This window comes from Ictalurus punctatus, chromosome 5 (assembly GCF_001660625.3).
Source record: "Ictalurus punctatus breed USDA103 chromosome 5, Coco_2.0, whole genome shotgun sequence".
Classification (NCBI taxonomy): domain Eukaryota; kingdom Metazoa; phylum Chordata; class Actinopteri; order Siluriformes; family Ictaluridae; genus Ictalurus; species Ictalurus punctatus.
Window position 1 is genome coordinate 22922122 of NC_030420.2, and position 71919 is coordinate 22994040.

Below are 71919 nucleotides of genomic sequence, written 5' to 3' on the forward strand. Positions count from 1 at the left end.
TCAGACCATACACCGCACACTGCATCAAATTGGTCTGCATGGCTGTCGTCCCAGAAGGAAGCCCCATCTAAAGATGATGCACAAGAAAGCCCACAAACAGTTTGCTGAAGACAAGCAGACTACGGACATGTTTTACTGGAACCATGTCCTGTGGTCCGATGAGACCAATATAAACTTATTTGGTTCAGATGGTGTCAAGCGTGTGTGGTGGCAACCAGTTGACGAGTACAAAGACAAGTGTGTCTTGCCTACAGTCAAGCATGGTGGTGGGAGTGTCATGGTCTGGGGCTGCATGAGTGCTGCCGGCACTGGAGAGCTACAGTTCATTGAGGGAACCATGAATGCCAACATGTACTTTGACATACTGAAGAAGAGCATGATCAGTATGCAGTATTCCAGCATGATAACGACCCCAAACACACCTCCAAGATGACCACTGCCTTGCTAATGAAGCTGAGGGTGAAGGTGATGGACTGTCCAAGCATGTCTCCAGACCTAAACCCCATTGAGCATCTGTGGGGCATCCTCAAACGGAAGGTGGAGGAGCACAAGGTCTCTAACATCCACCAGCTCCGTGATGTTGTCATGGAGGAGTAGAAGAGGACTCCAGTGGCAACCTGTGAAGCTCTGGTGAACTCCATGCCCAAGAGGGTTAAGGCAGTGCTGGAAAATAATGGTGCCACACAAAATATTTGCACTTTGGGCCCAATTTGGACATTTTCACTTAGGGGTGTACTCACTTTTGTTGCCAGTGGTTTAGACATTGAAAAGCCTGTTAAGTGATACACATCCCCCGTGTGATGAAGGTAGGACGAAGTAAGATATTTGGGACTTCTGAGACAGAAAGGACAGTCCAGGATTTAAGCACAGTCCAGGATTTAAGCACATTTAGGAAATCCCAATCAGTCTAGAATTGATATTAAATAATAAAAACAACAACAACAACAACAACAATAATAATAATAATATAACAGAACAACATAGCTACAACATAACAGCACTTTGAAAAAGTGAGGGGAAAAAAAAACCTCACCACCACTGTGATCTTTAGCAATGTCAGTCAGAACTGGTGATATGAGATCAAATCAGTATTGCAATATATTAGAAGACCAGACAATTATTAGATATTTGCTACGATCCAAGCTGATTGCAAGCCCACAATCACATCTTTCCATATCAGTAAAACGCAGCCGGTAAACACTATGTTCATTCTTGATATGATATGCCCAAACAGCTGCACCATTTTAATCATTAATCTTTAACCTATTAATAAACTAGAATTTAAATCAGCGAAACATGTTTAGTGAGCTTTCATAACACGTTCATAAAAACACGCCAGAGATTGGCAAATCACAAATACATTTTTTACTTACACAGGGTGTTTTAAAGAAGCGCGTTTATTATGCAGCAAGCTGATTCCCAATCTGATTGGCCAGAAGGTGTCGAGTAATTTTCTGTAACAGCAGCACTGGCAGTAGTGCCGGCTGTATCGCGCTCGTTCTTAGGTGGGAGCATTTTTATCAATCAGAGGGAAGATGCTCCACGTAATCTAAGATGAACAATAAATGAACTGAAAAACATGGTATTTAACCCATAAAAACCTATAATCTTTAATTTGGTGAACCTTTCTGTAACCTTCCATTTTTGGAAGGAGTCTCCAGTGTCAGAGGTAAAGCTGTTTCGGTTTTTAAAAGCTCTTTGTGGTTTGTTGGTAACAGGCCAGGCAGCATTTTTTTTTAATTAACCCAACAAAAAAAAAAAAAAAGAGAGAGAGAAAGAGAGAAAGAGAGAGAGATAAGGGAGTCTGCCATTTTAAAGGCCGTCTCAATCACAAAACCCTTCAGTGCACCGGAACGTTTGCTCCCTAAAAAAATAAAAAAAAAATCCCACAATGCACCACTAAAACCAGGGAGAATCGATGCTATGTTCCCTTGCTGGAAATGGAGTCATATTTTCTGAAGCCTCTCAGCTCCAAAAAATGATAAATTTTAAAAAATGGCAAACTCTCAGCCAACTTCGTCTACAAATATAAGCAGTTTGTTATCCGTGTTGTAATTCTCAAATCATTACTTACATTACAGATTTTGAACTGAATTTTTAGCGTTCTATATATGGTTTATTTGATTGTTTAGTAATTTTTTTTTAAATCCACTAGCTAGCCTACAATCCTGCTTCAAGCACCGCGACAGTCATGTTGCCGGAAATTGATTCATCAGTGTCCCAAATTTTAATGACCCAGGGTCCTTACCAGTGCATGAACTCGTGTAAACGATACACTGATTCACGAGACATGGAGCTAAGGAAATGACAGAGACTTGTGAGGGAACAGTTCTTTAAAGCGCACCTATTATGGTTTTGAAACGTGCCTAATTTTGTCTTAAAGGTCTCATATAAAAGATTTACATGGATTCAAGGTCAAAAAACACTTTAATGTGCTCAACATTTAAACTGCAGCATAACCTTTTTACACTAGTGTCACAAACGACTCGTTCAACGATCCATTCTAAATAATTCATTCTAAACTCCTCCTTTCAGAGAGCTTACTCTGCTCTGATTGGTCAGATGTCCCAGTGTGTTGTGATTGTCTACCGTTGTCAGCGAGCAGCCAATGAAGACCAGAGGCGGGGCTTTTTGTTACAAACCTACGAAGGTCTGTACAGGAAGTAAACCTGGAATTACTAACCACTCGTTTCAGCCGTTTGTCGTGCCCTTTGATATTTTCAACTTTGCAGACGTCTTTACATTCACAAACAGCTAGAACACTACATGAAAGATAATATTTAACAAAACAAAAAAAACATAATAGGTGCACTTTAAAGCTGCTATAACACAAGCGATAACAGGACAAACTTGTTTCTCCAGATATTCCACAACATTAAAATGTATAATGTGTACAATAATACAGTTTGAAAAATAGCACTTGTTGACAAATTGCTGCGGTATAGCCAGAAGAATAACACCCTTCAGGACCTGCTGTTAGAAAAAAAATGTATCAAAAGTTTATAAAATAAATGTTAAAAAACAAACAAAATAAACAGTAACACTAAGTGTGTTTGGAGTCAAGTCACATCCCACCTCTGCCTAGACTACTTATTATTGTATGCATGTTGGTGTACTACTAGCTACTACATCTAGGATAGACAGATAGATAGATAGATAGATAGATAGATAGATAGATAGATAGATAGATAGATGTCAACGTTAACAGAAGACAAAATTGTAATACTCGGACAAAATCTGAGCACGTGTTATTTCTGAGTCTCGTTTAGTATCAGTGACTTTAAAACTTTTCCACCATTTATTTCCTTTTCTTTGTTTTTCCTCGTCGCATACTTTATTAACAATGAATAAGTAAATCTCATACATAATACGGCTTCGTGTGGCGTCACTGTTCTGTTAGCAGAAACTAAACACAGACACTTCTATCACCAGTACATTCAGGCTCTTTACAGCTTATTCTCAGTCTGCTTTATCAGCGTTACCCATCTAACCATCCCAAAAACACCTTCACTGCCTACACGAGCGTTCTAACTCGGGTGTAGACACCATTGTTTAACACGCTACACGTAGTGACCTAGATGTCAGCCAGAAAGGTATTTAGGATACAGCCTCGCGGATTCTTCCTGAAGCGAGAGAAGCGATAATAAAACTGAGAAAAAAAAACTCAAGTACCAAACATTGTACCAAGTACCAAACAGCTCAACAGAGAAGTGGCTAGCAACAAGGCTAACTTTACATGAACTAGCTAGCCAGGTTTCAGCAACAACAAAAACAACAACACCGGTTATTATGTCGAAGCATAACGCGACTTCCGCTAGAAACCCACAAATAATTGCGTAAGTATCAGACAGCTAGTGGCGTCTTATTAAAGCCTGAGAACCAAAATCTAGAAAGTGTCGCTGTCTCTAGAAAACATGACATCACAGCTTAAAAAAATGCTACGGTGAGTTCAGCAGCTAACTCATATCTCTCTCTCTCTCTCTCTCTCTCTCTCTCTCTCTCTCACTCACACACTATATATATATATATATATATATATATATATATATATATATATATATATATATATATAGTGTATACACACAAACATTATGGCTGCTCCACACAACAGTCTATTACAACCAACTGAAGTAAAATCTTGTCGTTTACTTCATAATCCATTTCTTATCTGTTATCTGGACAACTTTTTTTTAATGCCTTACCTTCTACTCGACCTCCGACTGATTGCAGTCTACTTGTAGACACTGATCATTATTTCCTTCTTCCGAGTCGCTGCTTCAGGAGCGAGTCTCCAAAATAAGAGTCTGACTCATGCGCCATGCAACACACTACATTAAGAGCCTGGGGAGTAAACTTTTGAACAGGATGATCGGTGTAAAGATGTAAAAAAAAAACAAACAAACAATTTTTTAAATAAATAAATAATAAATAATAAATAAATAAAAAAAAATAAAAAGAAAAGAAAAGACCCACCTCTTCCGTGAACACCTTACCAACCCATAATAAATAGATAAATAACAATTACTCTGGCACATACACCTCTACTCTGCACACTTTGCTTCTTCTGGAACTCAATTAAAGATATTGTATGGTAGCACTACTTGTATTGTTCTCTGCTTGATATATCGCTTTGCTTGTATTCTCTCATTTGTAAGTCACTTTGGATAAAAACATCTGCTAAATGAATACATGTAAATGTAAATATAGGGGGTATAATTACTTACGTATTTCGGCTGGTTCGTCGCCTTGGAGAACTGCTTTTTCTTAGCATGTTCAATACTGTTTTTCCTGTGTCAGTTCACTTTATTGGTGAAAATGTCATGTGAATAGCCTCATTGGAAATATATTTACTGAAATATATATATACACACATATATATATATGTGTGTGTGTGTGCATGTATGTGTCTGTGTGTGTGTGTGTGTGTCTATTTTATATTTCAAAAAGAAAATGACTACTAAAATGAAATTCTATTAAACAATGTTCATTTGATGGGTTTTTATACTGCCAGCAAGTTCTGAGTCAGCACTTATCTTTATTAATAAGCTCAACAGTTTGCATACCTGTTAACCTGCTAATTTATTTAAATATATATCATGAAAACAGTAAACTTGTTTAACTGTTGTGTCAGAAATGAAAAGCTCGAACAGAACAACGCTTAAAGCAGCTCCCTGCTTAAAAATCCTACTTGTTCTTATTCTGAAGAAAACAACATGGCAGTGAGGCAATCAGACAACCGCAAACATTTATTGATCAATTTAATCAAGTAGCAAAAAAAAAACCCCATCTGGCTAAGAAAGACTACCAGTTTAACCAGCTCAGTGTGTGTATCCAGTGCTGGTAGTTGGTAAATCCAAACTGGATTTTTCAGCAGGGATTTGTAGTGTGTTCACACACAGCGTCCTGCACAGGTCCTGGAGTAAGCCCCGTCCTACACACTGTAGTGTTTCCCATGCTCACAACACATCTGAGTCAACTAAGCTAATTAACGGCGCTTCCTGAGTTAATGTAGATGTGTTAGAGCAGGGGAAACATTCAAACAGAAAAAAAATGCGTACTCATTTACTAAGTTTTGGTAACATGTGGCCTAATTTCAAGTGCCTGACAGCTTCATCATCTACAATTCTTGCCTCCACCACCAGATGGTGGTGAAGGTACCGACAAAACGGAACTAAAGTTCTGCTCAGGATCTTGTAGGTTTTGAACGACGTACACGGCATAACCGGAAGTTTAATATTACATGGAGGGCTAATATTATAGGTGTGCAGAGAATATTTCTGGTCTTCATCAAAACAAATCATAACCATAAATATTTCTCTCGCTTGTCTTTTTGCTTTAAACTTCCACAGAAAAGAAGAATCAACCATATGAAGAAGATAAAGAAGGTTAGCGTCCCTTATTATGACGCACAATGTTAAAATAAATAAATAAATAAGAACAGAAAAGCACCCACTTAAGGCAATACAAGCAAAACAGCTAAGCGATAAAACAATTTGCTTGGTCACAGCTGTATTTCCATGGATTGTCTGGTTTGGGACAGGGGATGTGAAATATGGAGCTGTATAAGAGGAGGATCTGGAATTGAATCAGATCTTCCTAAATGCACTTTATTCAATGCACCATCCATCCACTACACCATTTCTCTCTAAATCCCAGAACAGTGAATGACTCACTATTATTAATTTTATAATGTCCTTTTTCCACAGTTCTGAAAATCTCCATCACAGGAGAACTCATCAATAAAGTTGACATGGCAAAACAATTTTGTTATACTGAAATATATTAAATCCATTGAAGTCAGAATTTATTTCGAAATAACCTGAAGCATGACACTTTTATTTCTTTGGGGAGTAGTTATAAAAGACACTTTCTGTCAAAATGTCTGATTGATTTATGACCCCGCTGTAATTTGTGAGTTCTGTAGGTCATGTAAATTTATGACCTCTGGTAACTCTATTGATCTCTATGTGTTGTCTGGCTGTCAGAGATAGGGAATATTTATGCATGTGTTTTCTGGGTTTGTATTGAGTAGGATGTCCACCCCCTGAATGATTCTGATGTGTTTATGTTCCATCCATCCATCCATCCCGCTTATCCTTTTCAGGGTCACAGGGAAACCTGGAGCCTATCCCAGGGAGCATGGGGCACAAGGCAGGGTATACCCTGGACAATCACACACACATTCACACACCCATTCATACACTATAGACACTTTGGACATGCCAAAGTACCCGGAGGAAACCCCGCAGCACGGGGAGAACATGCAAACTCCACACACACAGGTGGGAATCAAACCCCGACCCTGGAGGTGTTTGAGGAGTCAAATGTGCTAACCACTAAGCCACCGTGCGCTGTGTTTATGTTAATGTGTTTAAATAATGGTTTAAGACGTTGTAGTTGAAGGCACTCTACAACTATCTGTTATAATGGCTGCTCCGAGAACTCCTAATACCCCTAGAAGACTGATGTGTATTTCACCAACAGATACATGAGAGAGGACCTGACTTTTGTCTTCCGGCACGGACTCATGTATATGGTCATCCTAGGAAACATCCATCCATCCATTTTCTATACTGCTTATCCTACAGGGTCTCGGGGAACCTGGAGCCTATCCCAGGGTGCATTGGGCACAATTACACACCTATTCATTCATACAGACACTTTGGACATGCCAATCACCTAGTATGAGAATGAGAAAAGGGAACTCCATATTAATGAGGCTATTCACATGAAATTTTCACCAGACATCAGTATTAATTCAAGAAATCCAGATATATAAAGAATTCGCAACATTAAAATCCATAAATAAAGTTGTGTGTCATAAAGTGGACTGACAAAAGCATTGAACACGCTAAGAAAAAGCTGTTCTCCAAGGCAAGGAACCAGCTGAAATATGTAAGTAATTATACCCCCTATATGTGCAAATTAATATCAGCTGGGTTAGTAAATTGATGGTCTTTAAAAAGGCATTTGGTTACCAAGGTGTCACACAAGAAACATCTCTTAAAAAGCATCTCGGTAAAAGCAAAATTGAACTGTTTAGCTGTCATACAACACACCATGTTTGTAGATGAAATGACACCGCACTTAAATCACCCTTAAAACACTATACCAACAGTGAAGTTTGGATGTTGAAGCATCATGGTGTGGGGCTGTTAAATACAATATGTTTAGAAGAAGGGGCCAAAATCACACCTGAATACTGCGGCCGATTAATTTCTTCATACAGGAAGCATCTTGAAGCGGTCATTACAAACAAAGGCTTCTCCACTAAATATTAAATACATTTCAGTTAGCGTGTTCAATACTTTTTTCCTGTCGTTCCCCTTTATTACACATAACTTTATTTATGGACTTTAATGTTGTGAATTCTTTATATGTGTGGATTTCTTGAGTTAATACCAAAGTCTGGTGAAAATTTCATGTGAATAGCCTCACTGGAAAAATATTTACTTTTTTAAATTTTTTTTTAAAGTGTTGTGTAAGAAATGAAAAGCTCGAACAGAACAACGCTTAAGCAGTTCCCTGCTTAAAAATGCTGCTAGTTCTTATTTTGAAGAAAACAACATGACAGTGAGGTGATCAGATAATCTCAAACATTTATTGTTTGACAATGTCACTTCAAAAGTACAACAAATAAAACAAATAAATACATTTTAAATAAATAATTAGAATGCCGTAATGTGCTCAGGCCGTTAGCATGAATGCTGGTTTTGTGTGTGTGTGTGTGTGTGTGTGTGTGTGTGTGTGTGTGTGTGTGAGAGAGAGAGAGAGTGAGAGAGAGAGAAAGAGAGAGAGAGAGAGAGAGAATATATACGTACATACATACATACAGTTGTGCTCAAAAGTTTGCATACCCCTTGCAGAATCTGCTAAATCTTAATACTGTTAACAAAATAAGAGGGATCATAAAAATCCCATGTTGATTTTTATTTAGTCCTTTCCTAGATAAGCTATTCCACACAACAGATGTTTACATATAGTCCACAAGACAATAGCTGAATTTATCAAAATTACACCGTTCAAAAGTTTACATACCCTCTACATCTGCTACAGCCTCGTTGTGTTTATACTCGCACTCTTGCAACTCAAACTTTCAAACTTGTAGATTTATCAATTTATAGTATTTTACAATTGTATCGTTTTTTAAAATAAAGATTGAAAGAGTTGTCGGAAGCTTAGTGGTGGTGATGTTGAAGTCAAGCGACCGTCGTGTAGTTCGTTTATAGCCTAACACTTTGGACATGCCCATCAGCCTACCTTGCAAGTCTTTGTGTGTGAAAGTGTCTGTTATAACTACTTTGGGGCAATGATTGCATTCAGCTGCGCCTAAAAAAAAGGAGATAAGGAAGTATTTTTGATGAAGATGTCAGTGTCTCAGCCATATGTCTTAATGGTAATTTGTGGCTTATAGAAGGCGTACCTTCAGTTGTTGGTTGGTGCGGTTGAGAAGCTGGATCTTGTCAGTGCGCTTCTTCTCTTCAACCTGTCGCCGGTCATTTTCTCGTCTCTCAATTTCCTCACATTTAGCCTTCTGCTCATTTAACTGCCTTTCCAGTTCCCGCTTCTCATTCTCCAATTCTGCAATCTGCCCAAGTTACAATTTCGATTAAAGAAGCTCTATGGTTTTTAAAAGTGAAAGTTAGAGAAACAGGGATGAATAGGAGTGAATACCTTTTTCTCAGTGCCTTTCTTCTGCTGCTCAGCCTGCAGAGCTTTCTTCATGCCTAAGGCCACACTGCTCTCATACAGGGTCTGATAGGCAGCAATGGTCATGCGAGTCTCATCTCTCACTCGTAAAAGCAGCACTCCTCTCTCAGCACAGTTGATGGTAACTTGTCTGATGAGCTCATCTAAATGAATAAGAAATTGGTAAATATTAGAAAGGAATGCATTTGAATATGTTGCTATTTAGGTTTAGTACTAAATGTGTAAGATGTTTTTTTCACAACCCAGTTGTGTCAAGAAGCTGCAGATTTCATGAAAGCAAAAACAAACAAAAAACCCTTAACGATTACACCTAAAACATTTTTTCGTTGATGTGTTAGCACTGATAATGGACTGTGTCTCCTGTTTGTTATGAATAATTTACCAATAATGCAGATTATGTAATCATGTTTGAATGAGCCCTTTCGTTAACCTACCAAAGCACTGTGTGTAGAGCTCTCTGCGGGCAGGGCAAATGCCCGTATCTCTGGCCTGTCTCTGCTGCAGTTTGAGATCCAGTGTCTCTTGCAGATGAGTGATGTCTGACCGACTGCACTGCGTGCTGGACACCTGCTGTATCCACAGCTGATTATTCTCCATCCATTCTCTGCAATACATAAGTTCACACGTAAGCACTAATACAGTGGCACATATAATTAGTACAACTATGGAAAAGCAGGACGGCCTTACCTTGGTGGTAGGATGGAATTAAGAAGATCCTCTGTTTGCTGTTTAATGGCATTAGATGAAGGTCTTTTGGGTTTGGGTGGAGGTGGAACTGGATCAGAGATGGCGGGCTGCTGGGGACTCGCCTTCAGAGACCAAGCCTTAGGTTGGAAGTGAGAGATTTTCAGTGTTATAAAGGGGGAAGGATTGCTGGTTGATTTCAGGTAAATTACAAATTTGTTACCATGAATAAAATAACACACTAGTCAGCTGTCATCAACAGCAACTAAACAGAACTGCCTGATATTGCTTAACCCGTAAGAATCCACGGTGACAAAGCTGTCACAAATAATGATCTGGGAAGGTCCTTTTAAAGCTTTATCCCTGACTTTTAACTCAGGAAATCCCTAAGTGACATCTACGGAACATCCAGGTTAGGTATGACATCATTTCCAAATTGGCGGTCTGCCTGCTTGGCACATGATGCAGTGTCAGTAATTTTTAAAAAGGCTTATTTTTGATACTAAAGGTATGTTTCAACCGTTTTAACAATTGTAATATTTTAATAACATGTCCTATATTACACTGAACCTGTTTGTATCACATTTCTTGAGCAAATTTATATCAAACAAGCTATGAAAATATCGTCGTGACATGTACGTCACATCGGGCTGTTAACCTTAAAAAAGTAGGTGAAAATGTTGATGTGACGTCTTTGTCACATTAATTAACATGGTGCAAAAATTGTTTCCACTGAGCATTTTTTTTTTTATTTATTAACAGCTTTATCGCACAAGGTACATGTTTTTACAATGTTGCTGCACTATTTACATGTTTAGCTTGTTGAGAAGACCCCCAGTGTGAGGTAATGTTTTATTTTTATTCAGTTTGCACATTTTCATGTTTTAATTTGTGGGTATACATATATCATTTTGATATATGTTATGGAAATGCAAGTAAAAAAGGCTGTTTTTTTTTTGTTTGTTTGTTTTGTTTTTTGTAAAATTAAGTTGTTGTATAACTACATAACTATAACTATCAAAGTTACAGTTTTGAGACATGTTGTGGAAAAGCTAATAAAAAGGGAAACCAGTGTCAACTCTGAAAAAATTGTTGTTGTTAAACCTAATGGTCACAGTTATGTTGTGGAAAAACAAATAAAATGCTAAAACTGTATTATTTCTGAAAAAGATTTTTTTTTTGTTATCCCTACCCAGCAAAGTAATCATTTAATATATGTTGTGGAAACGCACATAAACAGGAAAATCTGTGTTATTAAGCAAAAAAAAAAAAAAAAAGACAATTATTATTATTTTTTTTCCAGTTGAGGAATAAACGCCCAATGTAACATACATGTAACATCATAAATGTACTATAAACGCCCAACATGACGTGACATACATGTAACATTACAGATCTTTCACAAGGAGAGGTTGTAATTCAAAAATAATTTCAGAACTGTGTTCTAAGTGGTTCATTTGGTCGGTTTCATATCCCCCATATGTTTCCCATAAGGAGAAACGGGTCCGTGTTTTTACGGGTTAAAGTTGGTCTCATATGGAAATGCAATTAGCATATTTACCTCTAGTTACATTTAACTAACAAGAGTTGCAGCTAGTCAGCGTTACCTTTGGTGAGTTCTCGGTGTTCTTGCTCACCAGCTCCGGTTTCTTGTATTTGACCAAAGATTCAATAGGAGTACTCATGGTCATATTTGTTTGTTTGCACTTAAGTCTTCGAAGTAATCAAAAGTCTCAAACAACGCTATTTTGGATAACCGTCTGAGTAGCAGAGCGCATATATAATCTCTGCGTCACTATGGCAACGAGCGTCATAGCTGACACCTAGATGAACACGTCACAGTTGGCTTTGTGACTGTACGTCATTCCCTTCAAATGCTATTGATGTTTGAAACATGTATACCAATGTCATGTCCAACTATTGAACGTCCAACTTCGTCAACTTTATGCCAGTCAGAAACTATCACGTTAAGCTAGTAAAATATATTGCACTGTATTATTTAAATATTGCAAATTGTGTTTAGTGTACATTGTATTGCATATACATAGCACACAGTATATAATATATACTTGTATATTCACACTACTTTATTCTCTTCTATTTGACAGTCCACAGTTCAGAAAAGAAATAAGTCACTCAAACCACGCTGTTGCAAAGAGACTGTAATTGAACTAAACTAACAAACATGTAACTGTAAGGAGACCTTATATCAGTTCAATAACATATGATATCAACAATAACATGCAATAAAATTTAGTCTAAACCAGGGCCCCCCTAATGGCATTAACATTTGACTGAGGCCCCCCTTTTGCAAGATGTCTTTAAAACACATTAAAAAATACAGACTTCTGAATATATCCCCCCCTTTTTTTATTATTAATAATTACATCTTTACATTACATTACATTAGGAATTGATTGTGTGTGTGTGTGTGTGTGTGTGTGTGTGTGTGTGTGTGTGTGTGTGTGTGTGTGTGTGTGTGTGTGTGTGTGTGATTGTCTGAGAGTGAGAAAGAGAAAACATACATTTATTTATTTTTCACACCAAATTGTTGAGGCCCCCCGGGCGCCCCCTGGCGGCCTCCAAAGGGGCCCCCACTTTGAAAACCACTGGTCTAAACAAAGTTGTTTTTTTGTGTGTCAAGCTCTTTTTTGTGTGGGACTGTGGGAAGGTTAATATTACCCTCAAATCTTGCTAATTATTCATCACTGGAAATAGGCAGCGTTTAAAAAGAAATATGGAGCAAATCATTCATCATTTTGCAAAATGGACACCACATGACAAAAGTACGGAAGCCCTAAGCGGCCATGCATTTATTTACTTTTCTCTGTTGTTTTCTCATGAGCTTGACATAACAAAAGTTATTTTCTCATAATCTCGACTTAATTTTCCTGTTTACTGGACATCCATCATCCCGAAGTCAGTGGGGTTTCTGAATGGTTTTTTATTTTTTATTTTTAAATGTCTGAAATAAGGTCTGTGGTTAACACAAGCTGAAGATATGTTCACGTTTATACTACGCCATAAAATACATCAGTAATACCTGTCGTGGAAATTAGACAACAATCGCAGACTCGTCCTCTGAATGTAAAAAAGGTTTATTACAGAAAAATGGTTAAGACAGGATAAAATAAAGCAGGACAGATGTGGGCATCGTGGTGGGGCGGAGTCCAGGTCGGGACCGGCTTTCTGCAATTAGCACACTGAGAAACAGATGAGGACCCTGCCTGACATTTTTTCTCTCTTTTATGTGCCTCACTTTGCCATTCAGCAAATGCCTTCCAGTCTGCTAAAAACTTCACTCTTTGTTTTAGGGGTCTCTCTCTCTCTCTCTCTCTCTCTCTCTCTCTCTCTTGCTCTCTCTCTCCTTTGTCTCCAAATTAAATTTCTGTTGTTCTAACTGTCTGAGACTAAAACTACCTTTTTCTGGGAAAGCACATTCTTTAACCCATACATCATATTGGTTCAAACAGCCTTCTCTGTAGTTCACTCGCATAAATGTGATATTAGGACCAACATATGAACACCCTGTTAATACTATAGCATGTGTCACAGGATGTGCTTTGCTACATGTTTTTCCCATTATTTATTTATTTATTTACTTATTTATTTATTTATTTATTTTTACAGCTTCTGTAACGTTCAAAGTTTTAATCAATTTAACATGCTATGAAAATCAAGTGAATAAGCATTCTCGTGCACAAACAGAAAATGTTCTGTAGGGGTCCACTCACTGGCCCAATGAAGGTATCCAATGAGGTGACAGAAAGTTTCCCACGTGTTCCTGTCTTTTTGAAGCGATGTGAACATATTTAAATTTGTCATTCCAATTCTGCTTGACTCTCTTAAATTAAATCTGACTCCAATTGTAAAAACCTCGATGTTGTATTCATTACTTAGTTATTCATATTTTTATACTTTTAATCTTCTATACTTGATTCATTCTAATTTATTCTATACTTTATATTGTGCTCGTTCATCCGGATTCCGTGTCGAGTGTTGTGCCGGCCGTGCGCCGGATCTCATGGTCACAAACTCGCCAGTCTTGGTCATCAGCCAGAGATAATTGACTAATACTATTTAGACCAGTGGTTTTCAAAATTGGAGCCGCCAGGGGGCGCCCAGGGGGCCTCAACAATTTGGTGTGAAAAATAAATAAATACATGATTTGTTTATATATATATATATATATATATATATATATATATATATATATATATATATATATATATGCATTACTATAACATGATATTTGTAACAATACATATTAAAATCACATTTGCTATACCTAACTTTCTAATTGCTAAACAGACAAAACATCAACATAAAAAGGGGGATATATTCAGAAGTCTGTATTTTTAATGTGTTTTAAAGAAATTTTGCAAAAGGGGGGCCTTGGTCAAACGTTGACGCCATTTGGGGGGCCTTGCCCTGGAAATGTTTGGGAACCCCTGATTTAGACGACCGCCCCATGCTTACCCTTTCCTACATAGTACTTTATTAGTCCCCTTAGATAGTAACACTTAATTTCTAACTAGAACTAGAAGATACGACCATATCACACCAATATTATCAATACTGCATTGGCTCCCAGTAAAATCTCGCATTAATTATAAAATACTTTTATTAACCTATAAAGCACTAAATGGTCTCGCGCCACAATATCTAAGCGACCTTTTGGTTTTATATGATCCGCCACGCCTACTTAGGTCAAAAGATGCAGGCTATTTGACGGTACCTCGAATAGTGAAGGCTACAGCAGGGGGAAGAGCTTTCTCTTATAGAGCCCCACAGTTATGGAACAGTCTTCCTATTAGTGTTCGGGACTCAGACACAGTCTCAGTTTTAAGTCTAAGCTTAAAACGTATTTGTTTACTCAAGCCTACCCTGACTAGATTCTGTTCTACTACTTCGCAGTCATAATTATCTTTTTTCTCCCTCTCTCCTTTCGCCGAGCCCCACACGAATTTATGGAGATACTAGAGATCCAGATCCTTTCTGCCTCTGGATGGAGCTCAAATCTTCTTTAATTCCAGACTGCTGGGACTACGGCTGCTCTTAACGCCATACAGACTTCATATAAATCCATAATGAACTTTTTCACACTAACTGTTGTTACCCAGATGAGGATGGGTTCCCTTCTGAGTCGGGTTCCTCTCAAGGTTTCTTCCTCTTAAAACATCTTAGGGAGTTTTTCCTTGCCACCGTCGCCACTCAGTGGCTTGCTCAGTTGGGATAAATTCGCACCTTTAATATCTGTATACCATGTTGATATTTCTGTAAAGCTGCTTTGAGACAATGTCTATTGTAAAAAGTGCTATACAAATAAAATTGAATTGAATTGAATTGAATTACAATAACGTTATTTATAGCCAGAGGTCATGACCACTAAATCTACAAAGATAGACCAATAATATCTGAGTAGAATTAGCTTTATATAATCATGCCATAGTTTCCTATGTACACATTAGCTAGAAGAATATTACAGTAACCAGAGGTTTAGATTTCCCCTCTATTTAGACTTGGTCGATCAACTTTATGTTGTCCTAAATGGATATTTCCCATCGAGCGTGTACACTCTAAGTACACTTAACTTAATGCCAAATTGTTAGCTTGTACTAACCTGGTCGAAGATTTGCTGTAACAACGACTTACAGCAATTTACTAGAGACAATAATTTCAGAATAATTCAGAATATAATCAAGTCTAATAATTTATTTAACCAGGTATGAAAACATTCAAATCCAATACTACTATTAATCAGAAAGAATTACATTCAACATTACATTCCAATCAAATTCAAAACATAATAACACAACATAAGAGAGACAATACTTACATACCTGGTAGAGAAAAACTACACACAGTGATCATGTGGGAGATCTCTCTACAGATTATCCAAATCTTTGGCCAGCTCTCCCCTAAATACCCAGCTGTTCAGTGGGTCCACCAAAAGGTGTTGTTTATGAGTATAATTTGATGTCTGTGGAAGGATGCACGTTATTTACATACAGGGGGTAATTTGAGTGAGGGATCCTTGGAGGGTATGCCTTTGATGGCATGTAATATTTTTATTTGAACTGCTGTTGAGGGAATGAGACCATATTTTCCAGTTGCACTGAGACCTTTTCTATAATAGGTCTATACATACATACATACATAGGTCTATACATAAAGCAAAGTATAGGATACGTTAACTGTACCAACTGGTAGACTACTTTCCACTGACTTAAATTTATATATATATATATATATATATATATATATATATATATATATATATATATATATATATATATATATATATATATAGACTATCTAATGTCAATACAGAACAATTGTAAAGCTGTTAAGACATGTCGGCTGTTGAAAAACCATAGGCCTATTTGACGTATTAGATGTATGATTGATCTTTGATATGAGATGCAGAATTTAGATTTTACTGTTTTATACATTCAAGAGTTTTTGTATGACTTTGTATTCCAACTGTCATTTCATTAATACATTTTTAAAAATTTAAATTAAATTAAGTCCCATCCACAAAGCAGGAGATTTGCTCCCAATAAAATTGTATTGTGAGAAAACAAAGTTAAGTCGTGCTCACGAAAAAACAACAAAGAAAAAAAATTATAATGCTTGGCCGCTTAGGGCTTCCGTACAAATTGATGAATTACGTTTTATTAAATATGTTAATAAATTCTACACCCATGAACATAAGCGAAGGTTGTTGTGAAGGACACTTGACCTATGTTTGAAATGTTGTGTGCTTTTACTTTACAGATGTATATGTAAATATAATATTTTCGGAACACAAACAGCAGCCCCAAACACGGAATCACCCGTCACACAAGAGTGTGGGAAAGTAACATGTACTTCCTAAAATACCACTACCGTAACTGTATATAAAATAGTGCGCAATGCCGTAATACATTGAATTAGGGGGCGGTGTGTTTCAGAAGCACACAGCTGGGACCTAAAAAGCAGGAAGTTGGTTAACCGTCAGCGTGTGCGCGCTTTTTCTCTTCCTCTCCCACCGCCTGCTTTATATCATATTCAAGTTCATTCTCTTTATCTGTCTCTCTGACTCCATCCATCTGTCCGTCCAGTCCGGTCCATTCTCCATCACCAAAAATTTATCCAAACACAGAGGAAGCCACCAGACATTAACTTCAGAACGGTTATATATGTATATTTAAAAAGGTAAGGACAGTCTGTTAATGAATTCCTATAACAGCTTAGCAGAATTTTTTTTAAAAAGCAAAGCATCTTAGTATAGTTGAATAGTTTTTTTAAATTAGTTTGTAATTGTTATGTAAATATTAATTTAGTGTACTGTTAATGTTAAATACATTTAAAAGCTTATTCACAGGTCAGTCTCTTTCAGTCTCTAGTTGGATACTTGCACATGTATAGTTTTTTTTTTTACTCTTTCTTGACTTCTTGATTTTTACTTTAATGTAATATTTAGTAAACATTTTGTGTGTGTAATTATTGTGAACGAATATTTGTTTAAAAAAATGTGAATGAGAGTTTCTCCTTTAATGATTGGCTGCACGCGCTCAGTGATAACACGTGTACATATGTAGTGTGTGTGTGTGTGTGTGTGTGTGTGTGTGTGTGTATATATATATATATATATATACATATATAGGGCATTTTATTTACATACTTATTACTCTTAATATAACCCTAACCTTAATCTCAGTAGCTAATATGAAACTTTTTTTTTTCAACCATAAGACACAGTTTTTGTATTGGCCAAATGCCTCACAGGGACAAAACTGTTAGGTACTCCTCTCCATGTGAGGACACCTGATCTCGAGCAAGATATAACAACATGTCCACACACATCTGTTTTTAAACAACCATAGCTCATTTTATTGTATCTAATCAGATCTAGCTGATTTTCAGTGAATTTATCCAGAAGTGAACATGTTCCTTTGTTATATCTGGTCTGAATTTCCCATGAATTTTAGGGTAATTCTGGCCAGGTCTAAGTGAAAAAACAAACATATCTGCACTCTTCTGTTATCCAGTATGTTGGCATATAACATGTGAAACGTGAAACTATACATTTGTAATTATATACACAGAGCTGTACTATATATTGTATACTTATAAATTCCCCATATATAGATTAAACATTATACAGGCTGTATATTAAAAAAATAAATCAATCAACTTTAGCTTTCATAGTCAAACAACTAATGTTTCCATTACATATGCAGTGCTTCCACCTTCTATCATTTTTTTCATATATATATATATATATATATATATATATATATATATATATAATAAACTATACACACCAATAATAAATAGGTTTAACAGTTTAAAAGAATCAGCCATGCTGTTGTAGGAACATTATAATGTTCTCAGCATGAAAGCCACATGTGCTCGGTGACTCACTCTACTATTTCCACACTGACTCATGGGTAAAGACACGGCCATATCCTGCTCTCTCACAACATTTAAGAACCATTCTGTAATGCAGTTTCTGATAATAATAAAAAAGAAGACATATCTCAATATCTCAGGGGTCAATATCTCACAAAATATGGGTAAGAATGAAAAGGAGGCTGATGCCTGTAAGTCTAGATTTAAGAGATACACAGTGGGGGAAATAAGTATTGAACATGTCAACATTTTTTCAGTAAATATATTTCCAATGAGGCTATTCACATGAAATTTTCACCAAACTTTGGTATTAACGCAAGAAATCCACACATATAAAGAAATCCAAACATTAAAGTCTATAAATGAAGTTTTGTGTAATAAAGCAGAATGACACAGGGAAAAAGTATTGAACATGCTATCTTTTGGGGCCTGAAAACGGCAGCTTTTGAAAACGGGTTTCAAAGTGCAAGTTTTTGAAAACGATGCCCTTATCGTCACCATGTAAAAGTACCAAAACAAGAATTTGTGAAAACAATGCGCACAGGTATTACGTGTTCAGTCTATAGGCATGCACGCATGTTCTTCAAAACAACACGCAAGACATTCAAAACTAGGGATGCACCGAAATGAAAATTCTTGGCCGAAGCGGAAACCGAATATAAAGAAAAATTTGTCCGAAAGCCGAAGGCTGAATACTGAACACGTTTTTTTCGCGTTTTTTCCATTTATTTTGCCATTTTTTTCCACCATTGCATAAATTAAATAGTCAAAATGTGCATTATACTATTTTGCCTTGCTTTTCAGAGAAAAAAATTAAATTACAAAAACTACAATTTCAAAATATTTAACACTGAACATTTTTTTTTCATTCCAGCAGGCATAGGCTACCAACAAGGCACAATATAACTATAAATAAATAAATTACTAAAATAAAAATATTTTTATGTGGTCATATTTGAGCCCTGCTTGAATAGCCGATGTTAGGACTATGACTGACTGCTGAAAGAATGTAGCACTCTGTAGCCTACAATAAAAAGTGTGTTAAAAAGTGCATTGACTAGAGTGCCAAAAATGGTTCTATTCGGTTATATACGGCTGATTATATTCGGGATATATACCACTCGCGTCCCTGTAAACGCTGCGGAGTATTATAGTAGATATAGGATTTGTCTGCCTGCCCTTAAATAAATACGTCTTTACCTGCTTCCGTACCCTACTCCCTTACGTCTCGCAGAAACATGACAGAAACATGCTCCGGAACAGAAACAAAACAAACGCATGTGTCCACAGTTTGTGCATGCGCGCGCCCCCTCATCGAGGTCGTGACATTCACGCGACTCACTCTGGTTGCTAGGCTATTTGGTCGCGTCATCAAACACGTCATTGTTCGGCCCGAAAAGGCCGAATAATTTCGGTTGCCAAACATTCGGTGCATCCCTATTCAAAACTACAATGGAGGACTATAGGACTATGTTTGTGCTGCTGTTACATACCCAAAATTATTAACCCACATCTACACCGATGAAGGGTATTCAAAATCTTATAATTATCTTTGTAATTGTCTGTTTTAAAGGATATCTGTATCATTTTATTGCTAATAAAATATAGAACGCAGACCGACTGCCAATGTCCCACTATTTGATTTGTATTTGCCGATTTTGTTCCATTTTGGTACAATGATGGTCAATTATTAGTACTTAAAGATACACAATTGTGACTTTTTTCAGTATTTAAAAATGAACGAGCTTTGTTAACAGAATTCTGACCTGTAGCACAAGAAAAGCTAAAAGATGGGGTTGAAGACAGAAAAATCAGTTTCCACAATGAAAAAACCTTTATGCACATTTCATGTACATTAAATTATATTACATTAGGGACATCTCAGCATTTATTAACCAAGAAAAATAAGCCAAATCTCTGCTTGAAAAGAGTGAGTTTTCACAGTTCCTTATGACAATGAATACATTTCCAAATCAACTATTGAGATTCTAAGTAACTGGGGGGACAGAACTTTTTTTGTACTCCACGTAGATTATAAACCATTGAAATCGTTTGAGAAATGTAAACGTTATTGTGATTTTTATCCAGAAAAACCACAGCTCCCCCATTTACTTGTATTTGTTTATAGGGCAGTCTTGCCCAGTTCAATATGGCGGATAAGTTGATGTGATGAACGCTTATGTGCGCAGGCACATAGTGTTTATTTCGTCAGCTACTGGCCTGGCATGCATAATATTTAGTCTTTTTTTTTAGTATAATTTTTAGTCGTTTTCACGGATCCGTGTGAATGGGGATCGTTTTCACAACGTTGACATCTTTACGCGAAACTTTTCAAAACTGCAAAGGAAAAACTTTGCAGTTTTTAGTACATCGTTGTCGTACGTAGATTTGACACCCCTGTTAAACAATCAATTTAACAGGGCACACCGGAGCAGCAGGAAACACTTATCAGTCTCATGTTACAATATTTTTAATCACTTGAAAAAATGGGTGGGTTTAAACAAAAGGTGCCATGTTCTAAGTTGTTTAACACATCCAGATGTAAATATGAGGAAATGAAAGTTGAAATTCTGGTCTGTCGTCTCATATTCGACTTTTGATCTCAAACCCAAATGGCAGTAACAATAGAATTGGTCTTGCTGTACCAATTCTTCCAGAGGGGACTGTAAATAATCAATAATGCACTATTGTACACTAATGTACTAAATCATGTCATCTACTATACATTTTAGCAAAACTGGCTAAGTTACAACTCACTGTATTCCAAGGCATATTGTAAGTGTAAATAGTTCACATGGTAGATTTTTGACCATGATTAGGGTCATGATTAAAATATATTGTGTTTTGATTAAATCTAGGTACGTATTGGTAATTAATGTTGTGTTTTTAAAAAAAAAAAAATCTTATTTATTTCCCAGTAATTGCCCATGCTATCTGCACTTCTTTTGCTTTCATGAGACACTCGATTAGCAAAGCGGTGCATTAATCAATAGAGGGATGAGTAATGCCAACCCGACGCAGAGAGCAAGGTCAGTGATGCTGTCTTGGTGTCCCAGATGGCTATGATATCATTGGGATTTGAACTCCGGATATTCCATCGGTAGCAGGCGCTTTTCTGTTGTGCCACTTGAGAACCTGGTTTTAATGACTGCACATGTATGGAAACATAATAGTGAAATTTTTTTTTTTGGATTTTTCCCTGATTTTTTCACTAATTTAATCTTGGCCAATCCCCACTCACGAGTCAGGTCTCCGTCATATGATAGCTACCAATCAGAAAGGCTGAAGCTATTACGTGCTTCCTCCCTGAAGCCAGCCAGTCACATTTTTTTCAAACTGCTGCTCATGGTGAGTCACAGAGCAGCGTAACACACGGAAGGAATTGAAATCCGCCCCCAGTCACATGCATCGCTTCACAGACGTCCTTGATTGGCTAGTGTCTCTGTGATTTAAAGGGGAGGGAGAGAGAGAGAATTGCCATCCCTCCCACCTAGAGAGCACAGCCAGTTTAGATTTCTTGGCTGTAGTATTTTCAACTCGATAAAGTGATACACAATACAGTAGACGCTTTTCTATTGTGCTACTCAGGAGCCCCAAATTGAATGGTTTTTATGTCACAGCACTGTTGTATTCTTGATTCTGATTTGTCAGAAGGTGTAACAGCATATTAGTTGTGTTTCAAATAACAGGTTTAGGTCAGTGTACTTGTTCTAATAGGGTATTGTGTCTATAGTAACAGCTAATTCACATGGGCTTGTATGGCAGAAGTCGCGCACACACACACACACACACACACACACACACATATATATATGTGTGTGTGTGTGTGTGTGTGTGTGTGTGTATGAATCATTTTTGGAAGGAGTTTCTAGTGTCAATGCTTTCTAACAGTCAGAGGTAAAGCAGTAACTAAGGTGTCAGACATGGGGAAGTCTTCAGGATATAAATCTTTTCACTTTATGGATCCTCTGTTACAGGATGTATTATTTTGAAAGACTGTTTATAGTTGCTATAACATAAGTGATAACAGGAACAAACGTTTTTCATGGACTACATTAACTACAACAATAACTGATAAAAAGTTCTATGCACCATTGTTTAATTTTTTTTTTTTTTAAAGTGAGGTTTGGCAAATTGCTGTGGTATTAGTATATACTTTGGACAATTATTAGTAATTAGAAATCACTGTTAGAACGGTGATTAAGCATTTAAAGTACAAAAATATAGATTTATCCAGTCGATGTTATGTGTACACTGAGGACTACTAACATGTTTTTTATAATACAGAGCACTGCTGATGTGGTGTGTGTGTTTCTTGTGTTTGTGGCACCCAGAATAAAAGTTTACAGAAAGAGCCACGTCTACACATTCAGTTGACCATACACCCAAACCCAACCATCCTGTGTAACTTTCATATAACCACTAATTATACACTGTGCACAACATATCAGTTCACTTTAAAGGCATAGCGTTACAGTCATATGATATAAAATTCTGAACTGTTGTAAGGTTGAGATCAATCACGCTCCTTAGTTATCTATTACACTGTTGTTAGTCAGTTAATAATGAATCATTTGTATTCAGAGTGTTTGAAGACCCAAGCTGTGTTTTAATACAGATGAGTTGGCAGTATTTTATTACAGGGTGTTAAATAAGGAATAATAGAGGAAAAGGGTATGCTGTTATAGGAAATTCTTGAAGGACAGGGTGGTGTGATGTGTTACTACTCTGAAGTTGCATTAAAAAAAAAGTCAAGCCATGTCAGACAAGCTTTGATGTGTGTCTAAAAGACACTAGTAGGAGGAAGACAGAATGTAGCAATTTTCAAATCTAAGGTCTACTGTAAGAGAGGATCTTCATCATATAATCTGACATGGGGTGTGGCTCAATCAGCTCCCTAGGTCTTGTATATCGTGTACACCGGTTCGGGTCACTGGAAAGGACCCTCGCTCACTACACATTGGGATGCTGATGACTCAATGTCTGGCATTATAAAACATCACCAGTGACATTTATCAACAAGCAGGACCAATATCTTTGACATTGTATGTCATAAATGTGTTAGCTTTGTCACATGCGTTTCTGTCATGGTATTTCAAGCAGGATCGTTGACTAGCTAGTGGATGTCTTAAAATCATTTAACATTTAAAAGCCGTTAGATGCAAACAAACCATATATAGAACGTTAAAAATAAAGTTCAAATCGCTAACGTAATAATGATTTGAGAGCTACAACAGCGATAACAAGCTACTTACATTTGTAGACGAAGTCGGCCGAGAGTTCGTCCCCAGTTTTTTTCTAGCTGAGAGGCTTCAGAAAACATGACGCCATTTCCAGTAAGGGAACATAGTCAGCATCGATTGTCCCTGGTTTTTGTGGTGCATTGTTGGATTTTTTAGGGAGCACATATTGCAAAGTACTGAAGCATTTTGCGATTGAGATGGCCTTTAAAATGGCCAACTCCCTTATCAATGTCCTGACTACTAAACTAGGGAGCTGGTTGAGACGCACCCATGGAGAACACATTATCACACAGTCTGTTCTAAAATTCAAATTCCAATTGCTTTCATGTGATTTCAATACCCATAACAGTCTAATGAGGAATGACTGTAAGCTAACGAGCTGGTCACATGATCACATCAAAATTATATTTCGCCTTATTAGCAGCTACTTTGAGCAGCACAAATCCATGTTTATTATACCCAACAAATTCAACGGTTGTTTGTACTTTATAATGAATAGTTTAAGAGATCAGATCTCATACAGAAAGCAATCTGCAGTTTTGTTTTAAAAATGAAAAATACATTTGACCTAGAATATATTAAAAGGGATAATTCGATAAAAAAAACAAAAAAAGGTAACAGATTTTCTAGTGGTTAAAGTTTGGTGTGTGTTTATGACTTCACTGTACACCTGGTAACCTTAGCACATGGTAACCTTCAAAAAGTCTGAGCTCTTAATCTCATTACAAATGCTACACAACCAACAGGATGAAAACACACACACACATGGATACATACAACAAAACACACACACATACCTACCAGTATCAGGTAGTCTCATATCATTTCATTCTTTCTTTCTGTCATTCACAGACAAAAACACTTACATGTGCACACATGCTTTATGGAAATCCTTTATTTAAGTGTCTAGTATCACACACACACACACACACACACACCTTCCACATATGCTTGGGTTAATCCCACTTATTCCACTGCGTTTGTGTAAAGACAGATATGAGGTGAAAAACTAGACTGCTGTATAGAGTGTGTGACAGATGGCACAGCAACCTATACCATCCAGAAGATCCAAATTTAAACTCTTGAAACACAAAAGCAAAAGAAGGAAGGAAAGAAAGTTCAGGAGTGTAGCTCTCAGTTGCGAGTTGTTCTTTCGGTTTGCATGAATCAGTTCTTCCTGGCAGGAGCGCTAGTGAGTGGTAGAGCAAGCGTCAATAGTGACAGAGTCTTGCATCAGACACGAGCCACGCGCCCTCAAGACGGACCTGCTGCTACAGTTTCCCATCGCATAGTGTGGTTAGTTGATATTTTCTTGTTTCTACATTTTATTTTAAGACTAGATTTGAAAAAGGAAGAATCACTTAGTGTTAATCCTGGTGTTAAAAATGCTATATATATTGTATATACAGAGAATAGTTTTTGGCAGAGCAAGGATTAATTTGCTTTGTTGAATTGCTCTTTAAATAAGAGACTACTGTATGTTCCTCATTTGAGCTAATAATTGATCAAACTGTTGGATGGAACAACGTAATTTCATATGCCATTTAAAGGACTGGTTTAAGCTTCTTATCTCCTTTGTTTACATTCGAGTTCATGGAAAAATGACTGAAGATTGGAATTGGATAAGGCATATTTGCTGTTTTTGTTTATATTCATAATTTTCCATAATAGGAACTAATGTGTGTTACTGTTTGTGGAAACAAATTATATCAGAGTTTCACTGATATCTTTATTATGGTATTTAAGCAGTCAGAAACATCTCCTTCTTTGGCGTTTCAGTGAAATTATAGAGGGGATTCAGTGTGACGCTCCAAAGCCCTGAGTCATACACTGTAAACAGAAAGGAATGAATGAGGGACTAAGAGGAATGTTCTCCGAAAAGCTGATTAATTCTGTCTGAGACTTTAAATTTCCTGAGCCACAAGCTTACAGTCGTTCTCTGTGTCACAAATACTTGACGTGATGATGCTGAACACATGAACCGAGTCATTTCTAGCATGCCAGTTGCTACATCTTGATGTTTACCTGTGCAAGGCAACACTTGCTTTTACACACCAAGATACACACGCAACATCTACATAGTCATTCTCAGCCCAGTGTCTAATGTAAAGAAGGTGGAGCGTATTTGACGTCCACCTACCGCACATTTGCATTACCAGTAGTTCTGTAGGAGTCTATTCCTTCTTATTGTTTACAAACGAGGTGTAACTGTTTATTCAGACTGTACCATGTGTCAGAAATCAAACAATCTTTTTTTTATCGAAACAGAACTATACATTACAGAACTATACAGCACTGTGCTTAACTAGCTTTTAGTTACAATAGGTTCAAGCAAAAGGACTGAGAAGAAAACAAAGCAGTGTGTATGCAAATCTCATGCACACACACGATTAGTTTATACTAAAATTTATAAAACATGCATTATTTTTTGACATCAAATGCTCACACTAATAAAACCTTAATTTTGGGTACAGTCTTTGGTTTTAATAGGTTTCCTTTTTCCCACCCCCCATTTAGCACCGATTCACTGTTCATCTAGTCCTAACAATGTACAAATCCCAGGCCCCTTGTCACTATGCATTAAGGATATTAAATGTTTGCATTAAGGATATTACATGTTTTTGTGAATGAGCACAAAGCTTGTACTCCAGTCTGGATGTTGAGCTCTACATGTTTTTTCAGTGTGTTCTGAGAACACTATGTTTGTTCTGTAAACTATAACACTTGTATTAAATGCTTGTTTTTGCATGTTTTCCAGAGATCATTTTCTGAATTTGTCCTTAGAGGAGCGTGTGAACAACCAAAGCATCTCTGTTCTTTCACTACACCATGGAGCTTGACAAGATGGTGAACGGCCACTGTGAGAAAAGGAGCGAGGAGGATGGGTATGCTTAAAGCTCTCAGAACAAAACATGACGATCTACAGTTGTATTTCACTCCCAAATAACATTACAAAGATGAGTCAGCATTATAAAGATATTCAAATAGTCACGGATTATGTAACGCTACACGAACACTACTAGAGTAAGTTGCAAAGACTATTTCATGAGTCAACAGTTAAAAAATGTTTAAGGATTTTAGATACATAGAACACATTTTATCGCAACACTTTCACCTCACATCTAACTTCACTGCAAAACATCCCTGAATTATGAAAAAAGCTATTTTTGTGAAGGAAAAATAGAATCCCAAACCTGAAAATAAAAAACATGTACCCCCATGCAAGACTTGCACACAAATTAAGCCAGACCAAGCATGACTGTGAGTTTCAATGAGAATGACAATGAGTTTCACCTGAGGCTAATTAGTAAACAGCAACCTTGTATTTTGGTCATTCTGCCCCTGGTGGACAGGTATAGTATTACACTGAGCAGGTATGACACAGCTAAAACACAGCTAAAAGGTTTGAAATAAATAAATTAAAAATTAATCCCAAAGATGATCTTGAAATGAAGTTAATCTGTTTTCTTATATGAAACATTAGCTTTGACTGGTATTGACATTCACATGGGTGTAGTCTAACCCACAAAAGACATCTAAGCAACTTATAGCACTTTTTAAAGGAGCAGTCTGTTATTTTATACCCCTCCACTGAAAGAAAAACTGACGTAATCATCAGACGATACACTGACAAGATTTCACCTAGTAGGTCAGGATAGTTTTTAAAAAAAAAAAAAAGATACAATGCCAGTCCATTTTTTTAAAAACTCGTCATCTTAACATTTTAAATGTCAAGAAATGGGTTCAGATTGAATCTTCTGGAAACTTTTGGAGTTATAAAATCTAAGTAAGATGGAGGTATAAATGAAATGAATTTTAGAGAAACAAATAACTAGATCTAACTGGAAAAGGCCAATCTGGATTACTCTAATTAAGCATTTACATCAACATCATTGTCTTACCATTAATATGAACACTGTCCTATGTACACTTTAAAACAAATATAGGCTTACATTTATTTACAGTCTTATAGTAACTGCTTCCCCAAACATGTGCACTGTCACTACTACAACAATTATAATCTGAGAGTGGACAATGAATAGGTCTTTAAATTAAGTTTAGGTATTTGATGGAACACTTATAGTAGGCAAATATTCAGCCAGTAGTGGCTGAACTGTAATTAATTGTGGGAACAAAAACCTTCCCATGTTCAGTAACGTTTGACTGTTAATATACATTTGGAAAGAATTATTGGAAAAGGATACTACAGTTCTAGAAACACTTTGAAATTGTACAAGAGCCACAAAGTTGTTTTAATGATTTTTCTTATATATTAAATGAAAGCATTATCTTCATTACCTGTATTTGAATTTTTTTAAGCAACCAGGAATATAGAATAAGTAATACTCAGTGACATCATGTTGTGTTAGTTCTGGTTAAAACATACAACTTGGCTCTAATTGTTAAAAGTAAGCTAAGATAACTTAGAACATAGCTATCTTGTAAATTTAGCATATACGGATAGATAAGTTAGCTTATCTAAAGCACTTTACTGACTAACATTAAAATTGATAATCTGTATTTACAGATTACACAATTTGTATTTACACAATTTGTTTGAATGTGTGTTTTGTGTGTACACATGATCTTGTTTGCTTTCACTGTTTTTGTAGAAGCGGTTTCAGATGACCTGGTTTAGGGTGACCAGAACAAATCCGTGATAAAATGTGAAACAGATCCTAATAAAACATATTACATTAGAAAGAACACATTACCAATAAAACCAATTATGTGTCTCTCAGAGAGATGTACTAATTGAGATTGACGATATAGACTTAATATAGACAAAAGTAGATCATTTCTTTCATTTTAATATTTACACCTCTCTCTTAGCCAAAACTCCCACACATATCATGTTTCCGATAAAATCTACTACTGTGTCTACAGTTTCAATTTCTTATAAGACAAACCAGATAAAACATGTGATGTTATGTGTAATTTAAAATGCTTATTAATGTATCATCAAGATTGGAAGAACAGATACAGCCTCAATGTTCTCTAATAAACTTTCGCGTAATTATGAACTAAATTAGTCCACTCTGATTGAAGAATTTATAGCTAGTCTTAACTAGTTGGGAAGATGCTTTAGCTTGCTAGTTAATGTTAATGACTTGATCACTGCTGATATTGGTGGCATTGGGCATTAAGAGGACATGACTGGCAAATACCCATAAAAGCGCAGCTGTATTGGCACTGTCATCCCTACGATGAAACATGGTGGTGGCAGCATCATGCTATGGGGTGCTTCTCAGTGGTGGGAATGGGGAGATTGGTCAGAATTGAGGGAAGGATGGATGTAGCCAAAATACAGAGAACCTTTGTAGAAGACCTGCTCTAGAGTGCATACAACCTCAGAGTGGGGTGAAGGTTCACCTTTCAGTACAACACCAAGATGAATGCTACAGCCAAGACAATTCTGGAGTGGCTGAAGGTGAGTGGCCCAGCTAAAGCCCAGGTTTGATCTCCATAAAAGGTCTGTGGAGAGGCGTGAAGATCACAAACGCAGTTCAAAGACGCTCCCCATCCAATCCGATTGAGCTTGAGAGGATCTGCCACAGTGGGAGAAATTGCCCAAATCCTAAATTTCAGTTTCTGCTTTTTTAAAGGTAATTTGCGAATACTTTCGCAAGCCACTGTACATTATCTGAACAAATTCTGTGTAGTGGTAAATACTTGTGCAGTAGGAGTATGGCATGGAATAATGGGTGGTAGAATGTAGCTGTAGTGCAATAAAATGTGGAAGGAAACATATGACTTGCTAGAAAAAAATAAACTTCTGACTAATTTAACCTGCACTTCCCTTCTTTTTTCTGAGCATTGAAAAAGCATGTGCATGTGTTTTTTTGTTTGATTCCTAGGTTTGATTGTCTGGAGAACATGGCTGAGAGAGAAGAGTTCCTACCTAAGAAGACTAATGATAAGAAAGAAACTGAGTTTACAGATGTAAGTATTATCCTGTGCAGACAAATTCTCACATAATCTCTCACATTTGTTATACACATTTAGCTAGAGCATTTTATGATTTCTGATCCTTGGCTACAGTGATATAGGAGACATGTGAAAACTACACTTTTGTTATCTCACCTAAAAAACAGCGGTCAGACCTAAAATTGCCCACACAAGCCTATTCAGTAAAAGGGAAGGGACACAGGATATGTCACACATTTGCAGTTACTTTTGCTTTATTAGGTGAACTTTGACCAACCTTAGCATTGTGAGCCAACAGAAAACAAAAGGGTATTACGTGTGTTTCTACTTGATGAACACGTTATTCAGTGAAGCGCAGGGTTAAATGTGCTGTGAATCACCATTTTCTTTCAGTATATATTGCACAGTGTCTACTATATATACTATAACTTTTCTTTTTTTCATGTATGGAGCTCAGTTATGCAATTATGCAGTTCTGTTAATTTTGTAACAGTTGTGTGAAGTAAGTTTGTACACTCAACTGATTACTTATAAATACAAACATTTCTGAAAATATCTAATCAGAAATATCAAATAGCCTATTTGTAGCTTATTTAAGTTTATATTTACAGATTGCACAGCACATCTAGTAGTGTTATGTGTGCTTAATGGAATTGTACTTGGATAAGTTCAATGCAGCAGGTTTGAATTGAAGTGGTTTAACAGTAATGATGCTTTCCATAGCAGGACATTAATATTTCTTATGTCTCAAATTTCATGCTAAGCCTTTCTTTAAATGTGTTGTGAAATTTAATCAGTCCGTACAGGATATCATAAAGGTTTTTTTTTTTTTTTTGTAATTGTTGAAAAATGTTTGATTTTGCTGCGGCTGTTTTTTTTTTTTTTTTTTTTTGGTGGAAAAATACTTGGTGAAATTGGCGTTTCGCACTGTCTTTCGAAGTGATCTTTGTTGGTAAATAAGACCTTTTAGCTGTGCTCATGTTTGACGCACGTGAATCAAAGAGGGTTTTGACTGAAAATCACATGACGTGTGTCGACCCAAATCTGCAGAAAATCTTTAAAATTCTAGAAAAATTGCAAGCTCCTGTAAATATTATGGAGTTTGCTTGACTTTGCGTTAATTTCTACAATCGTGGAAATCCTGGAAGGACTGATTAATGTAAACTGTCAGGGGGAAAATGTTTACATAGTTTTCAAATTACTATGTAATTTATTCATTTTTGCTGTGGGATGCATTTATTCCTAAATGAAAAGGGGTCTAATACATATACACAGGACCATTTCCATTTATAATGAGACTTTATGGACTGTGATTAGTGTGATTGTAGGAATGATGTGCTTTAATGCGCCTTGTGATTTTGTGATGGCATTTTAAAAATTTAATAAACTGAATATGAACCTTGTCAGGGTATTACTAAATGTTTTTGTTTGTTTGTTTTTTTTACAGTTTGTGGGGAAGACGTCATTTGGGATGTCCATCTTCAATCTCAGTAACGCCATCATGGGCAGTGGCATTCTGGGTCTAGCATATGCCATGTCCAACACTGGCATCATCCTCTTTCTGTGAGTTACAATGTCATTTACAGTGTGTGTGTGTGTGTGTGTGTGTGTGTGTGTGTGTGTGTGTGGGTGTGTGGAACATTCTTATCTAATTGTAACTAATAGTCATTGCTCAGAATACACAAATATGTAAAGGCTTGAATAGTGACTGGAACCGCTCCTGTGTATTGCTTAGTTTGTCCAAATTCTACATCAGAAAGCAAAAACATTTCTATTCCCAGTGCAGTAAAAGAATGTCAGTGTCTGGAGTTGGGGTGCTTCTATATTTAGCTCAGTTAAGTGTTCCCATGCCATCAAATTTGAGTCGCAGTTAAGTAAAGGTTGGATATAAGTGTGTATGTGTTTGTGTGTGAGAGAGAGAGAAAGCGAAAGGAGGGAGGGAGAATTACGTGGGTTCTCTCTTTGAAACAGTATCCGCCTTACACGTATTTAGATCAAACGTGTGCGTGACGTGTCGTTCCACGTACTCTAGTTACAAGATTTACGAGACTTCTTTTTAAAGGAGAATGCCATTAAAAAGAACCTTTTGGGGAGAAAAGAAAGAAAGAAGCATTTCTATATTGTGGTTTAACAGTTTGTGAGCATTTGTGAATATTTCAGTACTGCAGTTCCATAAGATCACAGCAAAGCATTAGGCAACAACAAAATTAACAATACAGTATGTACACTTGCAATACGTTAACATTCATTTTCATATTAGTGGCTAGGAGCTGCTAGCAGACAGCAGTGTAATCCAGAGCAGAGTGCTGCTCAGGAAACAGCTCAGCTTCAGATGATGCCTAATGCTGCAAATGAGATTACAGGGCAGATTTATGCCTCACATTGTCGGTACATTTGTAACTGAGAAACTATAATGCCAAATGGATCAAATTCAAAAAAGCACCGTGGCTGCTTGAACTCTGGATGTTGACAAACTGGTTTCTCTCATTTGTTGATCCAGAATTCTAATCGTCCTCATTGCTATTTTGTCTGCGTACTCCATCCACCTGTTGCTGAAGAGCGCTGGAGTAGTCGGTAAGAGATCAGTCCTCAAATGAGACATTTACACCAATTGCAGATTGTGTCATCATTATAATAATTATGATTTATGCCGAATATGACCAGTGATTTAAAACAAAATAATAATTCTATAATATCATCATAACATCATATAATTTGTTTCTTTGTTATTTTAGGGATTCGTGCATATGAACAGTTGGGTTACCGTGCATTTGGATCAGCAGGCAAAATCTTAGCTGCCTGCGTTATAACCGTTCATAACATCGGAGGTGAGATTGAAGAGATTAAAAATATTTGGAATTGACATCCTACTTTAGTAGCGATGCATATGTACTGTAATGATGCCTTTACTCATTTCACATGATGGGGCTTTTTTGTTCTTTCTCTTTGTTGCGCTACAGCCATGTCCAGCTACCTCTTTATTGTGAAGATGGAGTTGCCAGCTGTTATAAAAGGCCTGTTGGACAAAGAGATAAACTCGTAAGAAGTTTTCTTTCTTCCTTTTATTATTCACATCATTACCATGACATAAACAGTGGTATGTTTAGACTATATAATATTTAAGTTTCCCTTCACATCTGGTACTGTTTGCCAAGTGTGAATTGATACATTTGGTTCTTAGATGTTTGGTTTTGTTTCACACTACATATAAGTAAATGAACCAAAAAGCAATTTAAAAAAACATTGGCTGACGTGTGCATAGATCACAAAAATCACTATGAAGTACAAAGAACGCGCAAAATAAATGATTAGATTATTATTATATAAATAGCCAGATTATCAGATTACTGTTTAATGACTGTAACGCAGTCATTGTTTATTTTATTTTCTGGTTTGTCAGTCCAAATATCTTGAACACGTGGCATATCTGCGGCACTACAGCTCTGTCCTTCGGCTCAGTTTGCGCCTTATGGGTCGGTTTAACAGCTCACATGTACAAAAAAATTGCTGCTCACAACTCATGACACATGGCATGTTTAATTCCTGCAGTTGAATTGATTCAGGAGCAAATCACATTCTCACTAAAGCCCCACCCACACGTATACAGATATTTTGAAAACGTCGCATTTATCGCTTCGAGCAGCTTGTTTGAAAATATAGCCACGCATCAAGAGAAAAATGTGAAAATGCTTACATGAACAGGCCAGTCCACTGATAGTATGTCTTAAATTGTTTTATACCACAGCGACGCTGAACGCTTGAATCTGATTGGTCAGAAAGTGGGCATTATTTTGTATAACAGCATTGGGGAGTTCCGGCTGTAACATGAACGACTGGTTAATATTAACGCGCCCGTTCTAATGCGGTATTGTTTCTGTAGTAACAGCTCATACACAGGGACTCATACGGCAGACTAATAATAAATAGGTTTAAAAACTAAGTATTTTAACAAAGTATTTATTATTATCGTTGATGTGGTGAAGCTTTTTGTTTAGAGACATTTAACATTTATGGAAGGAGTCTTAGTTGCAAGCGCTCTCAGTCTTGGTTATGCTTTCTGTTTTTTTCCATTTTCTTGCTAAAAGGACAGGCCGCACTTTTTGTGTGAGTGTGTGTGTGTGTGTGTGTGTGAGAGAGAGAAACTGGTGAGGGAATAACTGTATATCTCAGCTATAACATACGTAAGAACCAGAGCTAACTTGTGTCTCAGATGTTAAACAACTTTAAATCTAACTACACACTGTTAAAAATGCGTGACGTGTCCTTCATTAAGGTATAAGCGAAGTAACACACTCCAGACTGTGCTGTTATACAAAAATAATACACTTCCCGGGGTAGCTTTGCATGCGTATCGTGCTACATCACACAAGGTGTGCATTATTTTCGTATAACAGAAAAATATGGTCTGTCTTGTGTTCCTCCAAACATGCCATACATTTCAACAATAACAGTGCTAAAAAAAATGCAGAAAAACACCAACATGGCAAAGGTCAATTACAAATACAATAAAAAGACAAGAAAGGGTTCACATGTGTGGTTGTGCTCAGATGGACACACCCCAGTGCGATTTCTGCGTTCTCTCCTGCCTAAATAAACCACCCCAAGGTATAAAAAGCACCAGGTATTGATTTACTGCACAGTAATGCAGTCAACCAAAGGTTTCATGTTTCACAACATGTAGTAGTGTATGATGGTCAACAAAATGTTTCATGATAAAATAAATGGATTCTTGTGAATTTGGATATCTAGTTCTCAAAATAATGTGCGTGCTTGCTTTGTTTTGTTTTTCTCTTCTCAACCACGATCCTGTTGTGTGTGTCCTATTAGAGAGTGGTATGTGAATGGAGGCTATCTCATCATCATCGTCAGTATCAGTATAATCTTACCACTTGCCCTCATGCGTCATCTTGGTACGTCCACCATCCTTTTTCCCTCTTACTCATTTTTTCTCCCCATCATCCTATTTCATAGTCATTCACACTTACAGAGTCACAGAGTGTTTGAAATCCTTCGTCTTACAGAAGGATTGCCGTAATGAACTATTCATGTTGGTTGTTGGTAATTTGCATATTTACATCATGCTGTAATATATCACTTTCAGGGTATCTTGGCTACACCAGTGGTTTCTCACTCACGTGCATGATTTTCTTCCTCATATCTGTGAGTCCAGTTCATTTATCCATTCATCTCTCCTCTCTTCCTGCACCACAGTCTAATAAATAACTAGTCTGAATAGGTTTTATTTAAAGTGCCTTTTATGCAATTACTTATAAATAAATATCTTCTTTCATGGTCCAATAGGTCATCTATAAGAAGTTTGTGACTCTGTGTTCATTGGAATCCTTCAGCATCAGCACCAACACCACCGATATGCCTCCTCTTACCACTACACACACCCCTACTAATTACACACACAGCAACACCTGTGAGGCGAAACTGATCACTCTCACGCCACAGGTAAGAACTGCTGCTTTCTGTCGCATGTACAATAATGAAAGAGGAATTCAACATTAAGTCCCCAAGTTTTTATATTTCAAAATTCATAATGTAGGCCATAACAACAATCAAAGATCAAGACACATAAATATTATACTTGTATTGTTGCACCCTGAATCAAAACTGATTCAAATGTCTAGGGGGTGCCTAGAGATTCCTACATCCAGTAGTATCGGTGGTCATAATGGAAGTAGTAGTCATTGTAGCCGTAGCAGTAGTAATAGTGCAAGTAGTAGTCTTAATAGTAGTGGTGGAAGTTGCAGTTGTAGTAGTAGTAATAGTAGTAGTAGTATGAGTGGTTGTTGTTGTAGTAGTAATGGTAGTAGTAGACGTAGTAGTATTCATGGTGTTAGTAGTGGTAATAGTAGTAGTGGCTGTTATTGTGGTAGTGGCAATAGTAGTACTGCAATAGTAGTGGCAGTAGTCATAGTAGTAATGGTAGTAGTAGTATATTTCATAGTAATAGTCATGGTGTAGTAGAAGTAGTGGTTGAAGTAGTAGCAGTGGTTGTAGTAGTAGTTGTTTCATGGTAGTGGCAGTAGTATTAATGGTGGTAGTAGTAGTGGTTGTAGTTGTGGCATTGGAAGTAGTAGTCATGGTAAATTACCATTTAGTAATGGTAAAAGTGGTTGTTGCCATAGTAGTAGTTGTTACGGTAGTGGAAGTAGTAGTAATGTTTGTTGAAGTAGTGGTTGTACTTGTAGTAGTAGTGGTTGTAGTTGTCCTAGTAGTAGTATAAGTCATAGTAGTAATCATGGTTGTAGAAGTGTAGCAGAATTAGTAGTTGAAGTAGTGGTTGTGGTTGTTTTCATGGTACTGGAAGTAGTAGTCATAGTAGTAATGGTAGAAGTGGTTGTAGTTGTTGTTTTTACTGTAGTAGTGGTTGTTGGGGTAATGGCAGAGGTAGTCATAGTATTAATGGTAGTGGATAGTGGATATTACCGATACCGATAACTAAGTTGGAAATTACCGATAACCGATTAATCAACTGGTATCTTGAAACTGATACTTAATATTGATACTGAATGAAAACATAACACTCGAATTAAAATATTGCTGAGCTTTATTGCAGAAATAATCAGTACTGACTGTACCATAAAAATGTACAATACTTTTTAAAATATATAAATATTAATATATAGTACTGTGCAAAAGTTTTAGGCACTTGCAAAGAAATGCTGTTGAAGAAAGATGTCTTCAGAAATAATGAAATTAAATGTTTCTATATTGAAAAAAACCCTACAAAGAGCAGTAAACAATAATAAATGAAACAAAGTCAATATTTGGTCTGATGACCCTTTGCATTAAAATAAATAATAATTGTAGTCTCAGGTACAGTTTGTGCAGTTTTATAAGGAAATTAGTTGCTTTGTTTCATCAAGCATCTTGCAGAACCAGTCAGGGTTCTTCTGGAGACTTTGACTGTCAAACTTGCTTCTTATTTTTGCAGCAAAACCCAGCAGCTTTCATTGTGTTTTTTTGTCTGAAAAGTGTCTCTTAAGTAATATACTGCTTTCTTTAATGACATACAAAAAATTTTGTGTAACATTTAATTAATTACCGGAAAACTAATGTTTGGGAAGCTAAAATGTTTTTGTACTGATTCGATAATGTAGAAGTCATAAAATAAAAAAAATCTATAACAATTTTGTAAAAAAAAAATAATAGAGTGCCTAAGACTTTTGCACAGTACTGTATATTAACTAGAAATAAATATTAAAGCAAATAAAAGATATATTTCCAAACTGAACTAAAACATATATATATATATATATATATATATATATATATATATATATATATATATGTGAGTGAGAGAGAGAGAGAGAGAGAGAGAGAGAGAGAGAGAGAGAGAGAGAGAGAGAGACATCCAAAAAAAACCACTTTGTCAGTGTCCATGACATTGCCTCTAGAGGTCGCTCTCATGCTGTATAATGAATGCGGACCCTTTGGATTTTTGCTGATAAACAATAGTTCCAGCAATGGTTGACCGCTAATTGGTTGACCGCTAATTAATGGTAGTAGTAGTAGTTATAGTCATGGTAGCAGTAGTAGTAATAGTTGTAGTAGTAGGAGTAGTGGTAGTAGGCATGGTAATGGTAGTAGTAATAGTTGTGGTAGCAGTAATAGTAGTAGTATAATAGTTGTGGTAGTTGTAATAGTAATAGTAGTTATAGTCATGGTAGCAGTAATAGTAGTAATAGTAGTAGTAGTAGTTATAGTCTTGATAGCAGTAATAATAGTAGTAATAGTTGTGGTAGCAGTAATAGTAGCAATAGTAGTGGTAGTAGTTATAGACGTGGTAGCAGTAATAGTAGTAGTAGTAGTAGTAGTATAATAGTTGTGGTAGTTGTAATAGTAATAGTAGTTCTAGTCATGGTAGCAGTAATAGTAGTAGTAGTAGTAGTTCTAGTTGTGGTAGCAGTAATAGTAGCAATAGTAATAGTAGTAGTAGTAGTTATAGACGTGGTAGCAGTAATAGTCGTGGTAGCAGTAATAGTAGAAGTAGTAGTAGTAGTAGTAATAGTTGTGGTAGCAGTAATAGTAATAATAGTAGTAGTAGTTATATTCGTGGTAGCAGTAATAGTAGTAGTAGTAGTACTAGTAATAGTCGTGGTAGCAGTAATAGTAGTACTGGTAATAGTAGTAGTAGTAATAGTTGTGGTAGCAGTAGTAGTAGTACTGGTAATAGTAGTAGTAGTAATAGTTGTGGTAGCAGTAGTAGTAGTACTGGTAATAGTAGTAGTAGTAGTAATAGTTGTGGTAGCAGTAGTAGTAGTAGTTATAGACGTGGTAGCAGTAATAGTCGTGGTAGCAGTAATAGTAGTAATAGTAGTAGTTGTGGTAGCAGTAATAGTAGTAGTAGTAGTAGTAGTAGTAGTTGTGGTAGCAGTAATAATAGTAGTAGTAGTAGTAGTAGTAGTAGTAATAGTTGTGGTAGCAGTAATAGTAATAATAGTAGTAGTAGTTATATTCGTGGTAGCAGTAATAGTAGTAGTAGTAGTAGTAGTACTAGTAATAGTCGTGGTAGCAGTAATAGTAGTACTGGTAATAGTAGCAGTAGTAATAGTTGTGGTAGCAGTAGTAGTAGTAGTTATAGTCGTGGTAGCAGTAATAGTAGTAGTAGTAGTAGTTATAGTCGTGGTAGCAGTAATAGTCGTAGTAGTTATAATTGTGGTAGCAGTATTTGTAATGGTAGTACAGTAGTTGTTGAAGCTGATGAGCTGTTTACATTGTGTTATGTAGGCTGCGTATACCATTCCTATCCTGGCTTTTGCTTTTGTGTGTCACCCTGAAGTGCTGCCCATCTACACAGAACTGAAAAAGTAAGTCTTTAATTATACACACACTAACTACTTAACAGTTCACCTAAGACATGCATTTAATAACGCTTTACATTAAGGTTCTCTTGCCTAGCCTTATTTAATGCCTTACTTAACATTAGCAAGTGTTAAACCTAATATTAATAGTCCATAAATAATGTTAACAAAGCAAGTTACAACATGTATTAAGTGCCCTATGTTTAAATGTTAATGAAATATACCTGCACTGAATCTTTTTACAATCCATGACTAAACACAAGTCCACAAAATGAACTAAAGATAAATTACAGCATATTGCAAAATGCTAATACGTTACTGAACTCTGGTCTCCAGATGTAAATATTGAAAGTTGCTTTGGGCTCAGCTCTGAATTTTTCCAGTTAGCAAACTGGTTAGTTATGGTGCTAATTGGTCGTGTTGGTCATTGTGGGCTTCATTTTATTTATGAATGGTATGAACATTAATGAATTGCCTGGCATGTTCTTGTTAAATGAAGTGTTAAATAATATCACTTAAGGGAACCTTAATATAGAGTGTTACCTGTTATTTTTTTTAAACAGTCAAGGGATTATTTTATGTTGGTTGCTAATGAATGCCTTTGATTTTGTGTGTGTGTTTGTGTGTGTGTGTGTGTGCGTGTGCATATTCTGCCGTTGATCTACACTAGTCCATCTAAGAAGCGCATGCAGAATGTGGCTAACATCTCCATACTGGCCATGTTCGTCATGTACCTACTAACTGCCATCTTTGGCTACCTCACTTTCTATGGTAAGCATGTGCTAGTAGTGTAAGATTAAATGATATTCAGGGTTTATGCTTGAATATAGACACTAAATGTGCTGTATATACTCTGTGACCTTTGTGTGTGTGTGTGTGTGTGTGTGTGTGTGTGTGTGTGTGTGTGTGTGTGTGTAGGTGCTGTAAATGATGAACTCCTGAAGAGTTATAGCACTGATGACACACTGATGCTGTGTGTGCGCCTGGCAGTGCTGATGGCTGTCACCCTCACTGTGCCTGTCGTTCTCTTCCCGGTAAAATACACACACACACACACACACACACACTCACACATAAACAGACACATACTCACACATTAGTTTTTCTATCATTGTGAGGACCTTCCACTGACATATTGATTTTTGCAGCTAGTTAACTATGGCTGCGTCCAAAATTACGCACTACCCTACTACACATTAGTCGAAAAGCCGTACGGCAGAGGGTTAGTCTGTCTAAATTCTCAATAGGCGAGAAACAGTATTCGAGAAATACCGAGATGGCGTACTGCTTCTGGCGAGATTTTGCAATATGCAACCGATGGACACTACGCCAGTCAAAAATTCCCATAAGAGCTCATTCGGTGCGGACAAGCTCAGAAAGAAAAACCGCTCTTTTTAAGTATTAAACTCTTTTTAAACAGGACTTGTTTAACAGTACCCGAATAAACTGTAAACTTCTTGAAGGTTTAAACAAGAAAACAGTTGTCACAGCGTTTGAAACCTTTTTTTTGTGATCTCGATCATGCATTAGCTGGCTGAGCTAACGGCAACGAGTTTAGCTCAGCCTGTTAACACTGCCCACTTTATATTACTAATTCAATTCACTGATTTTTCCATTAGTGCAGTTGCTTTAACCTGGTGGTCCGTTTAAGATTTTTGTAGTTATGATGATGTCGAAGGTCACATGACAATGCCCACATGGCGGATGTAGTATGTCCGGGATTGTAGTCATAATACACACACATACTGGTTAGTATGTACTGTTTCAACAGCCGTGCAGTACGTACTGCATCAAATTCAGTACAGTACGTGCTGTCACAGTACACGATTTCGGACGCAGACCAAGTCTTCACCTAAGCATAATCAATTGGATCTTTTTTAGTGCTGTTAAAGCACTGGGTTTTATGCGGACATTAAAAATCTTGTCATTATGGCGAGATATGATCCTTTTTGTTTCAACAAAGGTCTAAATACCTGTACACACATGTGCCTTTTTAGTCACTAAATCTATTATAGTTCAGAAGGCTTTAAAAGTGAGAGAATTCTGTCATTTCTTTTTGTTAAACAGTGTGTATTGTGTTTGTGTGTGTGTGTGTGTGTGTGTGTGTTCAGATCCGTCGTGCTGTGCAACAGCTGCTGTTCCCCGATAAACCTTTCCACTGGGCTCGCCACATCGCCATCGCTGTGGTTCTCCTCACCCTCGTGAACATACTCGTCATCTTCGTTCCCGACATCAGAGACATCTTTGGTGTCATCGGTGAGCTCCTCCAGCATTTAGAACTGTAAAACAGCTGTGTTTAAAGGCTGTTAACATAGTGAATGATTTAAAACTTGTAATAATGATAATGGTGCAGGGCTAACACAAAGTAAACCTTTTTCCTCCCAGGAGCCACATCAGCACCCAGTCTTATTTTCATACTGCCCGGAATATTCTACATCCGCATTGTACCCGAAGAACAGGAGCCACTGAAATCTCGGCCAAAGATCCAGGTAAATATACTATACTACTTAGTTCTACACAGGACAACACGGATGGAACATGAATGATGAATGTTTCTGTAGTTTATGTACATTCTGTGTAGGTCAGATGCACACATTTTACAGAGATTATTGTTATTTTACAACAGACAAATTTGAAACTTAATTGGATTCATGCTGTATGCTATAATTAGGGCTGGGCGATATATATATACTTGAGGACATTTCTATGATGCACTGTGTATCACGATTAGGGCTGCAACTAACGATTTTGATAGTCGATTAATCTGTCGATTACATCTTAAATGTTTAGATTTGTTTATATTTTTTTTGTCCTTCAGGCGGCGATGTTTGCAGCTCTGGGCTTTATCTTCATGGTGATGAGCATTACCTCCATCACCATACAGTGGGTGGCTGGGGACAGTAGTGTGCGAGGACACTAACAGACATCAGGACAGCAGTGCAGTAAGGATGCACACAGAAGCACACACACTCTCCCTCACTATCCCATCAAACATGAACCTCTAGAACCGAGCATGCTGCAGCCCACGACAAATACCACGACACGTCGCTGTAAAAGATGCTCTGTGAAGACTTTACATAAGACTTGTCATCCTCATATTAGAATCCCATAATCTACCACCACTATAAATACTGGACCTGATGCCTGCTGGATGGACGGACGGATGGATGGATGACAGCAGAACGGACATCATTCATTCAGGAATGATCGATTTTATTTCAGTAGCGTAACTGAGCAGAAACAACAGTGATAAATGCTGCGACGCCCTTACAGTAAACTTTTGTTTTCTTAACCCATATATGCTTGTACTGGAATTTTTGTACTGTAGTCTTTGGTCAAAAAAGACTTATTTTTTTGTGAATATTACACGTTTATTTTGTAATGACATAAAGACCAAAGACAAATACTAAAGAGCATTTTACAACAAGAAAATGAAAACTGCATGGTGTTGAAATAAGACAGCTCAACTGAGCTGAATTCAGAAAACAGGTTAGGCTAAAATAATATTGGGGTAGATAAAGATTAATAATGTGGGCTTTGGGGGAGAATTTTTCAAAAAGAAATTCTACAATTTTAGAGGTGTAAAACATAAGATAATACAACGTGTAAAATATTGATTACATAGGAAATGTTCACAAAGAACTGGTGTGTTTCACATCACAGTAGAAGGTTTAAAGAGCAGTTTGTTATTATTCGAGCGAAATTATGGCAAGACATCTTCAGACGTCATTTTTGTTGAATCTGCTGAGAGTATTTATATGTTGTAAAGTGTGTAAGAGTTATCTCTAGATATTTCTATGATGTGTGTGTTTTCAGGACATCTTGATGTGCAGGAAGGCTGCAAATCTTAACAGTACATGCAGAGGGATTTAACTGTCTTTACTATTAAATACGGAAACAGAAGTTACACTAATTTCTGTAAATGCAGATTCTTTACTCAGATTACTTATACAGATTACTCCTACTCTGTAAAGTGTCGTTTCTGTCTTTATTTGTTATTTTACTCATTTTTACTCTAATGCATTCAATACTCATTTTCTTGTTTGAGGTCTTCTGACCTACTTTGTGATCAAAAGATTTTTAAACAAATATTCAGTTTCCTGTGTACTGTAGGTTTTACCGTCAGCCAGGTAACAGAATGTTGGGTAATGCTTTTTACATGAAGGACACTTGACCACAACATCATAATATATTTATTATGATATATATAAAAAAAACATTCACATGGTACAATTAAGTCAAGTCTATTATTTTTAGTTCATTCCAGACATTTCTAAAAATGGTTTATTTTCTTGTCAGCCAAAATCTGATTATAAAATGAACTGATTAGGATTATGCTCGAGCTGGATAGCATGCAGCATGTAGGAAATCTTCACACAATTCTTACACATTATGGTCTTCACCAGAAGAAAGCCTAGGCGAGATTTAAAATAAATAAATATTACCATTTCCATATCATTTTGGTGAAATATATTTAGTTTTGTAAAAACAAAAACCCTTGCATTCAGCTCCAGTGATATCCAACGGGTTTCCTAAACCACCACACAAATGACTTCTGAGGTATTACACTCCTGTAAAAAAAAAAAAAACGTGCACTTTTATTTGTCAGCTTCTGGTTATTTTGTCAACACACACTGAATCATCATGTCTTCGTACATGTTTAGTTTCTCTGTAGAACCAGTTTCTGAAGTGCTGTGTACTGTAGGTCATGTAAACAGTATTGACCCGTTCGACCAAAGTGTTGCCAAATATTATAATGGCTGGACTAAAAATATTTTATAAGTTTTGTATAAACTTTTGTCAACATGGACAAAACTGCTGCATGAATTTGTGTAAAAATATGAAAATGAACATAAATTATTTGTTATTTGTAAATACTTTTCATGCAGGGCCTGCATTTTTTATCTAAACATTTCTGGGGGAAAATTATTTAACAGATTTCTCTAAATTTCCACTTGATTGTAAAAAGTGCCTAAAGCAATGCCATTTGTGTGAAGATGAATGTATATATTTACATTTAATTGTAGGGGGGAAAATCTTATGTAATTAGTTCAGTTGGCCATTGTCATTTTGTTCAATAAAGTTACAACTGGGGTAAAGAAGCTTTATCTTTATTTGGACTTGACAGTTTCTCTTTTTTTTTTTTAAGTTTAATCCAGTGTTAATCACATGGCTTCATTTATAAAGAGAAGGTGTACACGACTTTTCACGTAAACTGATATTTACGTTAAGAGAATGTACATTCACCATCCACTTTATAAGGAACACATGTACACCTGTACATTCATGCAGTTATCTGATCAGCCAATCATGTGGCAGCAGAGTAATGTAAAAACTCATGCAGATACAGGTCAAGAGCTTCAGTTAATGTTCACATCAAACATTAGAATGAAGGGGGGAAAAAGTGTTCTCTGTGACTTAAATCCTGGCGTGGTTGTTGGTGCCAGATGGGCTGATTTGAGTATTTCAGAAACTGCTGATCTCACAACAGTCTCTAGAGGTTACACAGAATGGTGCAAAAATGGAGAAGAAAAAAAAAAACATTGAGTGACAGTTCTGTGGGTGGAAAATGGCCAGAGACGTCAGAGGAAAATGGCCAGATTGGTTCGAGCTGCCAGGAAGGATATAGTAACTAATATAATCAATCTTTACAAACGTTGTGAGCAGAAAAGCATCTCAGCATGCACCAAACACCAAACCTTGAGGTGTATAGACTACAACAGCAGAAGATCACATCAGGTTCCACTTCTGTCAACCAAGAACAGGAATCTGAAGCCATCATGGGCACAGACTCAACTAAACTGGACAGCTGAAGATTAGGGGGAAAAATCACCTGGTGTTATTCCAGTCTTCACCTGTCCAATGTCTGTGAGTCTGTGCCCATGATAGCCTCAGATTCTTGTTCATGGCTGACAGGAGTCTGTTGTAGCCCAGCCACCTCAAGGTTCGATGTTTTGTGCATGCTGAGATGCTTTTCTGCTCACCACGGTTGTAAAGAGTTGGTTACTGTAGACATCCTGTCAGCTCAACCCAGTGTAGTCATTCTCCTCTGATATCTCTAATCAACAACACAGGAAAATTTGTTTTTCGCACCATTCTGTGTAAACTCTAGAGACTGTCGTGTGTGAAAATCCCAGGAGATCAGCACTTCCTGAAATAGTCAAAATAGCCCATCTGGTACCAACAAACATGCTATAGTTAAAGTTGCAGAGATCACATTTTTTTCTTCATTCTGATGTATGATGTGAACATTAACTGAAGCTCTTAATCTGTAACTGTAGTTTATTTTGCATTGCACTGCTGCCACATGATTGGCTGATTAGTTAACTGCATGAATGTACCGGTGTTTCTAATAAAGTGGATGATTAGTGTCCATCTCTGTGGTAAATAGACAGAAAGGGGAAACAGCAAGTTCTGTGGTGAAGCAATGAAACTAAAGGAAATATGTTCTTAGCAAACTCATTAGACTGCAAATCCTTCTTTCTTTATGTGGCCATTTGCACAGTTGACTGAATGTACACAATGATAGTAAACGCCCCTTTTTCCTCTATTAAAGAATAGAGTTGTTGCAGTTCCACAAAAATGGTATTAAATAATCGAAAAAGGAAAAAACATGTCAGTGCTTTTATATTCATTTGGGGTTAAAAAAAATAATAAATTTTCTGTCGATTTGCAATTTGGAAACACACCATTATTTATTTATTTTTATTTTACCTGTCTGTTACCTGTTACTGTTAGCAACATGCCACTAAAACCTTAGTGGCTTAGTGGTTAGCATGTTCACCTCACACTTCCAGGGCCTGGGGTTTGGTTCCCACCATGGCCCTCTGTGTTTGCATGTTCTCCCTGTGCTGCAGAGGTTTCCTCCCCCAGTCCAAAGACATGCATGGTAGGCTTTATTTATTAAGTTTATTAGTAAGCTAATTGGCATGTCCAAAGTGTCCGTAGTGTGTGAATGTGTATGTGATTGTGCCCTGCGATGGATTGGCACCCTGTGTTGTGCCCGATGTTCCCTGGGATAGGCTCCAGGTAACCCGTGATATAGCGGTATAGAAGATGGATGGATGGTTGGATGGACATGCAAAAAAAAAAAAAAGTGAAATAAACAAAATTTTGACGACTCTGGGGGCCATAAAGGGATGCACGCTACACAACCACTGCTGTAGCCTAAAAAACACAGTGAACAGTCATAAAAAGAACAAAATTTTACTCTAAGTATGAGCATGTCCCAGCTTTAAGCGCCAGCTTTAAATCTCCATGTGTTCATTATGTGACATAAATCTGGGGAACAAGACCCTGGGAACATAGATACACTCCCATCTACAGTATGTTACACACTGGAAGTGCACATTGAAGTTTGATGCCCACTGCTCAATCACCGTGTTTAATGTGTGTTTAAACTGATAGCTAAAGTTAGCTCTGAACTAGAGGTGTGTGGGGGACAGTTTTTTAATCCCACTTCCCACTTGTAGTTATTATATTAGTTTGTACCTGTTAGGATTTGTGAATCTATATCCTGAACTAGCCCCCAGAAAACTGTTAGGATTTGAAACTAGAGAATCTCCGGGTTCTCTAGTTTCAACTACACACTTCCCACACCAAGTTTACCAAGTGACACACAGACACACAAAGTTCAAATGGCAAGATCTGTCATTTATTCAAAGAAACGCAGAGTATATATCAGGCTTGACACACAACCGAGACAATGGGTTACCTATTGATTGGCTAGGTGGAAGGGCATATTTGCATTAAACAGGAAGGTATGTAAATGTGCAAATGGTGAGGGGGCAAAGAAATGCACAAATAGTGAGGGGCTTTATCCATCTGCACTTCAGTCAACAGAGAAACAAAGAAAAAAGGTGCCAACACAGGAAACAGAGAGAGGGGGGTGTTCACAGAGAGGATGTATGTATAATATTTTCTATTATACATCGGTTAGTTCGGCTCCAGTGGCACACAGTGGCTTAGTGGTTAGCACGTTCGCCTCACACCTCCAGGGTTGGGGGTTTGATTCTCTGTGTGTGCGGAGTTTACATGTTCTCCCCGTGCGGGGGTTTCCTCTGGGTACTCCGGTTTCCTTCCCCAGTCCAAAGACATGCATGGTAGGCTGACTGGCATGACCAAAGTGTCTGTAATGTATGAATGTGATTGTGCACTGTGATGGATTGGCACCCTGTCCAGGGTGTACCCTGCCTTGTGCCTGATGCTTCCTGGGATAGGCTCCAGGTTCCCTGTGACCCTATAAAGGATAAGTGGTATAGAGGATGGACGGATAGTTCTGATCCACTAATGTAATTGGTCGAGCAATTCAATTCAGTTTTATTTATATAATAATTTGTCTCAAAGCAGCTTTACAGAAACATATAAATACGGTATACAGATTTTAAATGTGCAAATTTATCCCAATTGAGCAAGCCAGTAGCGACGGTGGAAAAACTCCCTAAGATGTTAAGAGGAAGAAACCTTGAGAGGAACCAGACTCAGAAGGGAACCCGTCCTCATCTGGGTAACAGATAGTGTGAAAAAGTTCATTATGGTTTTAAATGAAGTCTGTTTGGCCTTAGAAGCAGTCGTAGTCCCAGCAATCTGGAATTGGAGTAGATGAGAGCTCCATCCAGAGGTAGGACATCCGAAATGGATCAGGCAGGTCCGGAGAGCAGAAAGGATCAGGATCTCTAGTATCTTCATAATGTTGTATGTGGCTCGACAGAAGGAGAGAAGTAGAGAAGAGATTGTTAGGACTGTCTAGTCCAGAAAGTCTAGTCATGGTAAGCTTGAGTAAACAAGTACGTTTTAAGCCTAGACTTAAACACTGAGACTGTGTCTGAGTCCTGAACATTAATAGGAAGACTGTTCCATAACTGTGGGGCTCTATAAAAGAAGGCTCTTCCCCCTGCTGTAGCCTTCACTATTTGAGGTACCGTCAAATAACCTGCATCTTTTGATCTAAGTAGGCGTGGTGGATCATAGAAAACCAAAAGTCTGCTTAGATAATGTGGCGCGAGACCATTTAGTGCTTTATAGGTTAATAATAGTATTTTATAGTTAATGCAAGATTTCACTGGGAGCCAATGCAGTGTTGAGAAGATCGGGGTGATGTGGTCGTATCTTCTGGTTCTAGTTAGGACTCTAGCAGCTGCATTCTGGACTAACTGGAGTTTGTTTATGTTCCTACTGGAACATCCAGACAGTAAGGCATTACAGTAATCTAGTCTTGAGGTGACGAAAGCATGAACTAATATTTCTGCATCATGTAGTGACAATATATTTCTTATCTTAGAAATATTTCTGAGATGAAGGAAGGCTATACTAGTAATATTATCTACATGAGCATCAAACGATAGACTGGAGTCAATAATTACTCCAAGGTCTTTTACTGCTGCACATGATGAAACAGAAAGTCCATCCAGAGTTACTGTGAGATCAGAAAGCTTACTTCTAGCTACACGTGGTCCTAGTACAAGTACTTCTTTCTTGAATTAGCATTCAACGTCTAGTGTCCTTTACACATTCCTCAACTTTACTAAGCTGCTGTCTGTCCTCTGGCTTCGCTGAAACATACAAGTGTGAATCATCAGCATAACAGTGGAAGCTAATTCCATGATTACGAATAATTTGACCTAGAGGTAGCATATATAAAGTAAAAAGCAGTGGGCCTAAAACAGAACCTTGTGGAACACCAAATTTAACCTCAGTATGCGTGGAGAAGTCACCATTTACATCTACGAACTGATAACCATCGGTCAAACAAAGAAAAGCAGTGGTCTAAGAGTGCGTATATTTATTATAACCACACTGGGATGCTTCACTGTGTGGTAATATAGTGAAGGGTAGTGGTAGCTCAGTGGTTAAGGAGTTGGACTACTGCTCAGAATGTCGTGAGTTCAACCCCAGCACTGCCATTGCTGAGCCCTTGAGCAAGGCTGTTAACCGTCAACTGCTCAGATGTATAAATGAAGTAGATCTAAGTCACTCTGGATAAGAGTGTCTGCCAAATGCTGTAAAATGTATCACTAGGCTTGCCTGTGTTCACCACATAAAGCTGCACTTCTTATTTATAAACAGTTACTAAGTAGACTTAGCATCATCATCACCGGACAAGGCAAAGGATACTTTTCAGGAATGTAACTTTTGACTTAAAATATGAAAGCTTTTTTTTTTACCTGAAGTACCTGAAATTTTACCTGAAGCATCTTTAATGGGAATGAACAAATCAATGTGAGCTTGATAGACAGGTAGTTGACGTGCTATAAAGTGAGTGTAGCTCTCTTCTTTGTGTCTGAAATCTCATCTACTCTATCTCAATTTGTTTATAGAACTGTTCAACAAAATTATACACTCACAATCATGCGGTTATACTGAATATGTGCCGATATTCAGTATACTCACACTCTTGCTTGTGCAGTACTGCTTAAAAGAACTTGGTGAAATGAATTAAATTAGGTATTTAAACCATCACAACTCTAACCAGGATAAAGCAATTATAAGGATTATAATTGTATAATTATAATTATATAATTATATAATTATAAGTCCTACAACTTGTCCAATGTGATCACAAGTCCCAGTACTACTCTGAACTGCATTTAGTTTTATCATTGCTCTGAACTTTTAATCTATGAGACTTATGAAGCTCATTACTTTCTGCCAAAAGGTGCTAAAGCTGTCCTCGGTGAAATGACTACAGATTGAGTATACACTGAGGATCATGTTGCTAGAAAGCTAAGTATTTGTAATATATGAACGAATCAGATGGGCTGGCCATGTTGTGCGCATGTCTGACAAATGATTACGCAAGAAGATGTTTTATGGCGAACTACATCACGGCAAGCGATCTCGTGGGGGTCAAATAAGAGATACAGAGATACCATCAAGGCCTTTCTGAAGAACTGTAACATAGATGCTGAAAACTGGGAGAGCATCGCCGGTGATCACTCGGCATAGGGCAGACGAGTTCATGATGGTGTAACAGCCTACGTACAAATGTCCAAGGCCGGTATCTCCTCTTCACCAGGTCGGCAGTCTAATTCCGGGCTCGGATTGGACTAATCAGCCATCTTCGAACCCACTCTCACTTAAACTGATGACACTTTGTGGTCCTCATTGAATTCCATGGACGAAGAAGACAAGAAGATTTGTTACATAGATAATCTTTGCTTGGATGAATGGGTTTGTCACTTTGCCAGATTGCGTATCTGTAAGCCCTGTGAATTCCACATGAATTTCATGTCACCTATAATTTTTTTTGGATTGTACATAAGGACTGACTTGATTTATTTCACTGATTTTCCCCAAATCTTGCATCTTTGTATTCTTTAAAAAGTCATCCATGTCAAGTTCTTTCTCTTACAAGCCCTTTCCATGCACATCACACAGTCACCGCCAAACCAACCAACGCTGTCCACACTGTCTTCCTGGTGTAAACATTGAAAATATAATGTTGCAGATATAATATAGCAGATCAGTCCCATAGTGCAATGGGATGTGAAGTATTTTTTCAAGCTCGAGTATTGAATGCTCATAAAAAAAAATGCTCATATTTCCCTTATTAGAACACAGCACGAATGATTCCTATGCTAGAAGATATGTGTATAAATAAGTTTGGGTGTGTTTGATTCTGGCATGTTCTGGCATAAGTTTGAGTTTGTTTGACTAGGCATGTATTGGCTTTAGTCACTAAATGTAAAGCAGGTTGCAATTAAGGTATACAGGTATTATAAATGGGTAATAAATAAATAAATAAAAATTTTAAACTTAAAAGATTTTTTTAATTGTTCCACTGTGGTTCAACCCTTAGTGGTTTTATGGAGAGCCCTCCAGCCTTTTAAGAAAGAGCTCCATTTCCAAAGAATAGTCTAGGGACAATATCACTTAGCAAACCCTTTTATAACAGTGTATGCATGGCTTGAACATTTGGTGGAGAATCTGTGATTTTTTTTTGTTCAAATTATTTTAATTTCTAATCATGGTTTACTTTCCATTCCAAGAAAGAAATGGAAAGAAATCAAGCACTAAACACTAGACCAGTTTCATACTTGAACCAGGTATTTATTGGTCCTGGCTGCTTGGTTTAAACATATTAAACATATAAGTTCACACACTCATTCAGACCTAAGGGTAATTTAGAATAGCTAATCGACCTACTGGCATGATTTTGCATGGTGGGAGGAAACCAGAGAACCTCAAAGAAACTCACATGCACATGGGGAGAACGTGCAAAACATCACACAGGCAGCTACCCAAGCTCGTGCATTGAATAAGGTGTGTGGAGCATGTGCATGCAGTGCACGTTTTGTGTGTGTGTGTTAGAACAAAACAAAAAAATACAAATGCTGTGGTCTAACCTACCTATTAGTTTTCAAACCTATATGTCAAAGTAAATTAGCAGAGAAATGATACTACAGCTCCCTCTGGGGCAACACTCTGGTATGTGTTTTGCATACATACATAACAGCAATTCTGGGAGATGGAGAGTTCAGAAACTGCAAATTTCATGTCTCGGGTTAACCATTTTAACTTTATTTTATGTTAGTGACACTTCCTGTTAATTCAGTGGCACTTCCTGTTCCCCTCATCATTCTGAGTCAGTGGAAAAACTTTCTGTGTTTGAGATATAATTCATGTTATGAAGTTCATAAATATGGTGACTCGAATCTACTGGAAGGTTAAAATGACTTTTCTGCATGCCAAAAAAAATGTTTTTGATACTTTTGGGCCTTACTGTGACATCTTAAAGTAACTAATAGTAAAACGTCAGTCTGTGAGCAATGGCACAAGTGAGTGTGTGCAAAATAGAAAAGCGAAAAAAAAAAAAACCCAATGTGCTTGTCCACTTCCTGTGAGAAGCCACTCTACGCTGTTATATGACAGAAGTAGGAAGAGAAACCTGTTTTGTGTTGTGTGGGGTCTGCTGAACAGAGAGAGAGAGAGATATTCCGCTTTCTTTTACAGTTAAGGTAAAGTAGTTTTTACAGGCCACTGGGAGGTCATGAAGCGAAGGTCAAAAGAGAAAAGTCAGGAGAACTTGGGCAGCCGTTTGCTCACTCCTCAGGAGAATGAAAGAGTGGTGGATCTGCTGGGCAGGAGATGTGTGGTAAGTACACTGGCCTCTCAAGACGGGTTTTTGGGGGACATGATCTTCTGTATAAGTGCTGATCTTCATACTACAGTGGAAACTGCTCTGAAAACCATTTCCTGCTCTGAATTCAATGTGGTTATAGATTTTAGATGAATAAAGATAAGCACCAAATCAGTGTGGTCATTAAATCATGTATTTAACATTCATTTCAAAAAGCTTAATGTGTCACTAATTCCAGCTAATTAGTTATATTTACAGAAAATGTTTATTTAGATTATTGATGTTTCATTTTTGAGCTCTTGATTAAGTTTAATGACATTTTTCATATATTTTTTGCCTGACCATCATGCATCCCAATTTTCCAAAATGTCTATTTTTTGCTCTCTTTTGGTTCCTAAGATACCTGAACCAGATATTCTGTGTTCCTGATTACAGGGAGTGAGGTACAATGTCTTTGTGTATTATGAATATTGCATTCTCATTTAGTTTAATGACTTGTTTTCCTTCAAAGTGACTTATGAATGCAGCAGAAAAGATCCAAGCACAAAGCTGACCAATTGTTCATTAAGGGCCTTTTATAAGTGCTAAACAGTGGCTCTGTGTTAGTTATGGGATTTGAACTCACAACGTTCCAGCCTCTTGCAAAAAACAATAACCTCTCCTGTTTTAGCATCAGTTGAAGGAACAGACAAGCATCAAATATTGCTGATGTTAAAAAATAAATAAATATGAAAAAGGAAGAAATAACAGAAAGGGAAGGAAAGCTAACTGTACACTTATGCTTAGTGGGTTTAAGCAGGATATAACAACAACAACAACAACAACAACAACAACAATAATAATAATAATAATAATAATAATAATAATAATAATAATAATAATAAATGGTATGTGAGCAGATGAAGCCAGAGTCAGTAGTTTGATCTTAGATGTAAGACACAAGGACAATCCTGGTTCAAAGACTATGAAGAAAATATAACTATAAGCCACATGTATGTTTATATAGTAATGGATGTGGAATTCTGGATGAAGATATAAAGCTATAAAGACATAAAGTAATATCGTCACATTCTCTTGTGAAATGATGTATTCTCTTAAAATGAATTTGAAAGTGATCTTCAGAAATGAGGGGATTCTCCAGATTGGCCAAAGTCTAAAGAGAAATGGTTTATTACAATATTGAGCCTTTTACATCCCCTTTGTTAACTGGTGAGGAAATGCTGGGATGCGGTGATCTTAGAGAAAAACGTGGGATAGAAGGATTGTGCTGATTTTTAGCGCAATGATTCATGTTTCGGTGTCTACGAAGATCAAATATTTGATATGTCGATATATTGATATTCGATGTGTTCATTATAAAATGACGAAGAATAACCACGTTACATTGGCTAATATAACAGTGTATATTATTTAGTAAAAAATAAAAACAAAAAGCTCACTCCATTTTATGACAGTTCGTAATAAGGAAGTTCTTCTTAAGTTTCCTCTGTAGGTCAGTTGCTAAACATTACATCCTCAAACCTGTAATGCATGCAATCTAACACACTGGCTGTCTTAATGATTATTTCTACTCGTTTGAAACTTCTCTTCATGTCAATATTTTTTTAGGAGGAATTTCAGCGCGTGAATCGTGATGCACGTTTCTGAAAAAGTTTACCATATAATACTGAAAACTAAAACTGACTTTTTTTTTTTTTTTTTTTTTTTGTAAATCTATGCTGTACAAAATGTTGCTGGAGTTAGAAGAACAGAAAACATCTTAGTGTACTGTACGAATACTTTACATAAGTAAGAGCTTCCTCTATTTAAAATTTGTGGCACTGCAAAGACTTGTTACAGTGCATGCAGAGCTGTCTTGCTTTGGTTTAAGCAAATCTTGCATGAGAAATTTGATTAATACTGTATGTCTAGAGCTTGATCTGACCGGTGACCATTGAATTGGTTATAGTTTGGCATGTGAACCTTAGGCCTGTAGGTTAAACTTATAAACTACCAGGGACCATCAGCATGTCCTGGAGAATAAGCTGTGCCTTTACCATATAACAAAACTATTTTAAAAAACAAAAAAAAACAACAGACACTATTTGCTGAGCCCTAGTCTAGGTGTTGTTAACTTGGCAGCTTTAGTCCGGCTGTGTGAGTTATGGGGGGTGGGGGTGTCAGGGTGCTGGTAGAATGAGTTGTGTGGTCATGTTTTAAATATCTTTTTGGGAGCCAAATATCATTACAGTCCTCTGACAGTTTTGACCATGTGGGGACATTTAACTGGTCACCATGAGGAAAAACATTTTTTCTTCAGTTACTGAGATTAGGCTTAGGATTAGACTTAGGCATAACATTAATCAGCTGCATTAATAATTATACCAATGGATAGGATATGTACTCACAAGGATAGAAGAACATATGTGTCTGTGTGTGTGTATGTGTTTTGTATGTGTTGTTGTTCTGCTTCTTGAACTAGCTGTGTCTTGAGGTGTGAAAACAGTCATGTACTTTGCCACTAAATCTTCTTTGTGAGCAGTGGGCAGGAGTGACAGAGGAAGCTATGCTCTAGACACTTCCTGTTACAGTTCATCTACCATGTAGCCAGTAATATTCATCACCAGCCCAAACACAACATATTTGCAGAAGTACCTTACTCGGCTCCAGAAGCTCCCTCTGTTGTGATTCGCAGAAATCATATATTACTACTGTACAATCATACATTTGCTTTGTGTTGTCCTGTGTCTTCTTATTATCTAGTCTCTGTGTACGACGGTGGTGCAGTTGTTCATGGCTCTGCCACACAACCCCGGCAGCTGGAGTCTGCAGCATACAGGTGTGCTCTGCTTCATAAAGGACAGTCCTCAGCGCTCCTACTTCATCCGCCTCTACGACATCAAGGTACTGAAATTTCCCCACATTATCACCTTTTAGGACCTCAATTAAAAACACATCTGTAGGTCCGAAAACCATCATTTTGTCACAATATAACATGCACAGGTGCACACACACACACACACACACACACACACACACACACACACACACACACACACACTAACAATAACTTAGAAATGAAAGAAAGAAAGAAACCAAAATCACTCAATTGTTCAAGAGTGAAAATGTTAACCAGTTAAACGTGTCATTTTCTTGTCATTATAATAAAAAAAACAAAACACTGCCTAAACCTTAACATTTTCCTTGCAGGCCAGTCCACGATTTGTCACTTCCTGTATTGTAGGCACCCGCCTACAATAAGATATGATGTTAGATAGCTGCTATAATTGGGTTTTCAAAGATGTGCTCATGCCAGAAATATACATGTAGAAAATATATATGAATATTTAAATAAACAATCATTTTGCAAAGTAGAAGGGTGCTCTGAAAATGTAAAATAATTTAATAAATATGATAAATTATATATATATATATATATATATATATATATATATATATATATATATATATATATATATATATATATATATATAAAGTAACGTTACTTTAGAGTCATGTGGAAAAAATAAGTACACCCCATGGAAATTGTAGGTTTTTTTTTTTTTTTTTTTTTTTTTTTTTTTTTTTTACATATTTGGACAAACAAACATTTGATAAACTTTGAAACAGTGCCGGTTTATGAAGTTGATATACTTGAACAAAACCACAAAGAAAATTTTCTTATTCAATCAATCAATCAATAGATGTGATATTCTTCTGTGGATAAAGTAAGTACACCCTTGGCCTGAGAAGCTAGTATTGCTCCCAGCAGAAATAACTTCTTGCATAATTGTCCACCAGTCTCTGATATCTGCTTGGTGGAATTTTTGACCACTCTTCCATATAATATTCTTTCAGATGCAAGATATTTGAGGGTTTTCTTGCATGTACTGCCCATTTCATATCCGACCTACCATTTCTTCTTTTAGAGTCATTCCTTTGTGGATTTGCTAGTGTACTTGCTAGTGATCATTATCCTGGTGAAAGGTTCACTTTTGGTTCAACTTCACCTTTTGGACAAATGGCCTCACATTATCTTCAAGCACTCTTGGATATGATGCAGAATTCATAGTTGAATCAATGAACGCAAGCAGTACAGTCCCTGAGGCAGCGAAGCAACCCCAAACCATAACATTTTCAACACTGTGCTTCACAGTTGGTATGAGGTGCTTCTCCTGAAAAGCTGTATTTGGTCAACTTCAAACATGTCTGCTGTTATTTTGGCCAAATAACTCTATCTTTGATTCGTATATCCAGAGCACATTATTCCACAAGGCCTGGTCTGTGCCTATATGCTCATTGGCAAACTGTAGTCTTGCAAAGGTTTTTTCCTGACATGCCTCCTATGCAGGTCAAGTTTGTGCAATCTCTTTCTGATTGTAGAAGCATGCACTTTGACACCAACAATTGACTTACTAGCAGATCCTGTGATGAAATTTTGGGGTTCTTGGAGACTTCTTTTTGCATCAGACAGCTTGCTCTTGGGCTGAATTTGCTGGGACGGCCAGTCCTGGACAAATTGGCAGTCGTTCGAAATCTGCACCATTTGTAGTTGATTCACCTTACAGTAGAATGATGTATTTAAAATTATATGGAGATCTTTTTTAATCCCTTGCCAGACTCATAGGTATTCACAACCTTGTTTTCTGAAGGCCTTACAGATCTCTTTAGATCTTGGCATGATGACACCACACACCTCAATAATAAAGGAACACCAGACACTAGGGGTTTAAATAAGACAGGTTGCGCCTGCACTCCTTAAACAGGTTCTTATCACTGGCACCCAATCTTGAACACCTGATTTGAAGGTGTGATAAATGTAGGGATGTACTTACTTTTCCCATGTGACTGATCTGTGTTTTTGTTCATTTAAATTGTGAAAATTACTACAGGAGAAGTTTAAAACATCAAAAAAAAAAAAACACACAAAAAAACTGAGCAACTAACTTACAATCGTAGTGGGCATTAAAAACACGTAAGACAAAGCTAACGAAGAATAGTGTCCAAGTTTAATGGCTTTCACAAGCCAAAGCTAAGTGCGTTCATTGTCATTGAAACTGGATTGTTATCGCACATTTTTGCTTTTTCTAGTGTACAATAATGGTTCTACGGATAAATATATTGATACGAACCTTCACTCAATCACGTGTTCATTTTTAACACACCTGCATGTCTAGTTAAGGACAACACATTTTGTGCTGCTTTCAACACAATCAGTGTGTTAGTACATTTAACACAATCAGTGTGTTAGTACATTTAACACAATCAGTGTGTTAGTACATTTAGCACAATCAGTGTGTTAGTACATTTAACACATGGTGTGTGTTAGTACATTTAACACAATCAGTGTGTTAGTGCATTTAACACAATCAGTGTGTTAGTACATTTAACACAATCAGTGTGTTAGTAAATTTAACACATGCTGTGTGTTAGTACATTTAACACAATCAGTGTGTTAGTACATTTAACACATGGGGTGTGTTAGTACATTTAACACATGGTGTGTGTTAGTACATTTAACACAATCAGTGTGTTAGTAGATTTAACACAATCAGTGTGTTAGTACATTTAACACAATCAGTGTGTTAGTACATTTAACACAATCAGTGTGTTAGTACATTTAACACATGGTGTGTGTTAGTACATTTAACACAATCAGTGTGTTAGTACATTTAACACAATCAGTGTGTTAGTACATTTAACACAATCAGTGTGTTAGTACATTTAACACAATCAGTGTGTTAGTACATTTAACACAATCAGTGTGTTAGTACATTTAACACATGGTGTGTGTTAGTACATTTAACACAATCAGTGTGTTAGTGCATTTAACACAATCAGTGTGTTAGTACATTTAACACAATCAGTGTGTTAGTACATTTAACACATGGTGTGTGTTAGTACATTTAACATATGCTGTGTGTTAAACATTTCCACACAAAGCTGTTACAAAATAAACAAACAATGGCATGAAATTCAGGTGACATTTATTAAAATCATTCAAACATTTGACAGATGTAAGAATTGGAGTTGATGTATCTTCTTATAAATCTCCCTCCATCTGGGAAGACAGGAGTCCCACTCCCTTCCAGTTAAAAAGCTGTAAAAGAGCAAAAAAGAGTGATGGTTAGCTACAAAATATGGGCAAATGCCTTTGGGCTTCATCTGAGAAATTGCGTTAAAGAAGCAGTTGCAACCTACCGTAACACCCATCTTCTCTTCTTGTCACGTTAACAAGTTCTTCTTGTGAAGAACTTTTGGCCTCGACATTACTGAGCAAGCTAAGTTCCTGTATGCTAAAATAATGTTATCAACTCAAGTGAGCATCTAGATTAGCATCACTCATCCCTACTGTGATTGGTGACAGCATCCAGATAGCTAACTCTATCTCGGAGCCTCAGATAAGATGCAGACCCAGAGAATTATAAAATAACCTCAGTCCATATTTCACAGCCAACATAAACACATGACACTAGTAGTGTAACGCCAACACTGAGGAAGCAGTACATGATATTCATTTTTAAAGCCGTTGCGATAAATAAGTTAATTATCACTCGCTGAGTTACTGTTTTCCAATGAATACATTTTCGAGAGCTCCCTGCCTAAATATCACAAACTCAACCAGGCATTTTCAGCAGCATTAACACTAAATAGTGATGAAAGCTGACTTACCCATAGTCTTTTGGTTTCCTCGCCTCAGGACTCCGACTCCGCTGTCACAACCAAAGATCAAAGCACGTGTGTGAATTTGTTTTCTTTTTTAATGTTTTTTTTTTATTATTGGATAATTTATCATGTTGAAATAGTAATAACACAAACAGTGTGTAGGATATTAACATCCTTTCTGAGTGTGTTTCTCTAAACAAATCAGACAGTCTGTCCGTGTGAAAACCGCTACCTCCACCTGAGGCCAATTCAAACAGTCAGCGCTGAGGTGATTTGACCCAAGGAGCTGGGCTGATGCGTCAAGGTGGGGGACAGGTGCATTGATTCAACTGTCAGTGAAAATGACCCAGCTACTAACCCAGCGGTTGGGTTACACAAAACTACCCAAAAACTACCCAAGATTGAGAAAATATTGCCCAATTAAATCACCCAAAAGGCTAAACCCAACGTTTGGGTAGAAAGAATAACCCAGCATTTTTTAGAGCCAACAATTTCCATGGGGTGTACTTATTTTTTCACATGACTGTAGCTGTCTAACACAGTATAAGTGCAGTCTATAATTTAAGAGTATTTGGACAAACTAACATAATCATTAGTTAAATTGCCACTTGTAATATTGACTGCCTGAATTCTGGAACTCTCAGACATCACCAGATGCTGGGTTTCATCCCAGGTGATTACTTGGCCTTTAGTAGGCCTTTACTACAGCTGTTTTCAATTCCTGCTTGTTCTTGGGGTGTTTTGCCCTCAGTTTTGCCTTCAGCAAGTGAAATCATGCTCAATTTGATTGAGTTACATTTACATTTATGGTATTTGGCAGACACCCTAATCCAGAATGACTTACATTTATCTCATTTATACAACTGAGCATAAAAGAAAGCCATTAGTTGAGGGTTAAAGGCCTTGCTCAAAGGCCCAGCAGTGGCTTGGTGGTACTGGGATTTGAACTCATGACCTTCCGAGCAGACGTCCAACATGTTAAGCACTGAGCTTTGGGTCATTGTCCATCTCCACTGTGAAGTGCCAATGGGTTTTGAAGCATTTGGTTGAATCTGAGCAGATAATATAGACCTATACATTTCAAAATTCATCTAATGTGATCAACCTGTTGAGGCTTATCAGTGGTTTACATCTTGTGGTAAATCCTCTGGATTTATAGTTGACTTTGACACCTGATGGCCGGTGTTCTTGATCTGGTCAACTGTTGTGAAGGGGTTTATATTAAGCAGGGAAAGAATTCTTCTGTCATCCAACGCAGTTTCCCTTGGTCTTCCACACCTTTTTGTTGTTCCTGAACTCACCAGTGCGTTTTTAATTCCTGCATCGTTCACTCGATTTGGATGTACATACCCTCGTTTGCACTTCCAGATGGATTATTTTACTCTTCATTATTTAATTTCAAGTCTAACATACTGTGTTAGACAGCTACAATAACAATAATCTTGGCAATGTCAAAATTTCTATGGACCTCCGTGAATAATAGTATATTTGGAGACAAGTACACTGTCAAGTACAAATGCAGTTAATTTTTCATTGCAGTTTAATTGTTTATTTTGCATGTACTAGCATGTCTACATTGTAATAGCATAGCATGTACTAGCATGTCTACAAGGTAATGTATCTTGTATTAATATGGTTATGGAATTTATTTATAAGTATACTAAATTCTTAGGTCTTTTTCTTTTTATACTGAATCCATGTTAAATTATTCACTATATTTTTTATAACTGAAGATAGGATTCAGGACAGGACATCCCTCCTCTTTCACTTCAAAAATGTCTCGCTGAAGAAAACAGTTTCATAATACCAATGTTAGCAAATTTTCGAAATGATTTTATTTGATCATTATATAAGCTTAAAGCATGATTTTAAATTCATTGTGGTTTACTTATTTATGTCATAAACTACAGTAACTAATAAAAATGAAATTCATACATTTAGACATTGAGTCCCAATTTGAGACCAACATATACAGTAGACAATATTTAAAATAGTACATTATGTATAGTATACTATAACATGTATTTAATACACTTACAGTACTTACAATACAGTCATTTTTGAAATTTCATTTTATTTATTTATTATTTTATCATAAAGGTAGTTTAACTAAGATTGAACGTATTCTGAAATGTGTCTCTATGCCAGGCAAATAAACTTTTATGGGAGCAGGAGCTCTTTAACCAGTTCACCTACCACAATGTCAAGCCCTTCTTCCACACATTCCAAGCAGATGTGAGTATTCAGTCACTTTTTTGTTGTAGGAACATAGTAGTTTATCTATTAGCATGTATCAAAGTCATGAATTACTGTATGCCCACATGCCTCAGAATAGCCATGAGTTGAAGTTCAGTTCAAAACCAAAAGTAGCTGTCATCTCTCTGAGTAGTTTTTAGTCATCTTGAAACTGTCTGGTGGCCCTCGTGGGTATCTTTTTTTAAGAACTGCAACCTCGGTGTGTTCTTCTTTCAGGAGTGCCAGGTGGGCCTGAATTTTGCGAACAGTGAAGAAGCTGAGAACTTTTTCCTTATAGTGGATGAGAAGAACAGCCAGAGAAATAAAAACTTGGGTCAGTTAAGCAAGTTTGGCCATGAATGCGAAAAGGTCTTGGTTTATCATTGTCTAAAATCTGTATATCATTGTTTAAAATGATAGAATTTGTAACCTGCAGTAGAAAAGCTAATGGTTTGAAATGCTAACAGCTTCCTCTTGTATGATTTCTTTAGACAAGCGCCAGGGAAAAGGCCTTACTCTCAGTCAAGGTAAAACTGGATTTCTGTAGTGTCAACTGATAAAAGAAACGTCCTCTCTCATTCAACTGCTTTTATTTCCAGCAAATGTCTTAACATGTGTAAATATTTGTATAAACATAGAAACATTCAACAACTGAGACATAAACTGAACGTTTCACAGACATTTGATGAACAGAAATGGAATAATGAGTCCCTGAACAAAGGGGGCGGGGGGGGGGGGGGGGGGGGGGGGGGTGTCGATATCAAAAGTAACAGTCAGTATCTGGTGTACCAGCTGCTTTAAGTACTACAGTGCATCTCATCCTCATGGACTGCTGCAGATTTGTCAGTTCTTGCTGTGAGATGTTACCCCACTCTTAGACCAAAGCATTTCCAAGTTCTTTATCACGTCTAGGGAACACATGGTTACATGTAATTTTCCACTAGAAGGACGATTAGCTGTCCTTCCTGTCTCCCTGTAGCACTGTCTTAGGGGTCTTACATTACAGACATTACAGTTTATTGCTCTGGCCACATCTGCAGTCCTCATGCCTCCCTGCAGCAGGTCTATGGCATGTTCACGCAGGTGAGCAGGAACCCTAGGCGTGTTTCTTCTGGTGTTTTTTAGTGTCTCTTTAGTGTCCTAAGTTATTGTAACTGTGACCTTAATTGCCTACAGTCTGTAAACTGTTCGTGTCTTAAGGACTGTTCCACAGGGGCATGTGCAATAATTGTGTATAGTTTGTTGAACGACCATGAAAAACATTGTAAACATCTGTGAAGTTTATTTGGATTTTACAAAATTATTTTTAAAATACAGTCTCCTGAAAAAAGGGGTTTCTTTTTTTGCTGAGTATATATGCACTTTGGAAATTTTTGATTTTATTTATTTTTTGTCAGAGCATGATGTTTTGCCACCACTACCTCCAAATGGTAAGTAATGCATTATCAATAAAGTCTTTTACTTCACATGGCAATGCCACACAATTTGTGATCTATAAATAGTTATTTGAAAGACTGTATTGTTTTCTGTAAGTTTTCTTTGCTTATGTGTGGTGAAACTTTTAAAACTAGGGTATGGAAGTCAGAATTTACTTCCATTGGGAAATATTAACATCCAGAATCAAGCACCTCCCACTAAATCAAAGAAAGAGAAAAAGGAGAAGGAGAAAAAGAACAAAAAGAAAGGCTCTAAATTATCCAAGGCATTAATTGGAGCACCTAGTGGTTTTACGTGAGTAATAAAAGTTTTGAAAATATTTTGGGTTCCAGCTTTTGCTGAATCTGCTGCTTAAGACCTCTCACAATATGTTTTCTTTTAGTTTGACAGCCAGTGTTGTAAAGCAAGAAGAAAGACTAAGTTCTATAGCGGTTTATGCTTTATATGTTTCAGCCATGTTGGGCACCTTGGTATGCAGAATAGTGTGGACCCAGATTTGATGACGCTGCTGTCACGTGCTGGAATCAGTGAGGCAGATTTGAACGACTCTGAGACCTCACAACTTATTTATGATGTCATTGAGCGCTCGGGTGGTGTGGAAGCAGTGAAGCAGAAAATGAACCAACAAGGTAAGGTTATGAACAAATATAGATTTACAACTTTTCGCTGTGTGGGAAAAATGGAACATGGCATTTGGTACATGTATTCAAACTTGCATGTCCCCTGCAGGACATCCTCCTCCTCCACCTCCTAGTGCTCGTCGGACTTCTCTTCCCCCAGTGCCTCCTGGATCTTCTTCAGCTCCCCTTCCCTCTCAAGCTCGGTTCGGGCCTTTACCACCTCCACCTGGAGGAACTTCATCTCCTGCCACTAGATCCTCTTCAGTACGTGCTCTACCACCCACACCCTCAGGAGGGCGCACAGGACCCCTACCACCACCTCCAGTGGCACAAGGAGGACGTAGAGGGCCTTTACCTCAACCCCCAGGTTCACAGGTAGCACCTTCATCAAGAAGTGCACCCCTACCACCAGTTCCAGGAGGTCATGATGGTCCCCGTCCCCCTCCACCAGGAGATCGAGGTGGCTCTCCATCATCTGCTACTTTTTCACGTAGTGGACCCTTACCTCCTCTTCCTGGAAGGGGTAGTGGACCCGCACCTCCCGGAGAGCGAAGTGGACCACAACGCCCAGCATCAAGAGATCAAAGTGCCTCCATGCCTCCTGGACATTCTTCTGGATCCTTCCCACCTCTACCAGGAAGACGGACTGGATCCTTACCACAACCTCCAAATGATGAATGTTATTTGCTACCACCTCCAACACTCTCTGAAGATTTCCCTCCTTCCCCATCTTCTGATTTTTTGCCACTAGGCAGCGAAGATTTTCCACCACTGCCTCCTCCAGATGAGTTCTACCCACCTCCACCAACCAATGCTTGGGACACTTCTGACACAGTCCCAGATCCTCCATTAGCTAATTCTAGTAGAGGAGGTCCACCACCTCCGCCACCTCCTCCACCTCCTGCTGCCCCAGCACCCAAATTGGAAAGGGGACCACCGCCTCCCAAAGCCAGCAGTGAGGGAGGAGGTAGAGGAGCCTTACTGGATCAGATACGCGTAGGGACAAAGCTCAAAACGGTGAGAATAATCATTTTGATTATTTTGCACCAAGAATTGTGAAGAGTATCATTACAGTAATGAATCGTATTTTGTTATCAGGTAACTGCCAGCTCTGATCCACCCCCATCTGCTACACTGGATACAGGAGAGGGAATAGTGGGAGCCCTTATGATGGTCATGCAGAAGAGGAGTAAAGTCATTCACTCATCAGGTACACAATTATTCAGTCAACTTTTTTCTATTTTATTAAGCTGTACCTTTCATATTTTAGCAACTGATATGCATTAGTGGCCGCATAAGTGAATTCAAAGCATGTTATCCCTCGTGTGTGAATACTATGTGTGTAAACCCGGATCGATTATTTCTTCTAGATGAAGGAGATGAATTTGATGATGAAGACGATGACGATGATGAGTGGGATTAATTTCAAATCAAGTGAAGGACTCTGTCCCAATGAGCATTAGCAGACCTACATAGTAATATTGGTGAAGCATTTACAATAACTGAATAATTTCAATTTGGCCATTTCAAAAAACTAAACCATTAAACTACAAGTTGAAACAACACAGTGAATTCATTTTGTTTACTGGAAACCCTTTTTCATTCCAAGTAACACCAATTCACCACGAAGTAAAACATTTGCTCAGAGCATCACACTGAGCATGTGAAATACCCCTTCCATAATCTATGTAAGGTGCTAACAATTTCATGGCTTGGAAAACACAGTGTAACTGAAGTTCATTGTTTATATACTCACTGTTTATTAAAAGTTAAAAGTTAAGCTAATGTTTTTATCACTTTGTATGATACTGAAATATAAATCCGGTACAAACACTGTAAGCAGCAATGCTCTTTTATTTCCATTATGTCCTTATATCTAAAAACAAGGAAGAACATTCAAACAACACAACGCGATACTAATCTATTTAATACTAATACAATCTTGTGCAGTTTTAGTTACCACAAGTCCAGTGTTACAATTTTTTTCAAGGTCCAATCCTATGGTGATGAAACCTATATACAAAAAACATGGTGTTATTATAATTACATTTAAATAAATATAACTATATATCTTGTCTGTCATGCAAAATGCCCTCCACCTTTTATATACTTTATAAATTCTCTACTAAGGCAAAAATATACAACTTAAAAATAAATACACATTATCACTCAGCTACAGTGACACCCATGAAGACATTGTAGTGTTCCTGAAAAGAATGAAAATAATAATAATAATAATAATGGTGCAATTTTCCAACCAGGAAGGACAACCAGGATATATGTACAGCTTTATCTACTGATTTACTGTTATCTGCACTGGACCATATGCTTTCAGCATCCAAGCAGCGAAACTGCAAAATTGCACTGGCCCACAGAATGAATGATCACACATATACACACACAGGAAACACACATTGTGTTGTCTAGTCATGATCTGCAGTTAAATCATACTCTAAGGTGCTTAAAATATAAATTACACTCGTAAGCTTATAGCGATTGTTGAAATGTCAAATATATTATGCAGCAAAACTGGAGATTGAGAGGATCAGCTGGGTCATAAAATGTACAAATATCACAATGATGGTCAGAACATTTGTAATGGTCAACATATGGTCCAAAATCAATGTAACAACAAAAGACTTAAGGACAGCTGAGGACATATCAAGGAACATAACGCAAGGAATGCAACAAAAATGAGAATGGAAGTTGAGTAGACGAGTCTCTTATGAAATACGGTTGTTTACACCTGTGTCTCTTCACCTCACTCTCAATGAAGTACATAAACATGAAGACAGAATGGACCAGTTGGTGAACGGAGGGAAGGCCAGTCTCAGCCTCCACTGGGCTCGTGGCCCTCTGTGTGTCTGCGGTTTGGACGTTTGCTTTGCTGCTGCCCTCGATCAGTGAGCTGTTCCCAGTAGGACTGGCAATACTGGTGAATCACGCGCATCTCAGGCTCTAAGGGTTGCACATTGCCACCTGGGGAACGGGCTTCAGGGTTGTGACTCCTCGTCACCAACTCCTCCTCTTTATTCTCGTCGTCGGGTACAGTGAGGGCCACTGCGATGTCACGGTCCAGAATGCGCAAGGAGACACGTGCTAGAGTGTGCTTGAAGTTATTCTCAGTGGCCAGGCAGTGGTATAACCCAGCATCTGAGTGGGTGAGTGATTTCAGCAGGACACCCTGGGGTGTACTCAGTACTTCCCCATCTCTATTCAGCTGCATAAAGATTACACAGTAGACTATCACTATGAGAGGAAACTGCAACCCATGGCCACTACACGCTACTCTAAAATCAGCTATAAATCACTATGCTAAAGGATTATATATAATGCTAACATTACTAATCAAAACCGCAGTTATCATTCAAACATCATACCACGCTAGCTTATACACAAACATATGCATGAACAAGCATAATTTCTCTTTTAAGTGATTTTGATATTTATGGGATCTTACCACTTTTCTTCTTCCGTCTTTTTGGTAAAGCCATTTGACAGTAGCCTGAGGAGATCGTGGTACACACTCCAAAAATGTGCTGCTTCCCTCCACGCCAAACTGCACCGTCTCCTTCAGTCTCTTCTCCACTGTGGAGGCAGAAACCCGAGTCATTTTAGAATGACAGCTATGATTTATTATAAAGCTTAATGATGTTCAAATATGTAACGTACAGTATAAAACACAACCGGGTGTACTCTTATAGGAAAATAATCTAGGATGGGGTAGTGCAATGCCATTACCACCCAAAAGCTAACCATTTTTCCTTTATTAAGAATGACACATTGTACTTATTATCCATTTATAGTTACTTTTAATGCTATGAAATATCCAAGTTAGTTCCTTTTAGCACTTACATTATAACATCTATAAACCACCTGCCACTCTGTTTTCTCTCTCTTGAAGTTGATAAGACAAACAAATACAGCTTGACACATTATTGAGAAACCACAACCCCCTCTGTGTTGGAAAACATAAAGTTTCAGTTTTACCACTGACTGTTACAAAGCATTGATGCTGAATTCCAAAAAATGCTAAATAAACACCTGCACATCAACAGTTATCCACGTATAATATGTTTATATGGAGCCACACAAGTTCCTGTGCAATTTGTTACTATAGACATGAAAATATATTACAGTGATCATATTAATATAAACCTGTGATTTGCCTTGCACTACTGTCAGAGCTGCTATCATAGGAAATGAATCAACACCTTAAGATTAATCAGAATAAAAAAATCTATAGCACTGTGGTCTAATAACTTACACACTGTAATAACATATATGTACCAATAACATTACAGAACCCAAATTTTTTGCTGAGCAAAACAATCCATGTAGAGGATGTATGACTTTCCTTTAAAAAAATAGTTAAGGGAGAATTCAACACTGCTTGCTGTACCTTTAGCATTAAATCCTCTACACTGACGTAGGGGGTCACCATGTTTCACATCCTGCCTTCTGCTCCTCCTAAAAAAATTAAAAATCCAAATCAAGATTCAAACCAGGGTTACAAATGTAACAAATTTCCCTGATACATTAAACACCTTAAGTGGAGAGTTTCTATTGACCTTTACTAACCTTTTAGTGGCCTGTGTGAAGGGGGTGCAGTTCTCTCCATCCCATGCACAGTAAGGGTCACGGGCCAGGCAGCAGTCTGAACAAGCCTTACCATACACGCCACAGCGATGCAATGACACCTGGGTAAGACCTGCATCTGATGATACGTACAGCTGTTGCTGTAGAGATGAGAAAAGAAATACTGCACATTTAATTCAACATAAATTTTTATTCTATGTTATAAAACATTATACTACAGCGCTATTGAATTCCTGACTCGGATTGGTCAGTTTTGATTAAGTAATGAATAAAACACTATACATGTCCTGTTATAGGAAAATCATCCATGATGGGGTGGTTTGACGTCGACTGAAGCAAAGTGGACTAGTTTCCTGTAATAGCATGTCCCAACATGCTTTCTTACTCTAATACTACAGTGATTTGCTATTTTTTATTTATTAATGAATGACATGTCATGCTTTTTAACCATTTACCAGACATGGTAGTTCCTGTTATTATTGATATATAGAATTATATAAAACTTCATTAATAATTAAGAAAGTTAATATTAAGAAAGTCTTCAGGACAGAGGAGTTTGCGCTTTCTGTTTTCTCTGTAATGAACGCTGAATTTTTATGTCTTATTAATTTCAAGAGAGAGAATGAAAGACAGGATGGTTAAAGAACGACTGTTTAAAGCTGCTATAATATAAGTGATAACAGGAACTAACTTGTTTTGTGGATGCTGGATGACATTAAACATAACTATACATGGATAAAAAGAATGATGTCATTCTTTTATTAATAAAAAAATGATTAGTATTGGAAAATCACTGTGGTCTAAGAGGAATAACACACTTTGGGATGTAATATTATAGGAAAATAATCAATAATCACACTACCCTGTCGTTGATTATTTCACTATAACAACATGTCCTGTCATGTTCCTTACTTACTCCACATTAAAACGTTTAAAATGTTAATACAAGACTACTTTAAAATGTTTTACCCTTTTAGCAGATATCCTCATTGTTTTAACAGGAACTGGTGTCTGTAGAAAACGGAGAAGGTATTGCAAATTATACAGTCTGAATGTTATTCTGTTATTTGTTAGCATCAGCAAGTTAGCGGTTGACTTGTTACCCTGAAAATTTCCACTTCCTCTAATGTCAGCTCTTCCATGGTGGTTGGATCTTTGGGAAGAACTATAACCTTTTGTACTGTTCCACGATCTGTAAAGGCAGGAAAAATGTACCAATTTGTTTCACCTTGTTAGGTGTGTGGTTACAATAAACACCTGCTAACAGGTTAGTATGTGAAAAGGAAGAATTATGAATGAATGAATGAATGAACTGTAGCCAGATTACTCACCTGTGCCTAGAAAAAACACCTCATATCTCCCATCCACAGCATCCACCTGGTCCACAGCGATGGTGGTAAACCTGTAGTCTACGCCTGAACGCACCACTAGGGGGCGCTTGTGTATAGGATACACAGGGTGATACATGAGTGGGTGCGCACGAATGAAGTTCACAGCCTCGTCTGAGAATGCCTTAGTAGAGTGCAAACTCGGTGTAAACGTACCTCCAGGACACTAGAGGGTAACACACAGCTATGTTACTAGATGAATCCTCCTCAGAAATTACAGTAGATGCAAACAGAATAAACATTATAAACATTTGTTTTACATATGCATAAATGTATGTAACTCACAGTTCCAGGTCGAGGGTAGGGGATCTTTCCTGTGTACATTGTCCATTGGTAGTTGTGCCCATGTTTGTGGGCAAAAGGCCCATTGAATACATTACGTATGTCAGCCATAGAGTACACACAAACAGCTGATCCCTTAAAAACAGACCTGAGACAGATATATGAAACTAAGCTGAGCACATGTGACAATTTTATCTGTTCATGCAGAGTAAAAATTTAAGTTGTCCTTACCCTGCAGTGGAGAAAACGGCATACACCATTGGGTTACGTTCATCCTGTGTGGGCTGAATAAACACGTCTCCTGAAAGGGAGAAGTATTATATGAATTAGCAGGTCAACGTCAAAAATGAGACCACTGTTTAAAAATCCATCTTAGATCAGTATAAGATTAGGTGGTCATACGGCCTGTTCTGGCTAGTGTTAGGCTGGTCTAGCTGGTTGGCTGGTTTGCCTTCTGATCTGCTAGAATCCACCTGTCCAGCAAGAAATACTCTGACCCTTTACAATTAAACCGAGCGACTAAACGTAGCCTAACCTGATGAAACCAGCCAGTAAGTGTCCAAAACCCCTCTAAAACCATCTAATCTTACCAGGTAGAACCAGCCTGATCAGTTAGAATCAGCTTGCAAGAGTCCTTAAACTCTCTAAAACCATAATACCTTACCAGCTAGAACCAGTCTGACCAGTTTGTGCCAAGCGGACCAGCAAGTATCAGTCTGCAAGTGTCCAAAACCCCTATAAACCCATCAAACCTAAGCTGCTAGGACCAGCCTGACCAGCAAGAAATAACCTGGCCAAATAACCAGCCTGAAGGGTCCAAACCCCAACTAAAAACAATCAGAGATCATCATCTGGAACCATTCTTCTCATCTAGAACCAGTCTCACCAAATTAGAACCAGCTTCACAAGATAGAACAAACCAGGTCAGTTGAAATCAGGCTGAGTGTTCATTAAAACCATCAAACCTGAGGAGCAAGAAGGAGTTAGAACACTTCTCTGGCCCTTCTAACTTTCAAACCTTACCAGTTAGGACCAGTCTGACCAGCTTGAACCAAGCATCCAAAACCATCTAAAGCCATGAAGTCAGACCAGTTTGCATCATCCTGACTAGTATGAACAAGCCTTCAAATGTCCAGAGCTCCACTAAACCAACAATCCTGACCAGCTAAAACTATCTTACTGGCCCAGGTGGGTTTTTTCCAGCAGGGACAGTACCATAGGAATATCATACTCATTAAATTCTAAATTAATTTACTCACTCAGCTCATCGAAGAAGGTCTCCACACCATCCTCACCCATCACGGAGCACACCAGCCTGGCTTTTAGAAATGTTGTCCACTTGTTAACTAGAGACTTCTGGCCTCCTTCATCATTCTGGTAACACAAACACATTCACGCTCCCTTTATTCTTCTGTAATAAAACGCTGATATTTGAGAAGAATTAAATCCATTCTATCTAATGATCTGTCAATTCCAGGCAGCTTTGTAAATTTCACATTATGGATGAGATTCTATTGTTCATAAGCTAAATGCTGTGAATGATGCTTCATGAAGCCAGGCATTAATTCTTCTTGCAATTAAAAGGTTGTTCATAAAATTTCAGGTGGGCAATATATCTACAACCTTTATCTTTATAACAATTCAGGTGTCGGATTCATTCATTTTCTGTGCTCTATGATTAAATACTCCATGATTAAGATCATGGAGTATATCCTTAACCACTGGTGTTTGGTTTGTTGAAGGACCGCACCAGACACACTCGCCCCACTCTGGCCAACACGCTGGGGCTTGCCGTCCCTCCAGAGTCCAGACTCTTCTCCCGGAAGAAAAAGTAGAGCTTGTCATCATTTTTCTCCGAGCTGTCAGGAATCTGCTTTATTTGAATGAAAACTGGTTCTAAAATAGAGACAGAGAGAACATGAGAAAGAAAGAAGGAAAGAAAGACAAAGTATTTCATTGTTTAATTTATGATGATAATAATAATAATAATAATAATAATAATATGATGTTCCATTTATAACAATGCAACAGATGTCTGATTCACATTTCACTTTTTTATTTCCATTTTAAAATTTTATATTTGATCCATTCATTCATGGAAAAATAATTCAGTCAGTTCTAGGCACGTAACCAAATATGAATACGTTATTCGGATTAAACAGATAACATGTTCTACACTTATACAATTACTGATGTTGTTATACTGTGATACAGAATCCTTAGTGACTGCCCGGTCAGGGTCGCTGTGGTTTAAATTAGACTACTAGTTTGTTAATATTGTGCTAAACAGAAACAACTAATTTTGTTAGAATAATATCACAGGTAGGTAAAAACAAACTTAATAAGTGCACAAAAATGATTAATTGAGACCAATTATGGACACATGTGATGTGGCTGAGGTTGAGGAACTGTCAGAGTCATAATTCACAGACTATGCTGACAGTGCTGGCATTTCTACAATGAGGTTTTCTTCCCCCAGTGTTTCTGTTGGTTAGTGGTATGGTTTGTTCTACTGCCACTTCCGGTTTAACACCAAATATAGAAATGGATATTTGGAGCACTAAACAGGTATAGATACAGACCGTGTCATTGCGTTACACACCTAGTCAGTTGTATTTAGTTAGCAGTCACCAAATACTTACCATTGAGCCACTTGGAGTCATACTGCTCTGTTCTAATAGCTGGCCTGCTCCCCATCGTCATAAAGATAGCTGGGTCATTGGCCATGAAGTCCACATGCACACCAGCATACAGGTTGCCATCTGAAATGAGCAGGATAATAAGGAACAAAAAAGAGGAAATTGGACATTAGTATGTGCTTTATGTATCATAAAACAAACTGTAGTTGTACTTTGTTGGAATAGACTCACTGATAAGAGCAGCCACATCTTCATGATTTGGGTCGTAGGAGCATTTACCCTTTCCTGAATCCACATATCCAGAGACCAGCCTAAAGAGGTAGTCCTGCACAGATAAAGGGAGGGAAGCATTGGAGGGGGTTTTAATAATTCAGCTATAGGCTGTGCTTGTCTGTGTATATGTACATAAATGTGTGTATAGGTGGGTACCTCAGCTTTCCAGCCTCTATTGATGAAGGTACAGATGGGTCTGTAAGCTCCAGTGCCACACGTGTACAGATGAGTCCTGTTCCATGGCTCGATCATACGCACAAAGTTGGCACACTCCCCCTGGGAAACAAATACATACAATTACAGTGCTGTGAAAAAGGACTTATTCTGATTTCTTCTGTTTTTCTGTATATATCATACTAAATTGTTTCAGGAATTAATACAAAATCTAAGACAAACCAAATGCAACCCGAGTAAACACAAAATACAGTTTTTAAATGATAGT

The 71919-nt window shown here is 37.4% G+C and overlaps 5 protein-coding genes and 1 long non-coding RNA gene across 8 annotated transcripts in view; 2 read left to right on the top strand and 4 right to left on the bottom strand.

Moving 5' to 3' along the window:
- The window catches only part of stk38a (serine/threonine kinase 38a), a 27446-nt gene extending 23120 nt beyond the window's left edge, over window positions 1-4326 (bottom strand). The window contains exon 1 of one of the 2 annotated variants that reach the window (XM_017467876.3): window positions 4203-4326. The gene's annotated coding sequence lies outside the window, so the exon portion shown is untranslated. Of the gene's footprint in view, window positions 1-1373; window positions 1550-4202 lie in introns of those variants that run through there. The other variant, XM_017467877.3, reaches the window with a different exon arrangement.
- A 3763-nt stretch (window positions 4327-8089) lies between these two features.
- Window positions 8090-11697, bottom strand: LOC108265216 (axonemal dynein light intermediate polypeptide 1). The gene is made up of 6 exons (XM_017467343.3): window positions 11502-11697; window positions 9898-10034; window positions 9645-9814; window positions 9175-9353; window positions 8924-9088; window positions 8090-8829 (listed from the first exon to the last, which is right to left on the bottom strand). Exons 1-6 carry the CDS (start codon window positions 11583-11585, stop codon window positions 8797-8799), a joined length of 768 nt encoding a protein of 255 aa, XP_017322832.1. The 5' UTR covers window positions 11586-11697; the 3' UTR covers window positions 8090-8796.
- A 5181-nt stretch (window positions 11698-16878) lies between these two features.
- slc38a5a (solute carrier family 38 member 5a) lies at window positions 16879-43395 on the top strand. Of its 2 annotated transcripts, none has more exons than XM_017468124.3 (16): window positions 16879-17094; window positions 26296-26422; window positions 29396-29480; window positions 30913-31028; window positions 31966-32039; window positions 32201-32293; window positions 32426-32504; window positions 34293-34375; window positions 34567-34625; window positions 34767-34922; window positions 38208-38287; window positions 38952-39052; window positions 39200-39315; window positions 40393-40537; window positions 40667-40770; window positions 41100-43395. In XM_017468124.3, exons 2-16 carry the CDS (start codon window positions 26367-26369, stop codon window positions 41199-41201), a joined length of 1449 nt encoding a protein of 482 aa, XP_017323613.1. In that variant the 5' UTR covers window positions 16879-17094; window positions 26296-26366; the 3' UTR covers window positions 41202-43395. The 2 variants fall into 2 exon arrangements, with proteins under 2 accessions (XP_017323613.1, XP_017323614.1); XM_017468125.3 differs by lacking the exon at window positions 16879-17094 and adding an exon at window positions 24680-24833.
- A 7681-nt stretch (window positions 43396-51076) lies between these two features.
- On the top strand, window positions 51077-64664 carry wasa (WASP actin nucleation promoting factor a). The gene is made up of 11 exons (XM_017468122.3): window positions 51077-51374; window positions 54102-54242; window positions 60153-60239; window positions 60477-60573; window positions 60731-60766; window positions 61637-61669; window positions 61811-61970; window positions 62130-62305; window positions 62406-63313; window positions 63395-63506; window positions 63667-64664. Exons 1-11 carry the CDS (start codon window positions 51270-51272, stop codon window positions 63717-63719), a joined length of 1908 nt encoding a protein of 635 aa, XP_017323611.1. The 5' UTR covers window positions 51077-51269; the 3' UTR covers window positions 63720-64664.
- LOC108265597 (uncharacterized) lies at window positions 57309-58631 on the bottom strand. Its single transcript, XR_001812715.2, has 2 exons — window positions 58011-58631; window positions 57309-57438 (listed from the first exon to the last, which is right to left on the bottom strand). It is a non-coding gene; the product is annotated as an uncharacterized LOC108265597 (long non-coding RNA).
- Window positions 64133-71919, bottom strand: part of sema3ga (sema domain, immunoglobulin domain (Ig), short basic domain, secreted, (semaphorin) 3Ga) — a 25102-nt gene continuing 17315 nt past the window's right edge. The window contains exons 6-19 of the mRNA XM_017468121.3: window positions 71634-71753; window positions 71436-71529; window positions 71208-71327; window positions 70316-70461; window positions 69825-69939; window positions 68797-68866; window positions 68569-68713; window positions 68227-68449; window positions 67999-68087; window positions 67865-67906; window positions 66878-67035; window positions 66699-66766; window positions 65757-65884; window positions 64133-65516 (exon numbers count right to left, since the gene is read on the bottom strand). Of these exons, the coding sequence (XP_017323610.1) occupies window positions 65127-65516; window positions 65757-65884; window positions 66699-66766; window positions 66878-67035; window positions 67865-67906; window positions 67999-68087; window positions 68227-68449; window positions 68569-68713; window positions 68797-68866; window positions 69825-69939; window positions 70316-70461; window positions 71208-71327; window positions 71436-71529; window positions 71634-71753 (1908 nt within the window). The 3' untranslated portion in view covers window positions 64133-65126. The remainder of the gene's footprint in view (window positions 65517-65756; window positions 65885-66698; window positions 66767-66877; window positions 67036-67864; window positions 67907-67998; window positions 68088-68226; window positions 68450-68568; window positions 68714-68796; window positions 68867-69824; window positions 69940-70315; window positions 70462-71207; window positions 71328-71435; window positions 71530-71633; window positions 71754-71919) is intronic.

Excerpts from the sequence above, each read along its gene's own strand:
- LOC108265216 (XM_017467343.3), bottom strand. The coding sequence starts at position 11,585 with ATGACCATGAGTACTCCTATTGAATCTTTGGTCAAATACAAGAAACCG. Across the intron at positions 9,815-9,897 it reads AATTCCATCCTACCACCAAG|AGAATGGATGGAGAATAATC; the intron begins GTAAGGCCGTCC and ends TATGTATTGCAG. Across the intron at positions 9,089-9,174 it reads AGAAAGGCACTGAGAAAAAG|ATTGCAGAATTGGAGAATGA; the intron begins GTATTCACTCCT and ends TAACTTGGGCAG.
- slc38a5a (XM_017468124.3), top strand. The coding sequence starts at position 26,367 with ATGGAGCTTGACAAGATGGTGAACGGCCACTGTGAGAAAAGGAGCGAG. Across the intron at positions 34,376-34,566 it reads TGCCCTCATGCGTCATCTTG|GGTATCTTGGCTACACCAGT; the intron begins GTACGTCCACCA and ends TATCACTTTCAG. Across the intron at positions 34,923-38,207 it reads TGATCACTCTCACGCCACAG|GCTGCGTATACCATTCCTAT; the intron begins GTAAGAACTGCT and ends TGTGTTATGTAG.
- wasa (XM_017468122.3), top strand. The coding sequence starts at position 51,270 with ATGAAGCGAAGGTCAAAAGAGAAAAGTCAGGAGAACTTGGGCAGCCGT. Across the intron at positions 61,670-61,810 it reads GCCACCACTACCTCCAAATG|GGTATGGAAGTCAGAATTTA; the intron begins GTAAGTAATGCA and ends TTTTAAAACTAG. Across the intron at positions 61,971-62,129 it reads GGAGCACCTAGTGGTTTTAC|CCATGTTGGGCACCTTGGTA; the intron begins GTGAGTAATAAA and ends TATATGTTTCAG.